The sequence below is a fragment of the Loxodonta africana genome, chromosome 5, assembly GCF_030014295.1.
Source record: "Loxodonta africana isolate mLoxAfr1 chromosome 5, mLoxAfr1.hap2, whole genome shotgun sequence".
Lineage (NCBI taxonomy): Eukaryota > Metazoa > Chordata > Mammalia > Proboscidea > Elephantidae > Loxodonta > Loxodonta africana.
In genome coordinates this window covers 101,543,137-101,615,225 of record NC_087346.1, presented here as the reverse complement: position 1 = coordinate 101,615,225, position 72,089 = coordinate 101,543,137, and the positions used below count along the sequence as shown (strand labels likewise).

General features: G+C 42.9%; 1 protein-coding gene across 2 annotated transcripts; it reads right to left on the bottom strand.

Moving 5' to 3' along the window:
- Nucleotides 1-21,178: 21,178 nt before the first annotated feature.
- On the bottom strand, nucleotides 21,179-64,188 carry HOPX (HOP homeobox). 2 transcript variants are annotated; one of them, XM_064285760.1, is made up of 3 exons: nucleotides 64,081-64,188; nucleotides 31,741-31,897; nucleotides 21,179-21,978 (listed from the first exon to the last, which is right to left on the bottom strand). In XM_064285760.1, the coding sequence occupies exons 2-3, from the start codon at nucleotides 31,882-31,884 to the stop codon at nucleotides 21,901-21,903; spliced, it is 222 nt and encodes a 73-aa protein (XP_064141830.1). In that variant the 5' UTR covers nucleotides 31,885-31,897; nucleotides 64,081-64,188; the 3' UTR covers nucleotides 21,179-21,900. The 2 variants fall into 2 exon arrangements, with proteins under 2 accessions (XP_064141830.1, XP_010593999.2); XM_010595697.3 differs by lacking the exon at nucleotides 64,081-64,188 and adding an exon at nucleotides 32,131-32,366.
- Nucleotides 64,189-72,089: the final 7,901 nt, after the last annotated feature.

Sequence of the window (72,089 nt, the reverse complement as noted above, 5' to 3'; positions counted from 1 at the left end):
AGGGCTTAAGCTTTTGGAACTGAAGCAAAACAACTTGCAAACTCTTTCTTCCTTGCTACATCCTTCCCCTGAGGCGATGAGCTCAGAGCCTGAAGGGATGGGAGAAAGGGAAGGAGCTCCCCAGAGAGAAAAGGGAAGAAATACGTGCAGTATTTCAAAATATTATTTGGTCATATACATTATTCATATGTAAAGGCTAATCTCCCTTATAGAGTAAAACTTTTGAAAGCTAGAATCTTTGTAAGAGAAGGAAAACTCAAATATTTTCCACTAAAATGAGAGGTGGAAATGTGGTAAGACTGCACCCTGTCAAAAGTGGAAAACTTGTGAGACCTGGAAAAACAAACCAATCTCATTGAATTCCCACAGGTTTCACTATATAATTTAAGCAGCCAGATGGCAGGGGTGTTTCTCCACGTCCTCCATAGTATCTGTGGTGTGGGAGGAGGTGTCCCCTGACAGTCTCTGCTTGTTCTCCTTGAGCCTTGGCCAGCCTTCAAGGAAGTTCTGGAGCCACCCTGTGGGTCATGATGGCCACATTCCTGCTGCTAAATTGTAAGAATCCTTTTCCAGTCCTTGCCAATTATTGTATTTTTGGTCACCTCTGGGCACATTGGGTACCTGTGAATACAATTCATTAGAGGAGATGGGACTTTAAAAGTGTTTTTCATCAAATGAAATGGTTTCAATCCAAATCATTAAAGAGAATGATGACCATAAATAATCCCATCACCGTGTTTATGTATGTATGTGTATGTGTATGTGTGGATGGGGTAGAAACCTTGATCCTTTGAGTCTTGTCTAAAATACTTATCCCACATCCTCACGTCATACACTCCTTTGTGCTGAAGCAATGAAAAAAACAAAAGAACCAGTAGTGGTGGAGTCGGCTTGGACTCGTTGTGACCCTATGCGTGCCAGAGCAGAACTGCGCTCTGTAGGGTTGTCAATGGCTGATTTTTTCGTAGTAGACCAACAGGATTTTTTTCCAAGGTGCCTCTGGGTGGCTTAGTAGCTGAGCAATTTAACCGTTTGCATCACCAGTGAAGGCGTATCTTAAAGTGTAAATGGGCTATTTAGTGATGATCTTAGGTTACCTTGATAAGACGGCAAGCCCTGAAGGAATGAGACATAGGAGAGTGAAGTTTTTGTTTTGTTTTTTAAATTTATTTTATTGTTGTTGTTGAGAATATACACAGCAGAACATACACCAATTCAACAGCTCTACCTGTTATATTCAGTGTAATTCGTTACATTCTTCAAGTTCTACAACTATACTCATCTTCCTTTTCTGAGCTGTTCCTCTGCCATTAACATAAACTACCCCCTGAGCTTCCTATTAATCTTTCAAGTTGTTGTTGTTAATTCGATCCCATATAGTTACTTCTTAAAAGAGCACAATGCTCAAGGCAGACATTCTTTACTAATTAAGTTAAACTATTTGGTTTAAAGATGACTTCAGGAGATATCTTTGGTTTAAGGTTTAAAGATTATCTCAGGGCAATAGTTTCAGGAGTTCATCCAGCCTCTGTGACTCCAGAAAATCTGGAGTCTATAGCCCAAAAAACTAAACTTGTCCCAGATTCTGACTCATAGCAACCCTATAGGACACAGTAAAATTGCCCCATAGAGTTTTCAAGGAGCAGCTGGTAGATTCAAACTGCTGACCTTTTGGTTAGCAGCGGAGCTCTAAACCACTGTACCACCAGGGCTCCGAGTGCTATAATAGTATTTGTTAAGTAATATAAATATCATTCTGGTGCATCCAGTTCAAGTTCCACACTTTTGGTTAACAGCCTGAGCTCTTAACCACTGCACCACCAGGGCTCGATGAATTTGAAATTCTGTTCTGTGTTTCCCCCCTTTTGATCAGGATTCTTCTATAGAATCTTTGATCAAAATGTTCAGTAATTGTAGCTGGGCACCATCTAGTTCTTCTGGTCTCATGGCAAAGAAGGCAGTTGTTCATGGAGGCAATTAGCCACACATTCCATTTCCTCCTATTCCTTACTCTCCTTCTTCCTCTGTTGCTCCAGGAAAACAGAAGCCAATTGTCATGCCATGGCTGGCTGCTTGCAAGTTTTTAAGACCCCAGGGACTATGCACTGAACTAGGAGGTAAAACTAAACACGATATCAGGCCAATTAGGACAGGTAAGTTTTGATGGAAGAAGGTGGGGATGAGGAAAAGGAAAGCCCATAGTCTACCATGAGAGACTGGGATGAAGAATGGAAGATGAAAGGATCACAGAAGCCAGTCTTAAAGTTTATAATTTGGTTTAGAATAAGCCCTGCTTCTACAGAAAGGGAATTTGTGAGCCTGTCAACTTTCTTTTGTGTGGGTTGTCAGATGAGAGCCTCTTTCATTCTCCACTAACCAAGCTGGGAGCCCACAGTTTCGGTACCTACTTAGCTCTTTGGGATTTCCATTGCGTGGTTTGGAGTCCCAGGTTCCGATCAGGGGCTCTCCGCAGAGAGGCATCATGGTAATAGAGAAGAGGAGAAGACTAAGCTCTTCTGGTTGCCTATGTTTCAATCTTTGCTCCAGCTGTCCAGTCTCCCTAGCACCCCTCTCTTGCTTAGAGTGCCTAGGGCTGAAGGTGTTCCTCACAGCACCTGCTGCCCTAAATCTTGTCAAGGCCATTAATGCTTATTTTAAACTTCTCTATTCCTCTAGCAGGTCCCTGGTGCAAATGGTTTATACTCAACTACTCACCTAAATGTTGGTGATTCAAACCCACCCAGTGGTACCATGGAAGAAAGGTCTGATGTCTGCTTCCATAAAGATTAAAACCAGTAAAACCCAGGGACTAGTTCTACTCTGTAGTACATGGGGTACCATGGGTAGGACTTGGCTTGACAGCAATCAGTTTGGTTTTGGGTTTATTCCTCTAGCAGAGTCCCTGGATGGTGCAAACCATTAAGGTGCCTGGCTGCTAACCAAAAGGCTGGCAGCTCAAGTCCATCCAGAGGTGCCTTGGAAGAAAGATCTGGCAATGTACTTCCAAAAAACAGCCATTGAAAACCCTGTAGAGCATGGTTCTACTCTGACACACATGGGGTCTCCATAAGTGAGAGCTGACTCAGTGGGAGTTGGTTTATTCCTCTAGCACTTCTTGTCTAAAGAGAGGGGCAGATGTCATCTTAACCTCACAGCTGGGTTGACATAAGCTGTTTGGATGCCCAGCCTACTGTCGCCTGCTAGAAATGGAACAGAATGCAGCTGGAGAGATCACCTTCCTCTCCGCCACCTGTTTAAGTGGCTCGGGGGTGGGCTCTGATCTTGGGAATGTGGTGAAAACCAGCTAACGAGGTGAGGCGCTGCTGGGACATCCCACCCCAGGTGAGCTCATACAGGTCTGACTCTACACCTTTTAGCAACAGAAGGTAAAGACTTTTATTCAAATTGAGCTTCTGCTTGACTTTTAACCTAAGTTTGATTCTGCAGATGAATGCAGACTTGGGGGTAATTGTATAAGGTGGAAGTACGTGAGAGCTCAGCATAAATGCCAAGGCTGGATGCTAAGCTGACCACTGCACCAGACCCAACCCTGTGGCACCTCATGGAAGCTCAGTCGGTCAGGGATTATTATACTGAAATGAGGCTGCATTCAGTCCACATCTGTGGGATTTGGGTCCACCTTACCCAAAATTTTAATATCTCTAAACAAGTCCCAGGAGTCCCTGGGTAGCAGTTAAGTGCTCAACTACTAACAAAAAAATTGATAGTTCAAACCCACCCAGAGGTGCCTTGGAAAAAAGGCCTGGTGATCGGCTGCTGAAAGGTCACAGCCTTGAAAACCATATGGAGCAGTTCTACTCTGCACGCATGGGGTTGCCATGAATCAGAATCGACTTAAAAGCCATTGGTTTGGTATTTTTAGTTTAAACAATTCTCAGACTGTAAAAAAGATCAACTAGTTTTATTAATTGACTCTTTGTCTTTTTCTTTTGTTATTGTGCCCCGCTCCCCCAAGCATTAAGGAGCACATGGTGAAAGGACCGCAAAGTGAAGGCAAAGCCCCCTTATTGTCAGACCAGACACTCATGTGCTTTTATGGCATAAGCATTTTGTACCAGTACTGGACAACATAGTGAATTCCTTATGAGAGAAGATGAAAGGAATGACAGTGTTGGCCAGAGCAGGAATACCAAAAACTCTCTCTGCTCTTTGGAGAGCTAGCTGCTCAGCTCTGTGGAGCAAAAACAACCCTTGGGCTGGCATATATTTTAGACCTGACCCTGTTGTGTGGCTTTTTCCCCAGACAGTGTAAGGCAAGTCCCTTGACTATTATCATTATTTAGACTAAGCTAACTGCATTTTTTTTTTTTAACTGCATAGACGGGGTAATGTGGTTCAGTGGTAGAACTCGCCCCTTCCATGTGGAAGACCCGGATGTGATTCCCGGCCAATGTACCTCATGCACAGCCACCACCTGTCTGTCAATTGATGAACAGACTTTAGCGGAGCTTCTAGATGAAGATGAAGTAGGAAGAAAGACCTGGAGATCTACTTCCCCCAAAACCAGCCAGTGAAATCCCTATGGCTCACAGCAGTCCACAACTCATCCTGGGGATCATGAGGGTCATGCTGGCTCTAAGTTGTAGGACCTAGAGCAGTGGTTCAACTTTGCGGTGCATTAAAATCACATGGGAGATTTTAAAAATCTTGATGCCCAGACCACACCCCAAACCTATTAAATCAGAATCTCAGGGGTAGGATCCAGGCCTCAGTGTTTTTTAAAACTCCTCACGTGATTCCAGTGTGCAGCCAAGGCGGAGAACCACTGATTTAGAGGATCAACCCCTTAGCAGGTTGGGTTCACTCAAGAAGTGGCCACTCTCCTTGTCTATTTTCTTTCCGTTAACAGTAATTGAGAAACAATAATTGAGTAATTGATTAAAAGAGTGTAGCGTATCCTCAACTATAGGCTACTTCCAAGGTGATTAAAAACCAAAATCAAACCCGTTGCTGTCAAGTCGATTCCAACTCATAGTGACCTTACAGGACAGAGTAGAACTGCCCCATAGAGTTTCTGAGGAGTGGCTGGTGAATTTGAACTGCCAACCTTATGGTTAGCAGCCAAGATCTCAACCATTGTACAAGTTGATATGGCTCTTTAATCCCCCCACTTTTCCTTTATGTGGGTGAAGCAGAACATTCCCCAGGTGGCACAAACGGTTTGCACTTGACTGTTAACCTAAAGGTTGGTGGCTAGAACCCACCCAGTAGTATCATAGAAGAAAAGACCTGGTAATTTGCTTCTGTTAGATCACAGCCACAGAAATCCTGTAGTGCAGTTCCACTCCATAACACATGATGTCGCCGTGAATTGGAATCAATGCCAACTAACAAAACAACAACAGAATGCTCAGTAGTTTAAAGGGGGTACATTTTATGCTTTACATTTTATTTTCGTTTTGAATTTGCTGTGATTCAGCTCTGGGCAGAGAATCACTTGTTCCACTTTGGAACAAAAGTTGAATTCTGCCCAAATTTGTTGGCACCTCTGCTCTGAAAAACCTGGATTTGATAATTTGTGAAGTTTGGAGGGAAAAATTCGGGTACAGAAAAGACTTTTACACTGGAACTTTTACACGATCACTTTTGTATTTCTCACCGAGCTGTCATAATCTAGCTTATTAACTGTCTTGAATCTCGGCCTCCCAGAGTCTTAGGCTTTGGTGTTCTAAATCCTTCTTTGCTAGCAGCTCACCAAGTTGCTTTGGCTGCCACATTCACAGCGCCTATCTGGGAGTGTGTCCAAAACCACAGTGGCCCTCATTAAATCCACGGAACAAAGTTTTAACATTTTATTTTTTTGTCATTCATTCCCAGGAGCTGGAGCCAATTTGTAAAACGGTGGAAATGAGTGAAGAAACAGAAATTAGAAGTTTCAGCAAGAATAATAAAGAACACATGGGGTCACCCTGAGGCCAAAGGAAAAAAAAAAACAAAAACAAAAAACAGTCACAAAGAAAGGCACAGTGACATCTTCTTCAGGCTAGAGACAGGTGAAGCCCATGCAGTTCTGTATAGTGAACCACCTTTTGCTGTCCTGGTGGGAGGCTGTGGGGGTCCATATATGAGATTAACTTTGGTGCTGCTCACAACAACAGCAATGCAAGAAAACTCTGGAAGGGAGGCTGAGCAGAGACTGGCAACTGCCAGAAACATCTGACTGGTAAGAACAAAAAACACTGCAGAAGCCTATGGAGAGGAGGAAGGCCAGACAAGAAAGGATAGGCAGGTAACAAGCATGGGCATGCAGATCTGTGTCCTGAGAGCAGTGGAAACCTGCCATCTGTCTAGAATCAAATAGGGTAAAATGTACAAATTCAAGTGTATAGCTCAATGAAATTTTTACATATATGCACCTATGAAAACACTAGCCAGATCAAGATTTAGGACATTTCCATCCTCCCAGAAAGTTTTCTCATACCCCTTCTAAGTCAGTAGCTCTCTCGCCCCGCCCAGCAGTAACTCCTATTCTGATTTATATCATTACATCATTCAGATTAGTTTTGTCTGTTCTTGAAAGACATGAATGGAATCATACAGCATAAATTTGTTTGTATATGGCTTCTCTCGCTTGGCGTAATGTTTTTGTGGTTTGTCCTTGTTGTTACATGTATTTAACAGCTTGTTCTTCTGTGATTGCTGTGTAGAATTTCATTATATAAATAGTTTATCTGTTCTCCTGTTAATGGACATTTGGGTTCTTTCCCGTTTCTCACTATTATGAATAAAGCTGCTATGAATATTGTTGTGCACACTTTCTTGTTGGTTATATACCTAGGAATAGAATTGCTTGGTCATAGGGTAGGTGTATGTTTAACTTCAGTTGACATGGCCAAACAGTTTTTCCAAAATGGAAATATCATTTGATACTTCACCAGCATTGAGAATTTCACTAGTCATTTTTGGGATGAAAAGGAAGTCAGCAGCTATCTTAACCCTGGCCAAGCTCCTGGCAGCATGGTGTTTGCCAGGGCCCATAAGATATGGAACCAGCTGAGAAGTGAGCTTCTTGGCTCAAGTAGACATATGAGACTATGTGGGCAGCTCCTGTCTGGAGGGGAGATGAGAAGGCAGAGGGGGACAGAAGCTGGCTGAATGGACACAGGGAAAACAGGGTGGAGAGAAGGAGTGTGCTGTCACATTACCGGGAGAGCAACTAGGAGTATATAGCAAGGCGTATGTAAGGTTTTGTATGAGAGACTGACTTGATGTGTAAACTTTCACTTAAAGCCCCCCCGCCAAAAGATATGGAACCAGCAATGCTTTGCAGTTAAGGGATAAAAGGAAAATAATAACAGAGGCCAGAGTGGAACCCGGTGACTATCCTACTCCTCTGCTCCTAGTTGGAGCAGGAAATAAACCCTAAAGCAATTTTTGGTAGTGTACTAGCATGGATATTAGATAGCTAATAGGAAAAAGGGATTTGGTAAAATGGGAGATGCTAAAATTATTTTTTCAGTAACTTATTGAATAGCCACGCTATGGATTGAATTATGTCCCCCTAAAATATGTGTTGGAATCCTAACCACTATACCTGTGGATGCAATCCCATGTAAGAATAGGCTTTTCTTTGTTGTGTTAACAAGGCCATGCTGCCCAGTCAATCCTGACTCTTAACGATCCTATAGGACAGGGTAGAACTGGTCCATAGTGTTTCAAATGAGAGACTGTTTGATTTGAACTGCCAACATTTTGGTTAGCAGCCAAGTTCTTAACCATTGAACCACCAGGGTTCCATATCAGTATAAAATGTATCCTAAACCTAGTCACTTCAGAGTTAGAGAAGATTAGACACAAAAGTAAGCACAACCAGGGAAAGATAGATGCCACATAAAGGGAGGAACAGAAGCTGAGACAAGAATTTTCCCCCAGAGCTAGTGACCTGAATTCAGACTTCTAGCCTCCTGAACTGTGAGAAAATAAATTTCTGTTCTTTAAAGCCACCCACTTGTGGTATTTCTGTTACAGCAGCACTAGGAAACAAAGGCAAACCGTAATACAAACAAAATAGGGTAGGTAACAGGGTTTCTCACACTTTACTGAGCATCAGAATGTCTTGGAAAGGGTTAAAAATAGAGATTCCCAACCTTTACCTGCAGAGATTCTAATTCAATGGAGCTAAAAGTGAGACCCAGGAATTTGCTTTTTTAAAAGGGACACCTTAGGTCGTTACATTTGGTGTCTCAGAAACCACCCATTAAGAAACATGTTTAGGGTCACATAAACCAGAGACTACATCAGACGGAGGCTGAAAGAGCTAGATGGTGCCTGGCTACCACTGATGACTGCCCCGAAAGGGAACACAGCAGTGAACCCCTGATGGAGCAGGAGAACAGTGGTATGCGGATCTCAAATTCTCGTAAAAAGACCAGACTTAATGGTCTGAATGAGATTGGAGGGACCCCGGAGGTCATGGTCCCTGGACCCTCTGTTAGCCCAAGACTGGAACCATTCCTCAAGCCAATTCTTCAGACAGGGATTGAACTGGACTATAAGACAGGAAATGATACTGGCGAGGAGTGAGCTTCTTGATTCTAGCTGACACATGAGACTATGTGGCCAGCTTCTATCTGGAAGTGAGATGTGAAGGCAGACGGGGACAGGAGCTGGTTGAATGGACACAGGGAATACAGAGTGGAGAGGAGGAGTGTGCTGTCTCATTAGGGGGAGAGCAGCTAGAAGAACATAGTGAGGTGTGTATAAGTTTTTGTATGAGAGACTGACTTGATTTGTAAACTTTCACTTAAAGCACAATAAAAAAGAAAGAAACACATTTAGAGGTTCAGTAATGCTTGCACATAATGTGCTAGAGATAATAAGAAGCTTACTTTTTTCTCACTTGATTTTACATCATAGCACATTGTTGACATAGTCCTTTTTGACCTTTAAATATTTTGTTGAGTGTCCTTTTAAACACATAAAAATTGGGGAAGCTTGCCACTATTCACTCTGTCCCCTGAGGTTCTTCTTCCCACTTATACTGGTTAAAATGTAAGGTGCAGCTTTTTTTTCTTCCTTTCTTGTTGCCAAGGAGGACAGTCATAATAGGCAACCCTCCAGTCCCTTTTTAGGAGATTTATTTTTAGTTGTCAGGTTAAGATATGCCTGTACTAGTTGCCTTCAAGTAGTGACTCATGGCAACCCAATGTGTGTCCGAGTACAACTGTGCTCCATAGGGGTTTTTTTTCCCCTAATAATTTATTTTTTGGTTGTTGTTGAGAATATACACAGCAGAGCATACACCAGTTCAGCAGTTTCTACACATATAAGTCATTGATGTTGATTACATTGTGCAACCATTTCTCACCCTCCTTTCCTGAGTTGTTCCTCCCTATTAACAAAAACTCACAGCACCCCAAGGTTCCTGTCTAATCTTTTGAGTTGCTGTTGTCACTTTCATCCCATATAGGTAGATCTTAAAAGAGCACAGTGCTCAGGCAACATTCTTTACTAGTTAAGCTGAACAGTTGTTTGGCTTTAAGAAGGCATCAAGTGATATTTTTGGTTTAAGGTTTAAAGATTATGTCAGGGCAATAGTTTCAGGGGTTCATCCAGCCTCCACAGCTCCAGAAAGGCTGGATTCCATGAGAATTTTATATTCTGTTCTGCATTTTTCCACTTTTGATCAGGATTCTTCTACAGAATCTTTGATCAAAATTTTTAGTAATGGTAGCCAGGAACCATTCAATTTTTCGGGTCTCATGGCAAAGGAGTCAGTTGTTCTTGGAGGCAATTAATTACACATTCCATTTCCAACTCCTATTCCCGATTCTCCTTCTTCTTCTGTGCTTCAGTTGAATAGAGACCAATTGTTGTACCTTGGATGACCATTTGCAAGCTTTTAAGACTCAAGCATTTTGCAATGAATTAGGGGTTAGAACAGATGTACTAAATGCATTATTAGGCTAAATAGCTGGGATGTCCCATTCCACAGGGTTTTTAATAGCTGAATTTTGGAAGTAGGTCACCAGACCTTTTTTCCCAGGCACTTCGGAGTTAACTCAAACTTTCAGCCTTTTGGTTAGTAGCCAAGTGTGTTAACCATTCAAAAATAACCAATATGATGTTACAAAGTTAAGGCTATTTTTGCAGATAGTGTTATTTGATACATGTTGATAGAATTGCATTTACTTCACCCAATAAAAGTGTATTAAGTGCCTAGTATATACTAGGCACTGTGCTAGGGCAAAGGATATCACGGTGAACAAGAAAGAGGGGACTTCTACCTTTAAGGAGCTTTCATTTTAAAGGGGGACTACATTAATCAAGGTGGGCTAACTGCTGTAACAAAAACCCAATTCTCAGAGGTTTAGCACAATAAAAAATAACTCTCCATTCATTTCATCTCAGCCCAATTCAGGGTGGTGAGAGGACAGGGATTCTGGTGCATTTGGTCATTTACAGGCCCAGGCTCCTTCCACATTCTCCTATGTCTGCAGAGTCTTCTCCAGTCAGCCAGCAGATTGGGAAAGAGAGAGCTAGGAGATTGCATGGGTAGTTTTTAAGGCCAGGCCTGGAAGTGGCATACCTCACTTTACCACATCCCATTGACCAGATTCAGTCACATGGCCACACCTAACTGCAAAGGAGCCTGGGAAACGTAACTTGGAGCACAGAAGTAAAAGGAAACAGGGTTTGCTGAACACAGAATAGCTTCTTCAGAGGTGAAGAATTAATAGGCCAGTATAATCTAGCGTGGTAAGTGCTATATAATACAGGGAGATGAAGAGGGCTTGACAATATACAGGGAAGACACCTAATGCAGACTGGGCTTGGGCAAGAAAAATTTCATGAAGGGACTGAAGTTTAAGCTGGGGTAGATAAAAAAAAGTTCATTTCTTTTTAGAATATGGTAACTTGTTTGCTAATGAGATCCTCTCTCAGGAACAATTTGTTTAAATCCAAAACCTTTTTTTTTTAAAGTTACTGTTATGGATTGAATTGTGTCCTTCTAAAATATGTGTTGGAGTCCTGGCTCTTATACCTGTGGATGTAAGCCTATTTGGAAATACAGTTTTCTTTGTTACGTTAATGTCAGGCATGTCCTAAACCTAATCACTTCCGAGTTATAAGGAACAGCATAAAAAACACAGAGACAAGAAGCACAAATGGGGAAGATTGATGCCCAGTGAAAATCGTCAAGCAATCAAGGAGCACCAGGGCTACAGAAGCTGAGGCAAAGATGTTCCCCCAGAGCCAACACAGAGAGAAAGCTTTCCGTACAGCCCATGCCCTGAATTCATACTTCTAGCCTGCTTTAGGAACAGTGAACGTAATGTGGTAGACACTAGTGACTGACTGCCCGGTAGCCATTCCTCCCTCCTTCCTTGGTATTACAAGGCCAGTTTCCCTAAACCACAAAGTAACAACGTATTCTGGACAAGTGCCTTCAATCCCCTGCTTTAGGAAATGGGCTGTCATTGGTCTAAGCCAACTATGATAATCCAGTTGATTCAACAAATAGTAAGTTCCTACTATGTGCCAGTCTGTTCTAAGTGCTATCTCTACCAGTTGTAGATGTGGGGTGGGCATGTGGCCCAGTTCTGGCCAGTATGAGAGGTAAGGGGAAAACCGTTGGAGGACTTCTGGGAAGAGGATTTTCTTCCCTGGTAAGATAAGAATGTAAGAGGCCCGGTGAGAAAGCCCGGGGTTTTCCTTTCTGTGTCTGGATGATGCCATGTAGAATGTTGTCTTAGTTACCTAGTACTGCCATAACAAAGGATACCACAAGTGGTTGGCTTTAAAGAGCAGAGATTTATTTTCTGACAGTTCAAGAGGCTAGAAGTCTGAATGCAGGAATTGACTCTAGGAGAAGTTTCTTTCAGCTTCTAGTAGCTGCCTAAAATCCATGGCATTCCTGGGCTTGTAGATGGATCCGTCTCCGTAGTCTGATTTCCCCTGTGTGTATTGTCTGTGTCTCTTCTGCTCTTTTTATAAGACACCACTTAGAAGTGATTACATTTAGGACCCACCCTACTCTGGTATAAACCCATTGCTGTGGAATCGTTTCCGATTCACAGCGACCCTATAGGACAGAGTAGAACTCCTCCACAGAGTTTCCAAGGAGTGCTTGGGAGATTCGAACTGCCAACTTTTTGGTTAGCAGCCATAGCTCTTAACCACTCTGCCACCAGGGTTTCCTACTCATTAAAATAACAAAAGAAAACTCCTATTTCTGAACAGGGTCATGTTTACATGTGCAAGGGTTAGAACTTCAACACATATTTTTGGAGGACACAATTCATTTCATAACAGATGTGATGCTTGGATCTGGAGCAGTCTTCTTGAGACAAGAGAAGGGAATCCCAGAGGCAAACACACAGAACTCTGGCCCAGTTAGGCTGTTGAGTTAACCAGACCTGAAATCATTTACCTTGGTTGTATGAATAATAGAAAACTTGACAAGCCACTTTCATTTGCATATTCAGTCACTTGGAGCCAAAAGCATCCTAATAAATATGTATGATTTTGTTGGCATTGTTTGTTTTGGCTTAGAATGGGTGAATGTTTCAATAAATGGATGAAGAGTCTGATATTTTAAATTCTCTTCCCATCTCTGCTGTTTGAGCATAGAGGAATTTCTATCCCAGACTTCTTTGTGGGCAAAAATCATTTTCCATGAGCTTATTGGCTCCCTTTTTGGTAGCTGCAGATCTGCCTTTGGGAGCTGGCATGTTTAGAAGCATAGAAGCTATGCTCCAAGCAAGGTTATTTGTCCCTCAGTGCCCTAACCTGTGTGCCCCTTGGGGAGCACTCTCAAATGAGGTTTTGTCTTTTTTTTTTATGTAGAAGAGGAAATCTTCATATAACCCTTTCAATACCCAATTATTTTCTGCTTTGAACTTTTTGTTGACACCATGTGTTTTAATTAATGGAAGCATGCTGAATCATTGACTGTGTCTGAATTTTTGGCTGGTACTATATTTTTTACTATAGATTTTTTTTTCTGGCCCCTTTCCACAATCCTACCCTCAGAATATAGTGGTACATATGTGTACCCCTAATTTTACCCCCAGAGCCCAGAGGTACATATGTGTACCATTTTAAAAAATCTCAAAATCCCTATTTTACCTTAAAAAAACCAACATTGATTTGGCATCATCTCATACAATACCCTGTAAAAACAGTAATTTTTGGCACATGTTCATTTCTTTGGTTTCAAACAGCCATAAAGGCCCCGTCTTGCAGGAGCATGCACTGTCAGTGGGAAAGCCACTTCCCAATAAACCCCAGAGGCTGAAAAAGTAAGTGGTTGATACAGCAACCATGGTAATGAAAGAGTTAAAGAATCATCTTTTTTTCTGCTTGGTAGGCAGGCTTTTCCCTTCCTTTCATCTTTTCTTCCACCATGGAATAAATTAGTCTGTGAGCTATACTTTTTGAGGCCTTTGAGATTTTTGGAGATGTCCTTGAACCTTGTTCAAACATACACTTGGCAAAATCCACGCTGTAATTCAGAGCTTCCTGGCTGAACTCAGTGGAACTCTAGCAAAAGAATTAAGCTGGTAAACCAGTGATATTTGAAATGAGTGATGGAGATATTTGGAATAAGCTTTAATTTTGGAATAAGTAGGTCAAATAGCTTTTTACTGCAATTATTTGTCCTAGAGTCACATATATTCCAGATGCCACTTGGCTTTTCCCAGTGACAGTGATGCCAGTAAAAGGGGCCTACCTTTCCCAAGCACTGTGAAATTTGAGTGCCAATCCATGTTTGGTCTGATTCGTTATAGTATTGATCTAAAAGATCATTCTTCTGGAATTTACATGTCTGCCCATTTCTTATGTCATTGGTTGTTTTGACTAACAGCTGTAATTTGAAGGAGAAGAATTGGCCAAGGTACTGGCAGGAAATAGATGACAGAGGTAATTAAAGAACATTTAATGAAGGGACTTTACAAAGGTGTGAAGAGTATTAAAGGAAACCAACACAGGATAGTGAAGCACTGGGGATAACAACAGTTACCACTCCTAGGCTTAGAGAGGGTCAGTGGAAGGGAGAGGTTACTAGAGGCTGGTAAGACTTGTAGCTGAGAAGAGGGCCTCCTGACAGGAAGTATAGCCTGAGGTAGAAAAAATATAGCCACTGACAAATTACAATTCTAGACAGACAGACACAGGGAATAAATACTCTAACATTTCTCTCCTCTTATCTTCTGATCTCCTGCTAGAGCCCCTCACTGGCTAAACTCAACCAGAAGTCAGAAAACAAGGGTGCCTCGTTGATGTGATGTATAAATATGACCCTCCCTGGCCACGAATGGGGTAGAAAAGGATGGAGAGTGGATCTGGAAGGGCAGATAGAGACTACCTCTTTGTGTGCCTTTGATTCTCTTTGTCAATGACTTTAGAACTGATTAGTAGATAGGCAGGTCCTAGCTCCATTCTTCAATAGCTATATGTAAGCCTTTATTGCTTAGGATACGAGCCAAGCTCTATAATAGGAAACTCCCAAACCCTGCAACTTAACCATGATAGAAGTTTATTTTTCTATCAGGTAACTGCCTGGGTAGAAGCCCAGGGTTGGTGAGATAACTTGATGGCATTGAATACTTTGATAGATATCAATTTTGCTGAAAAAATATTTCTGGTGTTCCTTCCTCTGGTAGTAAGGAAGGATTGTACTTCTCTGTCCCCTTGAGGTTAGATATGATCATATAACTTACTTTGGCCAACAATATGTGAGTGAATGTGATGTGTGTCACAGAAGTATTTAGTTGTCAATGCAGGACTCTCTTGTGCTCTCCTTTCCTCTCACTGAGATTAATGGAAGCACTGTTGATATGGATGTATACTGAACATTCTATGAAGGATAAATATCCTGAAAAATTACCCAGAACTGCAGTAGATTTGTGGGAGTGAGAAATAAACCATTGCTTTTAAGCCACTGAGATTGGAGGTTGTTTGTTGGTACAGCTAAACCTCGTATTTCCTGACTAATACAGAGATTCAGGCTCCTTCTGTATTTTTGCTCTCCAAACCCTGAAGTGTTTCTGTCATCCAAATGATCTTAAAATGGCTCATTCCCATGGTTGCATTCTAGCTCGTGGCAAATGGGAAGGAGGAAAAAAGAAGACGTGCTTACTTCTTTTGGGGGTATGACTTGGAAATGGCACATGCCACTTCCTCTCACATCCTATTGGCCAGAACTTATGTGGCCACATTATATGTTTAGTTATCTATTGTTGCATAAAAAATTACCCCAAAGCTTTTAAACTTAAATAAGTTAAAAAAATTTTTTTTTTCTCACACAGGTTCAGGAGCAGCTTACTTAGCTGGTTGGTTCTGGCTCAGAGGATGTAATAATCTGAAGACTCAGTAGAGGCTGGGGAACGCGCTTCCAAGCTCACTCACATGGTTGTTGGCAGAGCTCAGTTCCTTGCCGCATAAAACTCTCCACAGGGCTGCTTGGTATGGAACTGCTTCCCCCCAGAAATAGATGGGGGGGCGGGGGGGGGGTGGGAGCAGAGGGAGCATGCCCAACCAAGGTGGAAGCTGCAATGCCTTTTAGAATCCAGCCTCAGATATAACACACCATCATTTCTGCTGTATTTTATTGGCAACACAGACCAACCCTGGTAAAATGTGGGAGGGGACTAGGTAAAGGTGTGAACACAAGGAGGCAGGGATTGTTGGAGGCATCTTGGAGGTTGGCTAATAAATCTAGGTATAAGAGAGGTGAGAAAGTTTTGTCTTTAGGTGGGCAGACATCTCCCAAGTTAAAACTTGGGAGGTTCCATTACTACAGGAAGAAGGGGAGAATGGCTAAAAAGACACCCAAAATTCTCTACCCTAACTCCCCTTCTGGTTACGTCAATATCTACGGGAACTCTCCTTCCCATACATGAACACACTTTCTTTATCTTGCAAAGATTCTCTGCTTCTGGATTATAGTTCCTATGACCCTGAGAATTCTTATCTTTAGGGGTCACTATCTCCAGAAACTTGCCTTCTTCATTCCCACAGAATGTCAAATTCCCATACAAGAAGCATTCTGAAAAAGGAACGGGGAGAGGGACCTTCTTTGGCTTCCATCTGGGAGAAAGAGAAAGAAAATCCTTCTGCATTGCTAATCTGGATCTCGAAGAATGGTTCACATGAACTATGAGTCAGTTTGTCATTGCCTTAAAGTAGTTGGATGAATCATATAGGTTAAGATTCCATTCCAATGTTTCTTATGTCTTTCTCAGCTTAGGTGTTTAACTCATAAAATCCATATTGAAATTTATGTTTACTGCAGCATTTAACTATTTGTAATAGAACAACTGGGATGGTGAAGGTGAAGGGAGAGGGTCTCTAGGAACCTTCACTTCTTCATTCCTATAATTGTTTATGTAGAATACACCACCACGGTATCAAGCTTCATAAAACCAAAAAATCTTATTCTCCTGCCTTGCCAATATAAGCAGTGGCTGATGTCCCAGACCCTTGCCTGACTGTGTCCACTTCACTACCTCTTAGTCCTTCCATCATGAGAAAAGAATGCGAAGCTTCAAGTTATTTGAATTATTACCATTATTATCGCTAGCCACTTTGGCATTGAGTTTGGGCAGGGATACATTTGAAATAGTTGTTATGAGGTTTTTTAATGACCTGGTAATGGACAGTGGAATACGTGGATTAAGATTCATACCTGAAGAGTGCAAGGGTTGGAAGAGAGTAGCAAAATGTCCCCAAGAAGGTAACGAAATCATATCTACCATACATTTGTATTTATTTAAACAAAAATGTAATCCTGACATCCATAAATTATTTGTCAGTGGTCACTTTTTCCTTTAATATGCAAAATGTACATTTTTTCAAGTCCCTGTTGACAGAGCATTGACTGAGAAAGTCAGGTACATGCCCAATATTTCCAAGGTTTCTTGGACTATATACTCCTGGTTACCTCTTGCTCTGAATTCCTGCTTCTCCTGGATTCTTAATTACCCTGGCGTCTGACTTTTCTTCTGCCATGCACTTTTCCTTTCTTCACACTGCCAATAGTCAAGGCTCTTTTGTTGCATATGACAGATAGATATCAAAAAAGGAATTCGCCAGTTCACAGAGCCAGGAAGGCTGGGGTAGCTTAAGAGAAATGAGGGGACCAGGCTTTCAGAACCTGGAACCGGGATTCAAGGCTCTCAAGAATCTCTAGTTCTATCTCCCACCTCTGCCTGGCTTTATTCTCTCCCATCACAGAGGGGCTGGGTGGATGACTGCCTATAACCCCAGGCCACTATCCTCATAACTCTCAAGTAAGAGGATGAAAAGAGAACTATACACCTCCATGTCCAATTGAGGGAATTCTGGCAAAGGACACAGCTGAAGTCAAGAGCCCATATGCTGGTTCAGTCCCTGTGAGCAAAGGGATGTGGTATTGTGATTGGCTAGCCTAGGCCATGTATCTAACTCTGTGGTTGTTACCGTCAGCTGTCATTGGGTCAGCCCCTGACTCACAGCAACTCCGTGCATAATGGAATGAAGTGCTACTTGGCCCAGCACCATTCCCATGATTGGTTACGCATGAATGTTGTAATCTATAGGGTTTCCATTAGCTGATTTTTGGAAGTAAATCACTAGGCTTTTCTTCCTAGTCTGTCTTAGTCTGGAGGCTCCATCAAAACCTGCTCAGTTTCATAGTAGCACATAAGCCTCCACTGATAGAAGGTGTTGACTGTACATGAGGTATATTGGCCGGGAATTGAACCTGGGTCTCCCACATGGAAGGTGACAATTTCTACCACTGAACCACTATTGGGGTGGAGAATATGGAGCACTGTGATGAACTGTTCTCCAAGGCCTCATGAAGTGGGAGTTCCCCAAATGTAAAAGATGCTGCTACCAGAAGAGGGCAGACAGAAGCAAGCCCTCCCTCAGTCCACTGCCTGCCACAAGCAAGGCTCAAGCCACTCCTTCTCCATTCCCCGAAGCATCACCAGTACAAGGCTATGTTGAGTTACAGAACTTTCTCGAAGTTTGGAGGGTAACAAAGGGCAATTACAGCATAACAAAAAAAACCAGTATTGTATAAATATTAATTCAAAAAAGAATATTTGATACTTGAAAGTTCCTAAGCCAACCCCACCAGCCTTGCTGACTCTCTTCTAGATCAGCTGACACGTTGCAGGGCCTGCTTCCCCCACCAGATCATTCTGCTCCATTCTTCCCCTTCTCTAAGGGCCCAAGGATCCCAAATGTCATCCTACCTGAGTTTCCCTGGGACAGAGTCCTAAATTCCAGCTACTTTACTGTGCACAGCCACCGAGTTATTTCTTTCTCCTTCTAGTCCTACTTCCCACAACCCCCTTCCCCCCCTCCCCCCCAAAAAAAAGCAAAATTCATCAAGGTGTTTTCCTAAACAAAAGAGCAAATTTTCTACTTAGGAGAAATCCTTCCATCCTTTTAGAACAATGATTCAAACTGCAGCTAGCTTCTAAAATGGTAAGTTTCTTCTTGTGGTCCATATGTATATATGCACACAGAAAACATGCCCCTCCCATTAAGAAGGGGTTACCTCTGGGTGGTGGAATCGTGGGTGATTTTTATGGGTTTTGTTGGTTTTATTGTATGTTTTTGTTGTTTATTTCTATAATTAACAGGTGAAACTGGTTCAAGGCAAGAAAGGAGGAAGGGACAGGGCCTGTGGCATCTGTACCTTTTATCAAGAACTACAAAAACCTTCCCAGGAGCCTCCCTCCCATATCTAGTCTTCGACCTAAGTCTCATTGGCCAGACTATGTCACATGACCACCATCACTTCAAGGGAGGATGGAAAAGGGGGTATTTAGTTTTCTCAGTCTGTGCAGCCTCTATAGCGAAAGAAGGCAACAGAGAAGGGCACTGGGGATGATTATTGGTCCAGTCAACCAACAGTGTTTACAACAACAGAAATAGGACACAAGGTGAAGGGGGGAAAGGGGTTGTGCAGAGTTTTCCTCAGTCTGGGGTGGGTATTATTGCTTTGTGGTGTGATCCAGGGCATCCAGACTAGACTCTTGAAAATAAAACTTAGAGCTCTGGGTCTTCATTAATACTTCACCCTGGCATCAAAATGAACCTTGCTCTGTCCTCTTCAGTACTTTGTAGCAATAGTAATCGTTATTGCTATTTACAAAGTGCTTTCTTTTAGTATTGTTACCCTTGTTTTACAATTGAAAAAAAAAGTAAACTCAAGATTAGTATTTGTAACAAATTTGCCTTTAAAAAGACATTGAGTCCTCCTTCTCTCCCAGCACCTACCATTCAAGGACTCTAGACTCCTGGGCTCAGATAGGCATAGGAAATGATCCTTCTGCCATAAATGGTGCTTCTGGCCCCAAGCTGAAGGTACACTGGTTAACTCTTCTGGTCCTGGGTTATTCTTGGGTCATGTCTTTAGAGGAGGTAGTGTGCTGGAAAGCCCTCTGACCCGAATCTTAGACCTGGCTTAGCATCTCTCACATTGCCTGATATGAATCGAATCATGTCCCCCAAAATATGTATTGGAATTCTAACCCCTATACTTGTAATCCAATTTGGGAATAAGGTTCTCTTTGTTATGTTAATGAGGCCATATCAATATAGGGTGTGTCCTAAACCAAATCACTTCTGAGTTATGAAAGGGGCGAATTGGACACAGAAACAAGCACAGACAGGGAGAAGGTAGATGCCACATGAAGACTGCCAAGGACTCAAGCACCACCAGGGCTATGGAAGCTGAGACAAGGATCTTCCCCTGAGCCAACAGAGGAAGAGAATTCCCCTAAAGCTGGTGTCCTGAATTTGGACTTCTAGACTCCTGAATTGTGAGAAAGTAAATTTCTATTCTTTAAAGCCACCTACTTGTGGTATTTCTGTTACAGCAGCACTAGGTTACTAAGACACCTGACGTGGGAAAATCACTGTGTTCCGTCTGGGTCTGCTTTGTCCACAGCACTTGCTTCTCCCTACCTATTAGCCGGTATCTCCCGGTGGCATAGTGGTTAAGTGCTATGGCTGTTAACCAAGAGGTCGGCAGTTCAAATCCACCAGGCGCTCCTTGGAAACTCTATGGGGCAGTTCTACTCTGTCCTATGGACTCGCTATGAGTCAGAATCGACTCGACGGCAGTGGGTTTGATTTGGTTTTTTTATGAAAGGACTCTGGTTAAAAAAAAAAAAAAAGCTCTCTATATGCCAGCTATTTATTATATGTTCATATTTCTTGTCCCACACTCACCCTTTTTTTTCTCCAGAAAGTGCAGGGAAACATGCCAGACTTGAGTCTGTCACACCCTAGTTCGCTGTGTATTTGTGGACAGAAGAAATGCTTTAAGGTAGAGGAAGAGGAAGCTTGCCAAGGTTGTTTAATAAGATCATGTAAACATTTGTATTCAGAATAACTGTTAGTCTTTCTTTTTTTAGGTTCTGTACTTTAAATAACTACAAAGATTGCACCTACATTGTAAGCACAACTTCAGAAGCCTATACCAAATGATTCCAAGCTGGGTTGGCAGACACTTGCCATTTCAATGGTTGGTGGCCATTGCAAAACTGGTTTTTAAGTCCTTAACAACATTAGGAAGGCACCCTTGACAGCCCTGGACTACTATCTTCTAAAGTCTTATGCAAAAACAATCCATCAATGGATCAATCAAACGAACAATGAAGCCTATTTGGTTATTCCACTGTAATCTGGCTTCTGTTTCATGCAGTCAAACACGAGCTTGACTGATAGACTATGTATTAAGACTTTTAATGTCCTGTGATAGAGTTATTTGGTGCCATCAAGCTGGTTCCAACTCATAGTGACCCCATGTACTACAGAACAAAACACTGCCTGGTCCTGGACTGTCCTCACAATCGTTGCTATACTTGAGCCCATTGTTACAGCCACTGTGTCAGTCCATCTTGTCGAGGGTCTTACTCTTTGTTGATGACCCTCTACTTTACCCAGCATGATGTTTTTCCCCAGGGACTGGTTTCTTCTGACAACATGTCCAAAATATGTGAGACAAGCTCTCACCATCCTCACTTTAAGGAGTGTTCTGGCTATACTTCTTCCAGATTTGTTTGTTCTTCTGGCAGTATATTCGATATTCTTCACCAACACCATACTTCAAAGGCATTTATTTCTTTTAGATACATGCATATATATATACACACACATACACTCAACACAATAAAAAAAAAAAAAAAAAACTGCAGAAAACTCAACACATTTTCAACAAAAAGTTAAGGTTTTATTAAGGATATCATTTCCGGAGACAAAAAGCAGTTCATTTTATTTAGCAAAATAAATTTAATAAATGCATTTAAATAAGGTAAATTCAGAACTGTTTGTGGATTTTCTTTCTTAGTTACTTGCTTTTCTGCCAGTTGTTGGAGTTCCTGTCTTCTAGCCTATCTGATTTCTTTCCAAGCAAATACAGCTATAATCCAAGAAACTGCTCTATGAAAATTGAATGACTCAAAGGCTTCTCTGAATTCTCACTCAATCATCAATGTATTTAAACGAAACATAAGGAAAACAACTTAGGGAAGTGGATTCAGAAGAAAATATTTCCCCCTCTCAGTTATGCTATCTTTTCAACAGAGTTCTTACTTGCTTGATGTGGATGGGACAGTAAAATCCTACTGGGAGGTGAAGGTCAAAAGCAAACTGAAATGGCTTTCACCCGTCTGTCATCATGACTGGAAGGGAGCTGCAAACCACACCAATGTCCCAACCATTGCTTTATGCGGAAGTTGTAATGTTCGCCTCCCAATGCTATTTTCTTTTCTATTTATGTACATTAAAAAATATAACATTGTGTTAAATAGCAGGACAGTTAATAGTGGAACACACAACACTACACTGAAAAACCAAAACAGTTTGGTTAAGCAGAGGAGAGAAACAGCACATGGTCTTCATGGAGGGAAGGTGCCAATGCCCACCGCCTTAGTCCGTAACGGATCTGCACTCTGAGGGCAGGCCTTCTGATTGCCGCCACTGGGCCAGGCGTTGCTTGAACCATTTCTGAAGAAGAAAAATGTGCAAAATTACCTGTCTCATGCTGAAAAACTGAAATACATATTCCCTTTCCAAAAGGTAGCTTTTGTGGCCCAACTGGAAAGGAGAGGAGCAAGGGATTTGTCCGTGAGGATGGTGACACCTACTTTTCCTGCTTCAGGACCTTTGCACATGCTGTCTCCTTTGCCTAGGAAGTTCTACCTTTATTTTTAATCTAATGATCTCCCTCTTATCCCGAAGTCTCAGTTTAAATGTAAATTTTCTCAACAAAGTTTCCCCTGAACACGCTATCTAAAATGGGTTCCCCACCATTTCCTTATTCTCTGTTAAAGTAACTTATTATTCTCACAAGAATAGTCAGTATTTGTAGCTACTTTATTTACTTGTGTACTCACTTGTTTTTAGTCTACCTTCCTTTCTAGACTGTAAGATCTGTGTAAGCAAAGGCCACATTCATCTTATCACCATTGTACCAAGGGTTTAATAATTAGGAATTCATCTTTGTTAACTGAATGAATAAAAGAAACTGAAGCATTTCCTTGATGCCCCAGATAGATCTCTATGGCTGCTATATCTCGTCTATGTGTGCTGATCTCACCAAGGGCTCATCAGAAGCACTCAGTAAGTGTTTGCTGAATAAAACAGATGGTTAGCTGAGCACTGGACAATCTCAGAGCACTCCTTGGGAATACATGGAGTAGGCCAGCCCAGTCTCTCCTGCTCCAGGGCCACTGAGCAGTGGAAGAAGACAGAGCGGGTCCACCAAGTTTTGTCAGAATCTTCCAGCTCTGTGTGATCTAAATATTCACACCTCACAAAAGTGAACATGTCGTTAAGGAGGGTCCCAGATGGGAGCTTCTGGACATGGTGTGATGTGAGGGCCAAAACATGTTTATGTTGTAAGGCAATCTGGTATATTCTTGATAAGTCAGTGGCTGCTGTTATTATGCTCTTAAGGGAGTGGGGACTCCTAAAAGAGGGGGTGAGGAGACCCATGCTGGGGAAGAGGGCTTAGGTATGGACTAGGCTGATCAAGGGGTGTTATGGATTGAATTGTGTCCCCCCAAATTGTGTGTCAATTTGGCTAGCCCACTTGTGTGATTGTCCACCATTTTGTCATCTGATGTGATTACCCTATGTGTTGTAAACCCTACCTCTATGATGTTAATGAGGCAGGATTAGAGACAGTTATGTTAATGAGGCAGTACTCAATCTACAAGATTAGGTTCTGTCTTAAGTCAATCTCTTTTGAAATATAAAAGAGAGAGGCAAGTAGAGAGACATGGGGACCTCATACCACCAAGAAACAAGAGCCAGGAGAATAGCATGTCCTTTGGACCTGGGATCCCTGTGCTGAGCAGCTCCTAGTCCAGGGGAAGATTGATGACAAGGACCTTCCCCCACAACTGACACAGAGAGAAAGGCTTCCCCAGGAGCTGACGCCTTGAATCTGGACTTCTAGTCTCCTAAACTGTGAGAGAATAAACTTCTGTTTGTGGAAGCCATCCACCTGCGGTATTTCTGTTATAGCAGCACTAGGTAACTAAGACAAATGGGAACTGGGATTTTTAAAAAACAGCTTTGAGGAAGGATTAAAGAGGAAGTAGAAGCAGCAAGCACTGATTCACAATGGAGAGACTGGGTTAGAAAGTTCGACAGGAAGTCATGACCCCCAAGCTCTACTCCCTTTTTGGGCACCCCAGTCTTTAACACATCACAATGTACATAGAGAATGATGATATTTATATGTCACATTGCTGTAAACAGGCAAGCTGCTTGGGTAGGTGATCATCAGGGGCTCTGTGGTCCAGGTCCTGACAATGGGAAGGCCTACTTTAATCAACAAAGAGGTAAGCTTAGACAGTCTAGTTGTCCCTCCCAGGTTTTCTAAAATTCACCTATTCCAGGGACAAGGACATGAGGAGGTGGAAAGGAAGCAAAAAGCACATAGCTATGACAGGCCAGACCTGGGATGTGCTAATAGAGACAGTTTGGTGCGAGGTGTCTACAGAGCTCCTGACTTAGCACAGGCCAATCCCCATCTGGAGTTGCAGGGTAGTGCAAATGGTTAATATGCTCACCTGATAACCAAAAGCTTAGAGGTTTGAGACCACTTTGAGGTGTCTCAAAAGAAAGTCCCTGGCAATCTACTTCCAAAAAATCAGCCATTGAAAACCCTATGGGGCAGAGTTCTCCTCTGACACACATGGGGTCACCAGGAGTTGGAATGGACTTGATGGCAGCTGTTATTGCCTATCCAGATGTCAGTTTCAACCTAAGGTCAAATGGGGTGAGCTCTAGGGCCATGCTGGAAAACTCTCATCTCTTCAGAGATCCAGGGAGCTAAAGAGAAGTTCAGCATAAGCCCAAGGTCAGAAAAAGGGTAAGAACTACAGAGAGAGAAATGCTCTAAGGATCCAGGCCTGCAGAGCTAGAAACGGAGTGAGAATTCACAGGGTTGGTTAGGTCTTTGCATCAGCGCTGAGCTGACTGATGGCATGGGACCATGCCTACAACTCTCCCCCTAAGTTTATGACAGAGCTTATGTGCTGAGATTACTTACACAGTTGTCGTATTCACCTTTTTACTGTGGGATGACGGCAAAGAAAAGTAATCTAAAGCAAGTGGTGGCAGGCCGCTAGTAGGGCAGCCTTCTCTTTGGGGTTTGCTCTCCAGGTGCCATATTTTACTCCTCCCAGAGTCTCTAGGTGGCACAGTCAAGCACTCAACTACTAACCAAAAGTTTGGTGGTTCAAACCCACCCAGAGGCAGCTCAGAAGGCCTGGCCATCTGCTTCCAAAAGGTCACAGCCATGAAAATCCTATGGAATGCAGTTTTACTCTAACACACGCGCGGTCACCATGAGTCAGAATCAAGTCAACAGCAACTAGTTTTGTGGGGCGGTGGCGGGGGGGGCGGGGGTCACTAACCTCCAGAAAAAGGAAGGGGTCACATAACTTTGGTGTCTAACCAACATTCTCCTGCCTGAGGTGGGCACATGTTCTTCTGGAATTCGGTTGTGTGTTTAGTTAACTTCAAGTTCTGGGGTAAGAGCGGCACAGCTCCGGTTTCATTTATGAAGTAGTTCTGTGGGGGTTTCAAGGCTCCAAGCTCTGATTAAATTGGATTTCCAGTTACTAGAGCTGAATAAATGTGAGAGTTTTAAGGGCTGACTAATTAAAACCTGGAAGAGGAAAACCTCATTTTCTATCAGGATTCATTGAAGACAAAATGGTTGAGCTGGCCTCATTCAGAAAAGCCACCCACACAGACACTGACCCTACAGAGTGGAGCAGAATATTAATGTACAATTACCGAGAAAAGACCGCATTTTTCAATCTGTGAGTTGGCATCCAAATGGTTAAAAATCAAGCCCTAACATGGGGGGAAGGAAGGAGGTTCAAGAAAAGCTCAACTGTTTTCTGAAGATAAAAAAAAAAAAAATCAAGAATATGATAATTTAGCAAGCCAATTTCTTTTTCCCCCTCTAGAGCTGAAACCTATCACATCTCACATCAACACTAATCTTCCACCTGCCTTTATCCTGCTCTTTGTTTCAGTCATCCCCCAGGAAAGACATTCATTCCTTGCCTGCTTATAAATGACTGTCCTCATTACCCTTACCGCTGATGGAGATTTATTTGCTCAGAGGAGACAGATGATAATTAGACACCGTCACGGGGAGAGACTGGGATAAAATAACATTGTTCCTGCCCTTTTCTCTAGAAACTAAATGTTATGGACTGAATTGTGTCCCCCCAAAATACGTGCTGTAAATCCTAGCCCTTATATCTGTGGTTATAACCCCATTTGGAAATGGGTTTTCTTTGTTACAGTAAAGAAACAGGATTAATGTAGGGCGTGTCTGAAGTCAATCTCTTTTGAAATATAAAAGATTAAATGAGCATGAGAGAAGCAGAGATGCAGGAAGACACATGCCAAGCAAGCCACATGAAGATTGCCCAGGAGCAGAAGCTCAAAGAGACAGGCAAGGACCTTCCTCCGGAGCCAACAGAGAGGAAAGCCTTCTCCTACAGCCCTCAACCTGAATTTAGACATCTAACCTCCTAAACTGTGAGAAAATAAATTTCCGTTTGTTAAAGCCACCCACTTGTGCTATTCCTGTTACGGCAGCACTGAATAACTAAGACACTAATATTTCAGCCTTTTCAGATGGAGACCTTTAGAAGTCTTTATTCTACTGATAAAACGTCCAAACAACTAAAACCACTGGCCTCTGGGAAAAGGCCCAGGACACCAAGAGGAGATAAAAATACTGGAAACCTCTCAAGAACCAATGCCAGCTAGACTGGTCTGAATTAGTGATAAAACAAAACGCCAGATCATCCCAGCCTCCCAGGGGGCTCATGGAAGAGCCTTTGCCAGTGCCTTCTAACACTGCCTTCAAAATAATAAAAGACACAGGGGCTGTTATTCTGCAAGGTTTCACTTAATTTAAATGTAGGAGATGGTGAGATTACTGCCCTGAAAAAAACTCATTCTAGGCTCCCACCAAATGCAACTTAAAAAGTTATTTCAATTAGAACACCCTACCCTTCACTCCGGGAAGCGGAGAATTGTGTCCCACGGTAGAGCGGTTATGAAGAGGCCAGCAGAGGACCCTAGTCATCCTCAGATCCCCTCTTGACCCCGCTGAAGTACCAGCAGTGTGAATCAGCTCTACTTCAGCATCTCATGAGAGTATCTCATGCTTATTTTTCTTCTACTCAAGTATTGTTTGTTCTAGGAAAATAAAGAATGTGGTTGCTTTCCTGGAGGTGGGTGGTATTGGAGTGGGGGAAGAAATCAGGCATATGAGATAAATATTATTTTGGCTTTGGTGACCCTTCATTGTGGAAATGAGCAACACTAATAAGAATAAAAACAGGGGTGGTGCTGATACCAGACATTGTTTATATGTAGGCAAAGCAGATCATGGCCTCCGTGGCGTTATTTAAAGGGTCCCCATTTGGGCCTGCTAGGAGTCCCTGGAGCCCTGCCGGCACAGTGGTAGAGAGCTCAGGCTGCCAATCTACAGGTCATCAGTTCAAATCCACAGCTGCTCCTTGGAGACCCTGTGGGGCAGTTCTACTCTGTCCTATACGGTCAGCTCGATAGCAGTGGGTTTGGTTTTGGTTCTGAGTGGAGCTCAGCTACTGACTTAAAGGTTGGCAGTTCGAATCCACCAAGAAGTGCCTCAGAAGAAAGGCCTGGTGATCTGCTTCTGAAGGGTCACTGCCAGTGAAAGCAGCATGGAGTACAGTTCTACTCTGACACACATGAGGTTGCCGTGAGTCAGCAATGACTGCACAGCAACTTTTTTTTAATGAGGCCTGCTAAAAATAAAAACTCATTATGTAAGAACAATAAATAAAAATAATTTTAGTAATGCCTGAAGAATCAATGTTGGGCTTTATAGTAATGCCTGAAAAATCAATGTTGGCACATTTTTTTTTTTTTTTCTTTTAAAGGATACATTTTAAAATGCAAACGTTGCTTGAGAAGATTAAAGAAGAAACCATTCTCACCCACCAGTGCATATTGGGGTAGAAGCAATGGGAAGCTGGGGCATCCCGCGTGGGCTGACCAACAGTAAGCAGCCTGGGCTACTTAGGAAGCCTCTTCCCTGAAACTGCTAAATGTCACCCTTCTCTCAGCTCTGATGTCTCAGGTGCTTCCCTGAAGGTCTAGGTGGGAGGAGAGACAGGCACGCAGAGCTGTGCATCTGAAGGGAGGAGAAAGGTGAGATTATTCTGGGTGTTGGCCTCTAAGACAGGAAGAGGAAGCCTGGGGCCCTGCTCTGAGGCTGACTCACACCCACATTGGAATGGGCTAGACCCCTTGTTGGTACTGTGCCCACAATAAAGCGATTGACTTGTTTTTAAAAGAGAAGTTACTGCCTCTGTGATCACTCCTCTTTTCTAAATATAGCAGGGGATGTAAACGATGAAACTTCATTTTGGGGCTGGGTCCACCATTTGTTCATTTGAACATGGCAGAAGGGGGAAATAGGAGAATGGCTGCCTGGGTGGGGCAGGTGAACCTGCTGTGCAGAGGTCTGAAGTGCTGATGTCAAGCACAGAAATAAGCAGGTACCCTCCACTCTTCCTGCTCCTGTAAGAGCAAACAAACAAAAACCAGTTGCTGTTTAGTCAATTCCAACTCACGACAACCCTGTGTGTGCAGAGTAGGACTGCTCCATAGAGTTTTCAAAAGTGTGACCTTTCAGGGGCAGTTGCCAAGACTTTCTTCCAAGAAGCCTCTAGGTGCGTTCAAACCACCAGCCTTTCAGTTGGTAGTCAAGCACTTAAGTGATTTGGCCACTCAGGGACTCTTGTAAGGGCAAATACAAATTAAAAATAAGGAAGAGACTCCCACTGACCCCCTTTTCTTTCAGTATTTACCTTGGAACGCTTGAAAGCTCTTTCTCATCTCTGAAAAGTATATAAATCAAGAAAGTTTCCTCAAGGACCTGGGAGTCATCTCTTTTGAAATGTAACCATGACGGAGGATCACCCCCCTATCTTCCAGTATCCAGGCAGGAGATTAGCATAATCTCAGGTGGGCTCTAGGCCACAAAAATTATAGAAAATTAGCGATTTTATCTTGAAAATATGACTCTAATGGGTTGTCTCCATTTAGCTATACAGAAGAGTAAGATTTCTTTTGTTTTTGGAATCTCTTTAGCCGACTGCCTATGATACAACACATTCTGGGTTAATGCTTATTCAGCAATAAAACTTTTCTTTCTCTTTTCGTGGAGGTTTTCTGGATTGCAAGTAGATTTTGTTCTTAATTATATTTCCTCAACACCCCTAACTGGATTTCATTTCAATTCTCTAAATCAGATCAATCTTGAGGAAAGTTAGAAAATAGCCCAGGGGACTATCTATCACTCAATCCACAGATGTTTTCAGGGGGAACTATGACATAAATTAAATTTTCAGTCCTTCCCTCTCACACTTGCCCAGTTGTTCCATTCTCTCTATTTAGAGAAGCATAGCTCGGTGGTTAAGAGCCTGGATTCTGCAGTTAGACTGTCCACTGCCATCAAGTCGAGTCTGAGTCACAGAGACCCTATAGAACAGAGTAGAACTGCCCCACATGGTTTCCGAGGCTGTAAATCTTTAGAGAAGCAGACTGCCACATCTTTCTCCCTTGGAGCCGCTGGTGAGTTCCAACTGTGGACCTTTCAGTTAGCAGCCAGGTGCTTAACCACTGCACCACCAGGGCTCTTTGGAGTCAGACTATCTGGGGTCAAATCCCAGCTTTGTTACTCCCTAGGTGTGTGGTTTTGGGCAGGTTCAAGTTATTTGACCTTCCCGTGCCTCAGTTCCCTTATTTGTTGTTGCTTGCTGCCCCAGGCTCACTATGACCCCATGCACGAGGGAATCAAATGCTGCCTGGCCCTGCGCCATCCCCATGATTGGTGGTGGATTGGACTGTTGTGATCCATGGGGTTTTCACTGGCTGATTTTCAGAAGTAGGTTACCAGGCCTTTCCTCCTAATCTGTCTTAGTCTAGAAGTTCCAATGAAACCTGTTCAGCATCGTAGCAACAGCAAGCTTCCAACAACAGATAGGCAGTGTCTGTGCACGAGGTGCATTGCCCAGGAATCAAACCTGGGTCTTCTACCACTGAAAATTCTACCCTTATCTGTACAACTGGGCTAATAGTACCTACCCTTGTTGCGAGGAGTAAACGAGTTAATGCTTGGACCATGCCTGGAACAGTGCCTTGGCAAGTATTATCCCTTAGAAAGGTCAACATAACTATTCTGCTTTACAGGTACAGGAGAATCAGAGGCTGCAAAGAGCCCAAAACTTTTGCTGGCACTATGCCCACAATAAACCCACAGCCTTGTTTTTAGAAGACAAGTTATTATCTCTGTGATCACTTCTGTTTTCTAAGGTACAGCAGGGGATTTTTAAATGATAAAACTTGAACAGGCTGCCCCCTCAGGGGGTTCAAAAACACATGAGCTGTTAGAATAGAGTTACGGTAAATCACTTTCCATTAAGTTCTGGTTCTGGTTAACCAGGCAGCTGTCCATCTGCTCAAAATAGATATGTTTGCCTTTCTATCTGACCCATAACGACAAGATTAGCTATGGGCAAGTTCTCCAAAGTGTGTCTGGTTTAATTAGCAAAAATCACTTTGGACTTAGCCTTGGGGGTGTTGGTTCTAGGTCCACTGTGGTTGTTACGTGCTGTCCAGTCCATTCCGACTCATAGCGACTCCATGTGACAGAATAGAACTGTCCCATAGGGTTTTCTAGGCTGTAATTTTTAGGAGAGCAGATCTCCAGGTCTTTCTCCTGCAGAGCTGCTGGGTGCGTTCCAACTGCCAGCCAGACTTTTGGTTAGCAGCACGTAACTGTTGCGCCACCAGGCTTCCTTCTAGGTCCACTAGGGCACCCACTACTACAAGCTTTAAAGCCTCTACTGAGCATGGTTTACGGTGAGGAGAGGACAGGGTGCCTGGTACTTTGGTCTATAAAATGGGAAGAAAAAGAGTGTCTTTGTTTTAGAGCTGAGACTAGAGGTGCAAAGTGCTTTGGGCTTCCACGGAAGAGATGTTAGATCAGCCCCAAGTAGTATTATCATGCATAACTGTCTTTCCAGGACCAAAGGGAAAATAGAAGTCAGTGTATAGATAGAGTTAAAAAAAAAAAAAAAATCCACGAAAGGAGCCAATCCTGCACCTGGAACGTTAGCAATCAGGGGCCCTGTTGCATTCCCTACCCTAAACAATTTTCAGCATAACACAGGATCTGAAAAAAATAGTCAAATAAACCACCGCTGCCGGGACTGCGCTGGGTGCCCTTCCCGGATTCGCCCTTCCCGGGACGCGCCTTAAAGGGTCCTGCAGCTGAGGTCCCCGGGATTTGTACAGCAACTTTCCGCGGGACCTTGGGCTGAGATGGCGGGGACGTGAGATCTGCTTCCACATCAGCGGTAATATCAGCTGTGTACCTTTTTAGAAATTTCCAGAAAAAGTCTCCAAACCTTAGTGCCGGGAAATTTTTATAAAAATCTGAACTGAATCTCCCTGGCTACCTACAATCGTAGCTCTGTGGCTAAGAAGTAGCTGCAGGGTGATGTGGTGGAAAGAGCAGGCATGGAGTTGGGACTGCAGACCCAGGTTGCAGCTAACGACCCATGCCATGCCGGCTACTCACTTCCTCCCTCCTCCACTCCCTCGGGGCCTCAGTTTCCTCGTTTGCCAAATCTGAAGGCTGATCTTATAGATGATCTCTTCCAGCTCTACCATTCCCGCCGAGAAGAGATGAATGGCGCTGGGCGCAGAGAGCGCAAAGGGCCCCTCTCCGAATGGCTCGCTCCCACCCAGAGTAGATGCTGAGCCGGGGAAAGCGAACAGGAGCGGGCAGAGACGCTGCTCGCAACCCGAAGGGAGGAGATAGCGTTCGTCTCGGGTTATAAGGGGAAGGTGGAAAGCAAGGTGAAAGAAGGGTGCACCTGAGGTTTCTAAGCTCCTGGGAGAACTACGAGGGGCTGGGGTGGAGGAGCATTGGGATGGGAGCAGGGAAGCTGGCATGCGGCGGTGGGAGGGATGCTGGGTCTGGGCTCCTGGGAGGGAGAGGAGAGGACAGAGCGGGGAGAAACGATGCAAGATCAGGGTAAAAGGCGGCGGGGTGGGGCAGGGGTGGGGGCGAGAACGAGTGGACCCCTGTAGCAGTGGGGCGGGCGGAGGTGACGGCCGCACCAGGAGGGCAGGATTGGGGCTGGGGGTGCACGCGGTACTCACCAGGGTCTCCTCCTCGGAAAGGCCGGCCTCGGCCGCGATGAGGCACAGCGTGGTGGGGTCCGGGTGCTTGTTGACCCTGTTAAAGTTGTACTCCAGAATCTCCACCTGGTCCTCGGTGGGGCCGTTCGCTGTCTCCGCCGACATGGTCCCGGCGCGGCTGCGGGGAAGGAAGAAGCGGCGGCGGTGAGCGAGGCGGCGGGCGGGGCGCACCGAGCGACCGAGATCCTGGCCGCGCCCGACACCCACAGCCGGGGCGCACCCTCGGCCCACGGGCTGCCCCGCCTCGCGCAGGTCCTTGGCCACGCGAGGACCAGCGGCTGCGGCGGGGGCTGCGCTGGCTGCCCTGCCCGGTGTCGCCCTTCCCGGGACAAGCCTTCTGTGGTCCTGCACCTGAGCTCCGGGAATTTGTGCAGCAACTTTCCTCGGGTCTTTGGGCCGGGCCTGAGATGGTGGGGAGAAAGATGACGTAGCGCGCCCTCCAGGCTCTAAGAAAGGAGACTGATTTTGAAAAACCGCCTTACAAGCTTCCTCCGGGGAGGGAGACGCCCCTGGGGGCTGACTCGACAGATGGCGAGGGTGGGGTACCTCCGAGGCCGAGGCGGGGACGCCTCACCGGCACAAGTCGTTCTTCCTTTTAAAGTGGTTTAGCACTTTGGGGCCTTCGCTAGGCAGGACTGTACACCCCACACTTCCTCCAAAGACACTACCCACCGGGCAAATGTTATTTCTTAAAGTTGAGAAATGCGGGTGGAGCTACTCAAGTCTCTCGGTTTTACAGAGATGGAGACAGGTCCGCAGAGAAGTGATTGACTCCAGGAGTTCCTAAGGCGGAGGAGGAGAGCTTGTGTGGGCCGCTCTGTAATCGGCAACTTGCTACACAACTGCTGGGTCCCAAACTCCACCTCCCCACCCTCCCACCAGCGCTCACACACACTTGTTCTTAAGGAAGCTGTGAGTCCAGACCTCCAGTCAACCGGCAGCCGTTCGCCCATAGCAGGGCCAGGCCACTGTTCCACAGTGTACCGCAGGAGGCCACTTCACTAGGTGCTGCCTAGGTGAGGACTTCCAAGATAGAGGATCAGTGTCAACCGTCTTTTAATCTCGGACTTCCCCTGTGGTTGAACTACAATTTACTATCAAGTCAGGAGAATGGGTCCAACACAAGCTTCAAGCTCTCTTGTATCCCCTTACTTCAGAGCCAAACATTGCTTTAGCGGGCATTTGGGCAAGATGACTTCCTGCTGCCTTGTCTTAGATATCTAAGTAATTAGTGAAAGGGGCAAAGAAACCCCCCCTCCCCCTCTCCCCAATTTCAGATGCATGGTTAATAGAAATTTAGAGCCTTTGAGATCTTCTTGACTGTGGATTTGGTACAGGCAGGTTAGGACTCGCTGCTGACAGTAAAAGACAGCGTTTAAGTGTGGGAATCAGGTTGGTTTGTTGTTTTAACAAACAATTAGAAAATCATCCAGCACAATACTGAGTAGTTTTGATGTGTTTTGTGTCTGGGAATGAGCAACACTCCAATTGATCTGCCAAAAATTGTACCTGATGCTGTTACAACATTTTTTCCTGTGACCTGCATCTTCTGCTCGATAAATGTCGTTTCCTCTCCTCTAGGCCACTTAAAGGAAACTCTGGTGACATAATGGTTAAGAGCTTTGGTCAGCAGTGCGAATCCACCAGGCGCTCCTTGGAAGCCCTATGGGGGAATTCTGCTCTGTCCTATAGGGTTGCTATGAGTAGGAATCAACTCGATGGCAATGGCTTTGGTTTTTTTTGGTTAGGCCACTTAAAAGGAGCCCTGGTAGCAAGCACAGTGGTTAAGCACTTAGCTGCTAACCTAAAGGTCAGTGGTTTGAGCCCCCCAGCTGCTCCTTGAGAGAAAAGACCTGATGATCTGCTCCCGTAAAGACTGTAACCTAGGAAACTGTGGGGCAGTTCTACTCTGTCCTGTAGGGTTGCTACAACTCCATAGCACATGACAACAACAGGCCACTTAAATAAATCTCTGCGCGGTGCAAAGAGTTAACACACTCACCAAAAAGTTGGTGGTTCGGGTCCACCCAGAGGAGTCTCAGAAGAAAGGCCTGGTGATCTGCTTCTGAAAGATCACAGCCACTGGAAACCCTGGGAGCACAGCTCTGCTCTGACACACGTGGGGCTGCCACGAGTCCGAACCAACTCAACACTCACTGGTCAGTGATAAGACTAAAGAAGATTTCAGTCAGAACAAGTAGTCGTCCACTGTTAGAGAGTCTCGGGCTCAAGCCATTTATCAAATGAACCACTGTAAATCTCCCTGTTTTTAGGGGGGGCCTGTGCTCCCCTGGGAGCTCTGGTGGCACCGTGGTTAAAGATCTCAGCTGCTAACCAAAAGGTCGACAGTCCCAGCTGCTGCTTGGAAACTCTGTGGGGCGTTTCTACTCTGTCCCATAGGGTTCCTATGAGTGGGAATCGACTCGACAGCAATGGTTTTTGGTGCTTCCCTATCTAAAAATCTACATCAGTGAGTTCTGCCCTGTGCTGAGGAGGAGGGGGCTCAAGCCAGACCAGAAACACTTCCTCTCCTGTTGATTCCCACCCCCACCTTTGTTGGACACAGAACTTCAGAACTGGAAAGAGCCTTGGAGACTACCTCCTCCAGGGCTCTCTTGCACCAGCCCAGGAGGATGAAGCACAGGAAGACTCACTTTCCCAAGGTCACCCAGCTAGCAGCCAGCACCCTAGGATGGAAAGCCTTAGCTTCTGTTTCAGCCCCATGCTCTGCAAGAACTTTCTCAGCAGGAAAAGTCTGTCTCTCAGTTGGCATAAAAATCAGGAGGGCAACAGTTTAAATGCAGGCAAAGGTTCATTGTGATTGTGAACGGGCATGGGCATGGGCCATCCTCTTAGAACACTAATTCTGGTTGAAGCTGCTCACTGAAACGATCCACGATTGCTCATTCTGCCTAAAGGAACACAGGAGAGGGGAAGCTGCTGCTCTTGATTTTTTTTAACTGTGGTAAAAATATCTGTAACAAAACGTTTACCAATTCAACAATCTTTACGTACACAATTCAGTGACATTGATTATAGTCTTCATCTCGTGTAACCATTACCTCTAACCTTTTCCAAGTCATTCTACCACCATTAACAGTAACTCAGGACCACCTAAGTAATACTTTCCCCTCTTCCCCCCCTTCTCACCCCAGGTAACCAGTGATAAACTTTGATCTCTATGCAGAGATTACATGTAAATGGGATCAAGCAACATTTGTCCTTTTGTGCTTGACTTATTTTCACCCAGTTTTCAAGGTTCATCCATGTTGTAGCAGGACTTCATTTCTTTTTGTGGCTGAGTAATTTCCCATTGGAAACCCTGGTGGCATAGTGGTAAAGTGCTACAGCTGCTAACCAAAGGGTTGGAAGTTTGAATCCGCCAGGCGCTCCTTGGAAACTCTATGGGGGCAGTTCTACTCTGTCCTATAGGATCGCTATGAGTCAGTATCAACTCAATGGCATTGGGTTGGATTGGTAACATCCCAATGTATGTGTGTACCACATTTTGTTTATCCGTTCATCTGTTGATGGGCATTTAGGTTGTTTCCACCTTTTGGCTATTGTGAATAGTGCTGCAATGAACATTGGTATACTGCCTCTGATTTTATTTCTTGCCCTAGAAAGTTTCCATCTGATTCCATTTCCACAGTTATGCTGTATCTTCCATGAACATTTCTCTTCTTTGTAGAATCCCCTGTCCTTCAGAAATATTAATCAAATGTACAGATTTCTAATCTGGACCCTGATTCAAGGATTGTTAGACATGTCTTTTTTTTGAGGTAGGTGGCCATCATTTGAGTGCTGTTTTATAACTCAGGTGCTACTACTATCCTTTCATCTAATCAGCTGCATTGTGTTTATCAGATTTCTGTGGCACCTCTTACAGACCTTTGTATGACGTTTCATGGAGGAGGTCTTGGTTTACTTTAAAGAACTTGTTGGATTAGTTAATTGGACGAGAGCCATTGGACTTGGTTGGCTGCTAAGGAGACTTGCGGAAGGACTATGTGAAAGTGTCTGCTTCTCCAAGATGTACCAAACAAACTGACTTCTAGAAATAAGGGTCAAAGATCTAAGCTTTACAGTCACATCTACCTGTTATTCCTCTCCAAAGCTCAGTCTCTGTTATTTCAGCCCTCTTTGCTTGACACAGGACCCCTTTGTTTCTTCTCTCTCTCCTTTTTAAAGGAAATGTATAAACAGACTCTCCCTGGTAACCTTGGCCTTATAAAGTTTGTCAACTGTTTCTACTTGAGAAGTTTCTCTGAAGGTAATCGAAACAATTTCAGATAAAAAGAACTTAAAAAAAAAAAAAAGCTACTTAAACTTTAATCTTAGTATAAGTTCTATTGTTGTTCTGGTTATTAATATCTTATGAAACTTGCAAAGGATAATTTGTTCTGTGGTTGTGTTTTTCTTTTGTGGTTGGAGGAAGACAATGAATCGACATTTCAAGAGGTTAACTTAAAGCTGCTTGCTTTTTACTGAATTGATTCCGATTCCTGGGTAGACAGTTAAATCAATCTGATAGTTTTATCTTTGTCCCTTAATCTTACAGATACTTTGTTTCTAAAGTATGTACCTATGAACTAGTTCACAGGTAGTGCTACAATCCAGTTACCTGCAAAAATTGCTTTGGGCTGACATTTACAATCTTTTCCTCCTCCCAGCCATCCTGACCTTTTTGTAGTGCTGCTAATATCAAACAAGAGAAAAAGGTTATCAGCTGCAGGTACTCTCAGATATTCTCCTTAAACACGAAGTCCCCTGGTGAGCCGGCCAAAAGGGAGAAAAAGCAAATGAATAGTTCTTTAGGGCCTCCTCCCAGTTTTCTTTAGTCTGTATTTCATTTATGTTCAACTGTGAACTTTCTGAAGCATCTCATATTTTCCTAAGTGAGAAAAATCATGCCCTGCCACTTCTCTGAGAGAAGCAGTGGACTGAATTACTCTGGAGCAGGGTCTGGGGTGTGGTGTGGATCACCCAAGCTGTCAGTGTCTCTTGCAAATTAAAAAGCCAAAACCAAACCAGTTGCCATGGAGTCGATTCCAACTCGTGGTGACTCAATGTGTAAGAGTAGAACTGACCTTCATGGGATTTTCAATGGCTGTGCTCTTTTGGAAATAGATTGATTGCCAGGCCTTTCTTCCAAAGCACCTCTGGCTGGATTTGAACCACCAGCCTTTCAGTTAGTGGCTGAATGCGTAACCATTTGTACCATTCAGGAACTCACTGGCAAATTAGGAGTGGAATATTTATCTGCCTCTTCTGGGTTAGCACTAACTATAAATGTTTAGAACTCCTTATGCTTTATGCCTGTAAAGATGCATTCTAAATATCTTCTAACTCCGATACTGTGTATCATCTCAACCCTTGAATAGATGGTAAATTGAGGGAGTTTTAAAGGAATAAACTTTCAAAAATATACATTGAAATAAAAAATTGAAACTATGTCATTAACCTTTTGTATATATTGTCAGGAATGGGGAAATGCCTATAAAATTATGAATGAACAAGAGAAAAGAGACATTTTCCATGTTTAAAAAAATTCAGAAATAATCTAAAACCCTTTAAAAAATCTTTCAGAAAAATGTATGCCTTTTTTTTTTTTTTTATTGTGCTTTAGGTGAAAGTTTACAGCTCAATTTCTCATTTGAAAATTTATGCACATATTGTTTTGTGACATTAGTTGCAGTCCCCACAATGTGACAGCACACTCCCCCTTTCCACCCCAGGTTGCCAAGGTCCGTTCGACCAGTTCCTGTCCCTTCCTTCCTTCCATCCTGCTTTTGGACAGGAGCTGCCCATTTCATCTTGTGTATCTGGTTGAACTAAGAAGTACATTCCTCACATGTGTGATTTTTCTTTTTTGTTTTATAGTCCTGTCTAATCTTCGTCTGAAGAGTGGACTTCGGGAATGGTTTCGGTTCTGGGTTAACAGAGCATCTGGGGGCCATTGTTTCGGGGGTTCTTCCAGTCTCTGTCAGAACATTAACTCTGGTTTTTTTTTTTTTTTAATGTGAATTTGAGTTCTGTTCTACACTTTTTCTCCTGCTCTGTCCAGGACTCTGTTGCGTTCCCTGTCAGGGCAGTCATTGGTGGTAGCCGGGCACAATCTAGTTCTGGTCTCAGGCTGGTGGAATCTCTGGTTCATTTGGTCCTTTAGTCCTTTGGCCTAGTATTTTCTTTTTTTTTAACTGAACTTTAGATGGTTTACAGAACAAATTAGTTTCTCATCAAACAGTTAGTACACACATTGTTGTATGACATTGGTTAACCACCCCATATAAACACTCTCCCTCTCAACCCTGGGTTCCCTATTTATTATCAGCTTTCCTGTTCCCTCCTACCTTCCAGTCCCTGCCCCAGGGCTGGTGCGTCCCTTTAGTCTTGTTTTTTCCCATGGGCCTGTTCAGTCTTTGGCTGAAAGGTAAACCTCAAGAGTGGCCTCATTACTGAGCCAAAAGGGTGTTTGTGGGCCATACTCTCAGGGTTTCTCCAGTCTCTGTCAGGCCGGCAAGCCTGGTCTTTCCTTTTTGAGTTAGAATTTTGTTCTACATTTTTCCCCAGCTCTATCCAGGATCCTCTATTGTGGATCCCTGTCAGAGCAGTCAGTGATGGTAGCCAGGCACCATCTTGTTGTACTGACTCAGTCTGGTGGAGGCCGTGGTAGATGTGGTCCAGTGGTCCTTTGGACTAATCTTTCCCTTGTGTCTTTAGTTTTCTTCATTCTTCCTTGCTCTTGAAGGGGTGAGACCAATGGAGTATCCTAGATGGCTGCTCACAGGCTTTTAAGACCCCAGATGCTACTGACCAGAGTAGAATGTAGAACCTTGTCTTTATAAACTGTTATGCCAATTGAGCTAGATGTTCCCTGAGACCATGGTCCCCACAGCCCTCAGCCCAGAATTCGGTCCCTCAGGGAGTTTGGATGTGTCTATGGAGCTACCATGGCCTTGCCTTGTACAGGTTTTGCTGGCTTCCCCAGTATTGTGTACTATCTTACTGTTCACCAAAGTTACCACTTGTCTATTAAGTGTTTTTCCATCCCCATCCCTCCACTCCCTCGTAACCATCAAATATTGTTTCGTTTTGTAAGTAAACCTTTTCATGAGTTTTTACAGTAGTGATCTCATACAATATTTGTCCTTCTGTGGTTGTCTTATTTCACTCAGCATAATGTCCTCCAGATTCATCCATGTTATGAAATGCTTCATGATTCATCATTGTTCTTTAGCGTTGTGTCATGCTCCATTGTATGTATGCACCACAGTTTGTTTATCCATTCATCTGTTGATGGGCATCTAGGTTGTTTCCATCTTTTTGCCATTGCGCTTACTCTCCTATGCTGAGTTCCTTTTGTTTGTGGATTTCTGTTTCATTTCTTTTTTTGTAGATTTTGTTTTTATTGAGACTTTATGTTTTTCTTCCTTATTTCAATGAGTAGGTTTGTTAACTTTCTTTGTGGTTACATTGAAATTTACCCGTATCTTCCTAGGTTTAAACCAGTCTATTATTACTTGGCATTGCCTTGCCTTCCTATATAACTATACCATTTATTCCCTCTTTTATTGTTCTGACATTGTTGTCATTTACAGACTAACCTCTCTGGTTCCCTGTTGTAACTGTTTTGTTTTTGGATAGTCCTTGAGAGTTCATTTCCTAGGTAGGTATCTGCCCAGTACAATCTTGCGTCCTAGATTCAGGCTGTGGTTTAATGTTATTTGTCTTCAAATAGAAGGGCTCCCTTTAATAATTCTTGTAAGTTTGGTTTGGTTTTTACGTATTCCTTTAATTTCTGTTTATCTGGAAATGTCCTAATTTCACCATCATATTTGAACAAGAGTTTTGCAGGATATATTATTCTTGGTTGGCAATTTTTTTCTTTCAAGGTTTTATTCATATCGTCCCATTGCCTTCTTGCCTGCATGGTTTCTGCCAGATAATCAGAGCTTAGTCTTATTGTTTCTCCTCTGTATGTGACTTTTTGTTTTTCTTGAGCTGCTCACAGGATTTTTTCTTTGTCTTTGGTTTAACAAGTATGATTATGGCATGCCTTGGCGTTTTTCTTTTGGGCTGTAACCTATATGGGGTTTTTTGAGCTTCTTGGATGGTCAGTTTTTCATCATTCATGATATCAGGGAAGTTTTCTGTCAGCAATTCTTCAATGATCCTCTCTGTGTTTTCCGTTTTCACTCCCTGTTCTGGAACTCCAATCACTCATAGATTTTTGCTTTTGACTGTATCCCACGTAATTCTCAAGTTTTCTTCATTTTTCTTCACTCTTTTTCCTGATTTTTCCTCAAGAAGAGTTATATCTAAGTGTTCGCATTGAACTTTGCTGATTCTGCCTTCCATCATTCCAAACCTGCTCCTCAGCCCTTCTATGACACTGTCCATTTTTGAAATCTTGTTGTTTATCTTTTGGATTTCTAATTGTTGTTTTTGTATGATTTCTAGTTGTGAATTTATTTTGGCATTTTGTTCCTGTATTACTTTCCTGAATTGTTCCTTTTTTTGTCTATATTTTCCATGAATTTGTCTGCCTTTTTCATAAATTTGTCCATTGTTTCCTCATTTTTGTCTGCATTTTGCTTCAACTCTTGGATTGTTCTGAACATTAGAGATTTGAATTCCCAGTCATGTAGTTCTAGTTCCTTTTCTTCTACTGGAAAGTCATCTGGTGTTTTATTTTGGATGTCTACTGGAACCATCCTGTCCTGTTTTTTAATTAAAAAAACCCATAATATGTTTTGATATTGTCTTCTGTCTTTGGAACAGTCAGTTGTTATTTTCTTCATTTCTTGATTGTAGATTTGTTTGTTTCATCCTGCTTTTTTGTTTTACTTGGTGTCATCTGAGCAGGCAGGCTGTGCGTTCCTTGTTGTTTGCTTGTCTGTAGTCACTATACTTTTCACCTCCTTGTCCAATGGGCAGGGCCAGTCATTCAGCTATGGTGCAGCAGGGCAGGTACAGGTGAAGGGGAAGTGCTGGGATGGATTGTTTGTGGCACGTACTAGGGCTGACAAGGCAGGCCAGGAATCAGTGCTGGGCAGGTTCCAGTAGGCTGTGCCTGTGCTGCTCAGGGGTGTGATGTTCAGTGCACTGTGCAGGTAGGCAGGAAAAAGGGGGGAGGTTGTGAGGTGTGGAGCTAATAGGAGTATGGGAAAGAGGAGAGAGGGGAGAGAAACAGGAGCTAAAAACAAACAAGCAAAGAAAGAAAAAGAGTGCTAAGGGAGCTTGCCATTGGACTGGAGAGATGAGAAACCAAGAAATGGAGAAAAGCAAAAAGAAAAAAAAGGGAGAAAGGAAAAAAATAACTAGATAAAAATTTGGAAAAGAAAAGCACCCAGGAGTCCCAGAGTCCCATAAGTGGGGCTGCTAAGACCGTGGAAGTGGCTTCTAGGCTGCAGAGTATAGCCTTGCTAGAGGGGGTATAAACGTTACACAGCACCAGGTATTCGGGAGACAGGAAAAGAAGATAAATGTAGAGAGACAAGAACCAAGGAATGAAGAAAGACAGAAAGGGAAGAAGAGAGAGAAAAGAAAAAAAAAAAAAGAAATGCTCCTAGGGATCCCACCTATGAGGCTGTGCAGATTGGAGGAGTGGCTCCTAAGCCCTGGAGTGCAGCCTGGCTAGAAGGGGCTCCCAAGCTTTGGAAAGAAAAAGAAAACAAACAAACAGAACAAACCAAAACAAGGAAAAAAAAAAGCCTCAGGGATCCCACCAGTGTGATGTCACAGGCTGGGGGAATGGTTCCTCAGTTGAGCATGGCTTCACAGCCTTTCAAGAAGAAGCAAAGATGGCACATGGAGCCAGGTGTTCCAGAGAAAAGAGAGGGAGGTGGTAGGGGGCACAGAAGAAACCAAAAGAGATGAGAAGAACCAACACCAGCTCAGGGGCCCAACCAGTGTAGCCAGGGCGAATCCAGGCAGCCTGAAGCCAAAGCAGTTTCCTCCTGGCCAAGAGACTGTGTGGCTGGCCGAAGAAGAGGATGCCAAATGGGGGGGGGGGGAGGGGACATTAGGAAAGTGTATACTGCTCCTTACTGGGTGCTCTGTCTCCTGCTGGGACTTCCATGAAGCTGCTTTCCCATACTCCCTGTCTGCTGATCTGTGCTGTGGATGGGGCGAGTCCAAGCAGCACAGATGTTGCGCTTCCCGGTGGCTGAGCCACCGCAGCCAGCCAGGAAGCTCGGAGGTAGAGCCACAGGGAGAGAATGGGGGGTGGGAAAGCATGTATCACTGGTTACCAGGTGCTCTGTCTCCTGCTGGGAGTTCTGCGAAGCTGCTTTCCTGTGCTCCTTGTCTGCCAATCCCCGACAGGAGTCCAAGGTAGCAGATCTGTGCTGCATTAGCTGATAGGCCGCCCGCACGTATCTCTCCTTGCTCCCTATCCTGTCAGTTTCTTATTCCATTTGGTGCTTGGTTGAGTTCTTCATCTCTTCATTTGACACTTCAGGTTCCAGGAATGACGTTTGTCTCTGTTTTACTTAGTTTTTCGCGTCTTTGGTGCAGAGGAATGGCGTAGTATTTCTGTCTATGGTGCGATGTTGGCCAGAAGTCTTCTGGCCTAGTATTTTCCTTGTGTCTGTGGTGTTCTCCATTCCCCTTTTCTCCAAGTGGGATGGGACCTATTGTTGTATCTTAGATGGTCACTCGCAAACTTTTAAGACCCCTGGTGCCATAACCAAAGTGGCATGTGGAACATTATGCCAGTTGACCTAGATGTCCCCCAAAACTATGGTAGAAAAGTGTATCCTTAAAACAACCTGAGATTGGGACACAGGACAGCATCAGCCAGATACAACTCAATAAAGAATTCTCAAAAATAAAACACCTAAAAGACTGAAAACAAGGAACCAGAGATGTCAATCTATAAATGACAACAATTTCCAAACAAAAAAGGGAATAAACAGTGTAGTTATAGAACTTCCATATGGAGAGGAAGTCAAGGTGATGTCAAGAAATAAAAGACTGGTTTAAACTTAGGAAGATAAAGATAAATTTCAAGGTAACCACAAAGAAAGTTAACAAACCTACTCATCAAAATAAAAAAGAAGAAAAATGTAAAGGTTCAGTAAACACAAAATCAACAACAGCAAAAGAAATATAAAGAAAATTCACAAACAAAAAGAACTCAGCACAGAAAATGAAACAAAGAAACCACCAACAGCACAAAAAAAGTACAACAAAATGACAGCAATAAACTCAAACCTATAATCACATTAAATGTAAATGGCTTAAATGCACCAGTAAAGAGACAGAAAGTGGCAGAATGGGTTAAAAAACATGACCCATAAATATGCTGTCTATAAGAGACACAACTTAGACACAAACTAAAACTCAAAGGTTGCAAAAAATATATGTCAAACAACAACCAAAAAAAGGGCAGAAGTGGCAATATTAATCTCTGTTAAAGTAGACTTTAAGGCAAAATCCACCATAAAAGATAAAGAATAGCATTATACAATGATTAAAGGGTCAATTCACCAGAAAAACATAAGTATAATAAACATATATGCATCCAAATGACAGGGCTCTGAAATACATAAAACAACTCTAACAGCATTGAAAAGAGAAATAGACAGGTCGACAATAATAGTAGATTTCACCATATCCCATTTGGTGAAGGACAGAACATCCTGAAAGAAACTCAACAAAGATATAGAAGATCTAAATGCCATAATCAATGAATTTGACCTCATAGACATATACAGAACACTCCACCAAACCGCAGCAGAGTATACATTATTTTCCAACACACATGGAGCATTCTCCAGAATAGACCCATTTTTAGGCCACAAAGCAAGCCTTAACAAAATCCGAAACACTGAAGTAACACAAAGCATTTTCTCTGATCACAATGCCATAAAAGTAGAAATCAATAACAGGAATAGCAAGCAGGAAAAAAAAATCAAATACATGGAAACTTAACAACACCTGCTTAAAACACCACTGAATAATAGAAGAAATCAAAGATGGAATTAAAAAATTCCTAAAATCAAATGAGAATGAAAACACATCTTACCAAAGTCTTTGAGACACAGCAAAAGCAGTGCTCAAAGGTCAACTTACAGCAATAAATGCACACATCAAAAAAGAAGAAAGGGTTAAATCAAAACATTAACCCTACAACTTGAACAAACAGAAAGAGAGCAGTAAAAGGAGCCTAGTCATAAGAAGAAAGGAAATAATAAACACTAGAGCGGAAATAAATGAAATAGAGAACAAAAAAGCAATAGAAAGAAATCAACGAGACCTGAAGTTGGTTCTTTGAAAGAATCAACAAAATCCACAAGTGAATGGCCAGATTGACAAAAAATAAGCAGGAGAAGAGATGAAGCAAATAACTTGAACAGGAAATGAGAAGAGTGACATTACAACAGAACTAACTGAAATAAAAAGGATCAGAACAGAATACTATGAAAAATTATACTCCAACAAATTTGAAAGCCCAGAGGAAATGGACAAATTTCTAGAAACATACTACCTACCTAAACTAACAAAAAAGAGGTAGAAAAACTGAACAGACCCGTAACAAAGAGGAGATTGAAGAGGTACTAAAAAATATTCCCTTCAAAAAATAAAAACCCTGGCCCAGATGGCTTCACTGGAGAATTCTACCAAACATTCAGAGAATAGCTCACACCAGTACTACTCAAACTATTTTAGAATTTAGAAAAGGAACGAATACTCCTGAATTCATTTTATGAAGCCAACTAGAATGGATTGAATTGTGTCCCCCCAAAATATGTGTCAGCTTGGTTAGGCCATGTGTGGTTGTCCTCCATTTTGTGATTTTTGTATGTGTTATAAATCATAATCTCTGCCTATGGTTAAAGAGGATTAGGGTGGGATGTAACACTCTTGCTCAGGCCACATCCCTGATCTAATGTAAAGGAAGCTTCCCTAGGGTGTGGCCTGCACTACCTTTTATCTTACAAGAGATAAAAGGAAAGGGAAGCAAGCAGAGAGTGGGGACCTCATTCCACTAAGAAAGCAGCACTGGGAGCAGAGCGCATTCTTTGGACCTGAGGTTACTGCGCTGAGATGCTCCCAGACCAAGGGAAGACTCATGCGTCACAAGGACCTTCCTCCAGAGCCAACAGAGAGAGAAAGCCTTCCGCTGCTGGAGCTGATGACCTGAATTTGGGCTTGTAGCCTACTAGACAGTGAAAGAATGAATTTCTCTTTGTTAAAGCCATTCACCTGTGGTATTTCTGTTATAGCAGCACTAGATGACTAAGTCACCAATATAACTCTGATACCAAAGTTAGGCAAAGACACCACAAAAAAGAAAATTATAGACCAATATCCCTCATGAATACAGACTAAAAATTCTCACCAAAATTCTAGCCAATAGAATAAAACAGCACATCAAAAAAATAATGCACCATGACCATGTGGGATTCATACCAGGTATGCCAGGATGGTTCAACATTAGAAAATCAATGTAACCCACTGCATAAATAAAACAAAAGGATCATACGATCATCTCGATTAATGCTGAAAAGGTAGTTGATAAAGTCTAACATCAATTCCTGATAAAAGCTCTCAGCAAAATTCCTCAACACAATATAGGGCATTTATACAAAACTAACAGCAAGTATTATTATCAATGGGGAGAGATTGAAAACATTCCCCTTGAGAACAGGAACTAGACAAGGATGCCCTTATCACCACTCTTATTCAACATTGTGCTGGAATTCCTAGAGCAATAAGGCAAGAAAAAGAAATAAAAGGCATCCAAATTGGTAAGGAAGAAGTAAAACTATCCCTATTCACAGATGATATGATCCTATATATAGAAAATTCCAAAGATTCTGCAAGAAAACTACTGGAACTAATAGATTCAGCAGAGTAGCAGGATACAAGATCAACATACAAAAATCAGTTGGATTCCTCTACATAAACAAAGAGAACTTAGAAAAGGAAATAAGGAAAATAGTACCACTTACAATAGTCCCTCAAAAGATAAAATACTTAGGAATAAATGTAACCAGATACTAAAAGACCTATACATAGAAAACTACAAAATACTACTGCAAGAAACAAAAAGAGACCTACATAAATGGAAAAACATACCACTCTTGTGGATAGGAAGACTCAATACTGTGAAAATGTCAATACTGCCCAAAGTGATCTACAGCTATAAGGCAACCCTGATCCAAATTCCAGTAGCATTCTTCAATAAGATGAAAAAGCTAATCACCAACTTCATATGGGAAGGACAGAGGCCCTGGATAAGTAAAGCACTATTGAAGAAGAAGTACAAAGTAAGAGGCTTCACACTATCTGATCTCAGAACTGACTATACGGTCATGGTAATCAATACAGCCTGGTACTGTACAGTGGCAGACACACAGACCAATGGAACAGAATTGAGAACCCAGATGTAAATCCACCCACCTACGGGCAGCTGATCTTTGACAAAGGCCCAAGTTCCATTAAATGGGGAAAAGACAGTCTCTTTAACAAATGGTGCTGGCAAAACAGGATATCCAATTGTGAAAAAATGAAACAGGACCCTACCTCACACCATACACAAAAACTAACTCAAAATGAATCAAAGACCTAAATATAAAACCTAAAACAATAAAGATTATGGAAGAAAAAATAAGGACAATGCTAGGGGACATAATATATGGCATAAACAGAATACTAAACATAGCTATAAACATACAAACAGCAAAAGATGAACTAGATAGTGGAACCTCCTAAAAATTAAACACTTATGCTTATCAAAAGACTTCTCCAAAAGAGTAAAAAGACAACCTACAGATTGGAAAAAATTTTGAGCTAAATATATGTTTTTTAAAGCCACCCACTTGTGGCATTTCTGTTACGACAACACTAGGTATACATGACGGTAGCAAGTAACATTTTCAGGAAGAGTCTAGGAGTTGTTTTCCATCGAGTCGGCCTAGGAGATTAGGGAAGTAAATTAAACATTTTTCATTTTCTATTCAAAGGTCATTAAGTATCAAAAGAATATATGTAATGTACATGTAAGCTATGAAGCAGAAATTAAATAAACACTAGTGAACTCCACCTAATTTAAGAATTAAACTTACCTGTATTTCCTCCCCAATCCCTTTGCTGACCGGCCCCCGGAGAAATCTATGATTCTGAATTTTGTATTTATCATTCCTTTGCTTTTTAAATTATTTCTATCACATGCGTACCCTTTGCTGTCCAGTTGATTTCAACTTACAGTGAACCGAGGTGTGTTACAGTATAACTGTGCTCCATAGGGTTTTTCAAGACTGTGACCTTTCATAAACAGATCACTGGGCCTTTCTTCCAAGGCACCTCTGGGTGAGTTCTGACTACCTGCCTTTTGGTTAATGGTTAACCACTTGACAATCCAGGGTTCCTATCACATTTATAATGCCCCTAAAAGATCACATAATTTTCAGTTTTGCTGGCTTTTGAGTTTTATAAAAATGGTATCTTACTATATATATAATTCTTCTGAGAATTACTTTTCTCACTTAACATTGTTTCAAAGATCCACCCATATTTCTGCGTGTAGAGGAGTTCATTCATTTTCTAATAAAATTCCATTTTATGAATGTACTGCAATTCGTTAATCTCTTTTCCTATTGATGGATATTTGGGTTGTTTCCAGCTTTTGCTATTATGGACATTGCCTGTCTGAACTTTCTTGTATATATTTCCTGAAGCGCACCTACCAGGGTTTCTCTAGGGTATATACTAGGAGTGGAGCTGCTGGGTCATGAGGTAGGTGTGGGTTTAGCTTCACAACATAACATCGAATTGTTTCCAAAGTTGTTGAACAAAATTACATTGCTACCAAGTATACAGCATTTTCTTTGTTCCACATCCTCAACACTTGTATTGTCGACTCTAATTTTTGCCAAAGCTGTTATGTATAATTTGTATCCATGAACAATCTACAAACCTCCCTGAAGTTATTTATATTTTCAGTCTATGTATCTTCTTGGGGATAAAAGTTTCCATATGTTTACTATTTGCTGTGTAAAAGTATTTTTTATTCTAGCCCAGAAGGGAATTTGAGGTATTTTTGAGAGTTTTGACTTTGTGTCCAGACTAGCTTGGTTCTTTCCATTGGTCAACAAGAACAATAACAAATGTATGGAAAACTAATCATAGCAGCTGCTTTGGCTGTATTATGCTAAAAGGGTTACACTTTTCCCTTCTGCTGACCTCCTGGGTATCAGGACTTCGTTCTGCACTTAAAAAAATGTGTTAAAGGGGAATATAGGGTGGAGAGGAGTGTGCTGTTTCATTAGGGAGACAGCAACTAGGAGTATATGGCAAGGTGTATATAAATTTTTGTATGAGAGACTGACTTGATTTGTAAACTTTCACTTAAAGCACAATTTAAAAAAATGTGTTAAGCATATCAATTATTGGCCAAAAAAAATTTTTTTTAAGTAAATATAAAAATCTCCAAATGAAAACCACAGAGATGAATGGATAGTAACTGGGTAAAGAAGAAGAGAAGATGCAGGGATGATAGGAAAAGTGGGAAAGAAGGCAACTATTAGGCTGTGGGTTTAAACAAATAATGTGATCAAGTGTTTGGTCTGTGATAACGCAGTGTGCTGAGCTTCAGTTCAAAAGCAGATTGATATAAGTTATTTTAATTTCTCCTACTACCCTCTCTTGGAAATCAGCATGGAATTAGTCCTGTTTTGCAGGACTTGTCTACAGCATCAGGGAAGACTCAGAATTCTACCTTTTATTCTGGCTGTAGCAGGAAAGGTAGTTCATATGAGTTCATGAGCATGAAGAGTGACTTATGCCTCCAGATATATTCTCCTTAGTTACTAATGATGTTAGCAACTCTAACATATCACTGAACTACCTATGTGGATTTCTGAGGTCTAATTTCACTGTCTGCCTCTTTAGTGAAGCATTGGGGCTGGGCCACCAGCCTTTCCCAGTGTGGGCTAGGCCATTGCTGACCTTCTGTAGTCTCTCCACCTCATTCCCTTAGCTGCTGCTGTAGCCTTCTTGCGAACCTCCATCATTCCTTTGGAAAGCCCTAGCATCTGCTTGAAACCAGGGCAATAGCGGTAATGGAATCTTCCCTTTTGAGTTTTGCTCTGATTTCATTTTACAGATGAGAAAATTGAAACATAGCTAATTTGGGAAGATTTGTTCAAGTTTGTTCAGTAAGGACAGGGGTCTTTAATGTTGGATCCAGTGTAATAGTTACAGGTACATGCAGAACAACTTGCCAATTCACAGTGATAAGCACATTGTTCTCCCAGAACACGCTGTACTTGACTTGAGATGCCAACCAGTATCTGAGTTCATGCCATTCCAGCTGGTCATCGGTGACTACATCAACCAATGCACCTCTTATTCCCACATGCTTTGTCAGGCAAAGGTGTCATCAGGCTTGCTTTCCACATTTCAGCCCTGCTCTAGAACTGCAGGGCTGGTAACCTGAGGTTTAAAAATATGAAGTGTTGCTGACTTTTTAGTTCTGCATGTGTGGTATGTGCTTCATATATGCTCTGTGTAATTGTTAACTCAGTGTATTACTTTCCAGGTTCTTCTCTTTGGGTTAACTGTCCTCTAAACTTAGAAACCTCTGTGTTCCAGGGAACCCAGCAGAGTGAAGAACAAAATGAAATTTAAGGCAATGTAGTTAACAGGTCAAATAATTAAAAGTCCTGACCACTCATCATTTGAAATATTACTTAGCTTTGCTGGGTCTCCATTTCTCTGATGTGAAGGAAGGAAATACCAATAATACATGCCTTTGCCCAGCTCACAGATTTGTTGTAAAGTTCGTATGATATTATTATAGGGAAAGTATTTATAATCTGTAAAGTGTTGCACTTACAGAAGGTACTGTTCTTTAAATGGTTGTGAGCTGGGTTTTCAATAGAAAATTTCTTGGGTGGCAAGCTGTTAAGAACAGTTTATAAATTTCATTCTTTCTGAGTTAAAAATCTCTTTTTATCTTTTTGGAATGACAAACCACACTGGTTGGAATCAGAATTTTTTTTTTTTAATCAAATGCCATATGTACTGTTTTATCATAGGATATATCCTTGGATGGACCATCTCAAAGTGGAGGCGGGGATGTCTGTCTTAAGCACGTTTTCTTATTAAGCACGTCTACCATGTGAATTGGTTTGACCTTAGTCATTGGTATTTTCACTAAAATAATGGTTTCTCTGTTCATTTTTCAACATCACTCTTCAATTTCTCCTTTCCTGTCTTCTATTAATGAGGAGGCATTAATAGGACAGTAGATAAATCATGAGAAAATTGACAATAAGCAGAAACAAATATTCTATGAATCAATGGATAGATTTTTCAAAGCTATCTTGCTCTATGAGAATAATGACCAAATTGAAATGGTTTTGAACTGTATTGTTCATGAGCCTTTCTTCCTCCCTAAACTATATGCTGTCCTGCGGTGGAGGGCGCGGGGAGGTGTGCCATCTCTTTTACATTTATATCTCCCCAGCATTTATTAGCAGTGTCTGCTTCTTAACAGGTGCTCATTAGATGCCTGTTGAAACCAGTGGCGTTTGGCATGACTTGGTTTAGGACATAACTTAGGAAGAGGCTATTCTGTGTTTTCAATAGCTAGAGTTTTAGCCATATTCAGGACCAGAATATAAAATTAGAAAAAATAATTTTCCACCCTTCTGATATCCTTGGTCCTCACTGTTCCAAACAACACGCAGTTGATTTCTGTTGTTGAATCACATGCAGGAATCTCAATAGATAACTGATTTATTGAGTTATTACTTTGGGCCAGCACTGTTCTCAGTGCTTTAGATGAGTTAACTCATTTGATCAACTATGTAGTAGGTACTTTTATTGTCTTGATTTTATACATGTGGCAATAGATGGAGATCTGCATACCTTTCCCAAGGCGATTTATACAACTTTTCTAAGATCACAGTTCTAGTTAAGTGACAAAACAAAGATTTACACCTAGGAAGTCTGGTGTCTTTGTCCATGTTCCTAGCCACTAGACAATATTTCCTCTTAGCTATGCAGACAGAAGAGCCCTGGTGAGCGGTCATGGAAAAAGAGGCAGTAAAGCTGGGTGGTGCATCACCTGGGATAGGGATGAGGTAGTGCCCAGTGCCTGGCCTGGGTGCCCTGTGGGGTGGGGCTAGTCTGGGAGCAGTGTCTCCATCCCTGTGGCATGTTTCTCAACCCTGGTGACCAGAGACATCTGTGACCCAGCTAAATGGACTAGCCAGTGATTTCAGTTAGTACCACCAGCCAGGCTGCCCTTCCTTTCCCCACATGCTCTTCTTTAATTGGTGCAGATATAATTGAAAGATGACATTGTGCAAATAATATAGTTACAAATAAGAAAATTGTACAGCATTCAACAGAATGGAAAGGTTGGCTTCAACCAGAGCAGTTGGTTCTTAGTGACTACTGTTGCTACTTAATCTGTACACGTACAGAGTTTTGTTGAATTGATTAAGGAAACTCCTGAAGCTGTTGTTGGAACAAGTCCTTCAGTGGTCCAGGCTTTTTACAGCTACTTATAGAAAATATTAAGATGTGATTCAAAGCTATTGGAGAGGAGAGCGTCTGTGAATGACTTCTAGCAATGAATTATTTACTCATTTACCTGACTTAAAATTCTTTGTATACACACTGAATTCTTCTCAATGATAGCCTAACTCACGTCACGTTCGAATCCAAAGCCTTGTATGTGGAAACATACAGAAATAGTGGAAGACAGTAGTAAAACCTTAGTCTTCTTTGTTGAGTGTGCTGTGAAGTAAGTAGGGTATTAAGTCTACAGTCTTAGAAATAAATGAGTGAACGAAAGGAGGCAATCTCATCTCCATATCCTCCGTAGAGATCTCCATTGTGTAAATTGGTTGCTTTTCCAAAGGTCTTTTCTATGCTGATTATTATGAATTCAGAAAAGCTTTCTTTAGAAACAACATTAGAAGTTGCAGATAGGCTCCCAGGCTAACCCACAAAAGAGGGTGTAACTGAAATGCTACATATTTGTGGTGGAAAAAGAAAATAATACTGTTGAAATATCCTAGTAAAATTTAATAAGAAATTATTTCTTTATTTCAAAAGCAGATGCTTCAAAGGAAGACGAGGAACGTTGATGCGAGAAGTAGATTTTCTGAGATATGATTAACGACGTGAATAGTAAACCATAGAGAAAAAGCTAGAGATTACTTTGAATGGTTTCCTCCCGTGCCCCCATCCTTCCACACAAGGGACAAGAAGGGTTGTTGTTAGTTGCTAACGAGTTCTGAGTCATGGTGGCTCCGTGTGTTACAGAGTAGAACTGCTCCATAGGGCTTTCTTGGCTGTAATCTTAACAAAAGCAGGTTGGCAGGCCTTTTGTTTCGTGGTACTGCCTGATAAGTTAGAACCACCAACTTTTAGGTTAGCATTCATACTGCCTAGGGAGGGGATGGGAAAGATTTTGTTACTCACATTCCCTGACCCAGTCACCAAGTGGCACTGTCAGACCGGAACAGCACAGATGCTGACCAGTTAAGAAAAGAGAAAAGCAGAAGGTGTGGAGCCCTGGTGGTGCAGTGGTTTAGCGTTTGGCTGCTAACCCCAAGGACGGTAGTTTGAATCCACCAGCCACTCCTCGAGAACCCTGTGGGGCTGTTCTACTCTGTCCTATACAGTCGCTATAGGGTCACTATGAGTCAGAATCAACTCAAAGGCAATGGGTTTTGGTTTGACCTGTTAAATTAGGGTGACCATATAGTTTGTCATGGAGCCTGGAACACTTAAGAGTAAAAGGAGCATTATTAATAATTATCCCAGGACAATAGGGATAAATCACAAGTGTCCCAGGCAAATCTAGACATCTGATCCCTTCATTACACGCAAAATGCTAAATTTCTCACTTAGGCCCCACCAACCTATTGCCATCGTGTCAATTCCGACTCATAGTGACCCTATAGGATGGAGTAGAACTGCCCCATAGGGTTGCCAAGGCTGTAAATCTTCATGAAAACAGACTGCCACATCTTTCTCCCGATTCAATTAACAGTTGAGCACTTAACCACTGTGCCACCAGGGCTCTTTCTCACTTAAGTAGTGTCTTAGTCATCTAGTGCTGCTGTAACAAATTCCACAAGTAGATGGCTTTAACAAAGAGAAATTAATTTTTTCACAGTCTAGGCTAGCGGAAACCCTGGTGGCATAGTGGTGAAGTGCTACGGCTGCTAACCAAAGGGTCGGCAGTTCGAATCTGCCAGGCGCTCCTTGGAAACTCTATGGGGCAGTTCTACTCTGTCCTATAGGGTTGCTATGACTCAACAGCGCTGGGTTTGGGTTTTTTTTGTTTTGTTTTAGTAGGCTACCAGTCCAAATTCAGGGTGTCAGCTCCAGGGGAAGGCTTTCTGTCTCTGTAGGCTCTGGGGGACGATCTTATCATCAGTCTTCCCCTGGACTAGGAGCTTCTCCGTGCAGTAACCCCAGGTCCAAAGGACATGCTCTGCTTCTTTCTTGGTGGTATGAGGTCCCCACTCTCTGCTTGCTTCCCTTTCCTTTTATCTCTTGTAAGATAAAAGGTGGTGCAGGCCACGTTCCACGGAAACTCTCTTTACATTGGATCAGGGATATTACCTTAGTAAAGGTGTTACAATCCTACCCTAATCCTCTTTAAAATTACAATCGCAAAATGAAGGACAACCACACAATTCTGGGAATCATGGCCTAACCAAGTTGACACATATTTTGGGGGGACATAATTTAATCCATGACAGGTAGGGAATAGTAAAAATGCTCCTGTTGAACTTACTGCTACTATTGATCAGCCAGGTGCAGGTCTGTTAGGATCTTCGAGGAGAGAACCACAAGCAGCTAAGGACAATAGTGAAGGGGAGGCTGTTTTTCACTCAAAAGAAAGCAGATTGCTGTAGGTCTGTGGTGAACGGGAAGAGGATACACTATAGAGCTTCAAATTTCCTGACCTTTCATTTTTATGGCCATTTGAATATGTAGGATAGAAATTTATCTGGCAGAATGAGTAATGCTTGGGTGTCTGCCTGGTTTGGGTGTTGTTAGTACGGTTGTACGGATGCTTACAAACGTACTGACAATAATATGTATGTATTACAAGAGAAAGTATGAATATCCATTTCTGTACATCTCAGAGTTCAGTCCCATGATGAAATACAAACAGAAGAACAAAAACGGCCTGCTTTAGAGATTTCTAGGGGGCAGAGCCATGTGCTTAGGGCTTTTCAAACCAGATAATGCCAAAGGGGGTGGTGAGGCTTGTGAAATAAATTGAATTATCAAATATCTGCTTTGACCTGATGCCCTATTTTGCCAACACACACATACACATATACAAGGCGCCATCGAGTCGATTCCAACTCATGTGTCAGAGCAGAACTGTGCTCCAAAGGGTTTTCAATGGCTGATTTTTCAGAAGTAGCTCACCAGGCCTTTCTTCCCAGGCACCTCTGGGTAGACTTGAACTTGCAACATTTCAGGTAGCAGCTGAGCCAATTAACTGTTCGCACAATCCAAGGATGCCATTAACATGCCAAGAAATTAGACAAATAGATTTCTACGGTGGGGGAGAATAATCTCAATATTTTCTAAAGAGAATCATTAAACCTAAAGAGAAATTTGCACTACTAAGCTTAGAAGCAAGTTAACTAAAAGATCAACTTTCTCAACCAGCTCATGGAAAGGATAAACGACATGCATAATTCAAAATGGCAGCTAATGAATATTCTCTTTATGTTTTAGAATATGTTATTAATTTTTGGTTGCCTGTTTAACCTCCTAACTGTTTTGTTTAGGTGAGCATTAATTAGATTAATAGACTACAAAGTAGAGAGATGTATGTGTTTGTTGTACAGAGGAGGAAAGGTACTCAAAAGCTTAGAGGCAGATGATGGAAGTCCATCTGGTATGTAAAAGTCTGATAAGGATGTGCCACACACAGGTAATTCAGAATCAAGTAGATAGAATTGTCATATTGCTCTGTAGCCACCCATTCACTTTAGAATGTTACAAACTTAGAATTTCTTTCTGACTCTGAAAAGGGCTGTTCATCTGTATTCTGGGGACATGGCATTATGGTTTATTTTATGGAAAATGTATGCTGGGTGTTACAAGATTTTTGCCAAGCCCAAATTACATAGGTAAGGGACAGTGGTTAAGGACCTGTGTGGTGTTACACATGCATGTTAGGCTGCCCGTTCTCACGGATTCCCATTATGACCTGCCTACTGCAAGCAGGCATGACAACCTCAGGTTGTTTTTGCTTTGCGAAAAGACCAGAAAAGATTCTTTGAGAGAATGGAATGATCTCTTTGCACAAACATACTTTGATCAATTATTATGTTTTATGCTCCAACGGCCATTCTTATTTTATGACTGCGGTAACTAATGGATGGAATAACGCACACCTGCTACCCTGCAGAGCTCCAAATTATGTCAAAGTCCAACAATGCCTGCTGCTTGTTGCCATGCTACTCAGTTATATATGGGCCTTATGTTTTCCCTAATTGAGTTCTTTTTATGAACAGGTGTTCAGTTAATGGGAGAAACAGAGTTTGTGCAGCTTCCGCCCACTCATTCACATCACAAAATAATTGAGTAGGACAGATACACTAGAAAGTCCACCTAAGGGATAAAGTCCACCGAGGAGATAGCTCTGGCTCCGTGGTAGATCACTTCTCTGAGCAGCAGGCATCATAATGTTGCAGAAAGAGACTGTCTGGAGCTTCAGAAGATCGGCACTCTCCTTCTAGCTCTATCACTTATTCTCCAAGTGACTTAGGGCAACTCAGTCTCTTTGGACCTCCATTTCTTCATCTACAATTGAAGCTATAACCCTATCCAACTTTCTCACAGGCTGGTTGTAAGTATTCAATGAGATAGAGTATGTTTATGAATGTACTGTAAATTATAAAACACTATATAAATAAAAGGTACCACTGTTAAGGTTCTAATCCAGCTTTCCAATGACTCAGGATATAATGTTGGGCACCTGAATGGCAGCAGGTTTTGCAATCGTGAAGATGGCGAAACACTTTAGAAACTTCACTCAACCTCATAACTCACTAGATCTCATAGAACACATCATTTACCTCTTCCAGGCAATCAATGACCAATACGAAGAAACGAAATGCTCCTAGAATTGACTAGCCTGAGTGTCAGAAAATGACATTGAGAAGGGGAAATCACTGAGATCACCCTCTTTAAGTTCCAGAAAATTATTCCTGTCACTTGATCTCTTGTAAAAGAACTTGGAGAAGCTTCTAAATGTTTGAAATACTATATCAGAACCTTTGATATCATATGTCTCCATTTAGACAACTCAGTATTCCATGTTGCTTAAAGAAAATGTTGGCCATCCAGCCTGCCCTTTTTCCTTCCCTTGTCTCCCACCAACAAGAGCTACTGCCTCCTTTAGGATACTAGAGCATATATATGAGGGTATTCACTGCAGCACCATTTGTGAGAATTGAAGGCAACAGAAATGTCTAACACTGAAGAATTAGATGAGTAAAAAGCACATATATATAATGGGCTATTAATAAGAAGTTAGGAATAATGCGTAAGAGCTATAATCAACAACATAGGTAGATCTTAAAAATATAGTGTTGAGTTGAGAGAGAAAGAAAACAATAAACGAAAAAAAACCCTAAAAAATTAAAAGAATGATGGACCGCCCTATCTTTTAGTGCTTGTCTTATATAATTCTTTCCATCGTATTTTTTGCACTATGAGGAAATACTTCGTGACTCACTTAAAATCCTTCATGTTGCAGCCTCCACCAATCTCTGGCCTTGATTTTTTTCCTTCAAAGGACAAGGTGAATTTCCCTCAAAGGACAAGAATGTCATTGATGTCGATGACTAACCCCCATGCTTTTGAATGTCATCATTAAATAGCTTTTTGACCTTCTCTTGTCCAAGTTAAATAACATCAAGTCTTTTTGCTGCTCCTTGTAGATCTGATTTTACTGTTGTAAACTTGTATTGGGGAGTCTCTGGGTGGTGCAAATAGTTAATGAACTCCACAGCTAACCAAAAGGTTGGAGAGTTGAGTCCACCCTGAGGCACCTTGGAAGAAAGGTCTGGTAATCTACTTCTGAAAAATTAGCCATCGAGAATCCTATGGAGCACAGTTCTACTCTGACACACATGGGGTTACCATGAATCCGAGACAACCTGATGCCAACTGGTGGTTTTTACTTGTTTTGGGGACTATCTTTGAGCTAGTTCCAAGGACTTTTAAATTGTGGAGCCCTGAACCAGATACAATGTGCTAACGAAAGGGGGCAGGAGGGTTCAGGGGGGTGACCTCATGCTTTCTTCACTCCTGCTTCATAAATCTTAGCCTTAGCCATCTCCAAAGGATGTTATTCTACTTCCCAGTAAGAGTGTGAAGAATGAATAATAAAATGATAGACATTTTCCAGGCATAAGTTAATGAATTTAAGTTTTTCTATAAAACAGATTTTACTCCTGGACACCAGTAGGCTAGAAGTTTTAGAAAGGGCTAAGGGGACATAAGAACTAGGGAAGATGGTTTGTGTAAATTTCCTTAGTGGGAAACCATGCAGGAAGGAAATGAAAGCACATCAACAAAGACTAGACTATCTAGGCAGATCTGTCACAACCTTAAGAGTTCCCGGAAACTCCTGTTATGATCCGTCTGCTACAATGACTGCCGTTGATTTCCTGCCTATGAACATTGAGAGATGAGAAGTGATCAATGTCTATCTTGGGTTTTGCTTTGTTTTGATTTTTTAACAGAGTGGCTCACTCTGTTCATGAGAGTAGTTCATACAAATCTGGCAAGTTTTCATGTTGGGTCACATTTTATCAAAACCACTAGAGACAAATTACAAAAAATTATATAAACCAGTTGCCATGGAGCCAACTTCTACTCACGGTGACCCCATGTGTGTCAGAGCAGAACTGTACTTTCAATGGCTGATTTTTCAGAAGTAGATTGCCAGGCTTTTCTTCCTAGACATCTCTGGGTAGACTTGAACCTCCAACCTTTTGGTTAGCAGCAGAGTGCATTACCCATTTGAACCACCCAGGGACTCCATTAATTACATGGAGATGAGTGAAAACTAACTTTCCTACTTTTAAGAGAATTCCTATCACTGCCCAAACATGGCCACAAGCTAACAAGAGCCCAAGACAGATATCAGAGTAACTTGACCTTGTGATTAATAATTCCTTGAACTCTCAGCATTCACACTAAACTTTTTGGTAAGCCAAGATAAACGAGCCAGTTGTTAGCGTGGGCAGCATGATGCGATGTTTCCCACAGGGAACCTGAATCACAGGGGGAGTCGGTGCTTTGGCGCAATGGCCAGAACGAGGGTGAGGAAACGAGTTCCAGAGCCAGCTCAGCCATCAACTAACCCTGAGATTCCAGGCCTGTCACTTTACTCTCTTATACCCTTATCTATTGTGTTTACATTGTTGCCGTTGGGTGCTGTAGAGCGGATTCTGACTCATAGCAACTCCATTTGTGACCCAGTAGAGCTGCTCCATAGGGATCTCTTGGGTGTAATCTTTACGGAAGCAGATCATCTAGGTCTTTCTCTGGCTTTGAACCGACAACCTATTGGTTAGAGGTGGAGCAATTAACCACCGTGCCACCAAGGCTCCATTGTATTCATAGGGTGACCATGTGACTTATTACTCAGACCAGGTATTTTTGAGAGTGAGAGGAGGTGCTACTAACCATCCTACCGAGGCCACAAATTTTTAGGTTCCTTCCTATTACAAAATTCTATCACAGCTGAGTTAGAGCTGAAAATGCAACCCAGGTTCTTGACTGCCAGACCTGTACTCTGCTTCCTTGGCTGGGCTGTCTTCTGCCAGGACTTGCCTACACTGGAAAGTTCTGTGGTAGAGTATTGGCATCTTGCTAAAAGATAGGTGCAGCCGCTTTCCCTGCCTATGAAAAGGACAGCCTGACTTGCACCTGTTAGGTCACGTACACACATACCACAAATTCCATGGTTGTTCAGAGCCAACAGCACTGGAACCCCAAATTCATATCCGAGTCCCTGAAAGCAGGGATGGCCAGGAAGACAGCATATGAATATACCCCCTCATTCAAGAGAATCCATTCTATTCACAGTCTCGGGCTTGTATGCATCTCTGTCAAGCCTGTTTCCCACCCTCACACCCAGGTGAGTAGGCGGAATAGATGTGGTCCAGGACAGAGGGTTCAGAGCTGCCCCCGGAGCCTCCGGTGTTGGATGTCAAATGGACAAGGAAAAAAAAAAATTCCTCTGGGCCATAGGCCACCCTTCTGCCAGCAATTTCATCTTTGCATAGCCTTTTCAATCCTCCCTATTTACTTGGCTTTTTAAGAGTCGGAGGAAGCCAAACAATAACAGCAAAAAAAAAATTAATCCAAGTTAGAGCATGACACGGCCTTAAAAAAAATGTCCAAGTGACACTTTGACCCAAGCCATTCCACACTGAGAATTTGGAAACAAAGGTGAGGGGGGAAACGTTCAAAGAAAAGTCATTCAAGGGAGGAAGAAATGCTGTCACATTTATACAAACCTATTTTATTAGCAGTGTAAATCTCTTCAAAAACTGCCTGAGAAACTCTGACTGGCAGGGAGAAGACACACGTGGCTTCCAAACAGTGGCATTCAAGCAGCCTTGGCGGCCCGATGACAACTGCATTTTACCCTTTCCCAGAGCCTGAGTCCCCTGGTGCTCACCTTCACCTGTGAGACCTGGCCTCCCCTCCTCACTGTTGCTCTCAGCAGTGAAGGTACTGCCAGCCACTGTACCAGCCTGCTGCCCAGTTGCCCTGGGCTCTGCCTGTAGGCTGTGCTCCTGGAGAAGCGAGGTTAATTATACACCCAGCATGCCCTACTTCAGAGGCAGAACATACCACATGCAGCTGCAATTTGCTGACTAGAGCTGCAGAGATCTTGGCTTTTCGAACGGGACAAAAGTGCTGTCGTGAGCCTAGGGTCACAGGGACTGAGGGGCTCCAGCACCCCACGGTACAGGACTAGGTCCCCAAGGGAGGGGGCCCCCGACACTAAGGCTGGCAGGCTGCTCTGCCGGTGTCAACCTTCTTCTGCTCCTGAGAAGGAATCAGGAAATATTTACAAAGCCGGGTGAGCAGAATTTCCTGATATTCTGTCTCCACTGAAGGAGCCCTGGTGGTGCAACCGATAAACACTGGGCCCCTAACCGAAAGGTTGACAGTTCAAACTCACCCAGCAGCTCCACAGAAGAAAGACCTGGCAATTTGCTTCTGTTAAGATTACTGACAAAAAAATTAAAAAAAAGAAACAATCTTGTTGGGCAGTTCTACTCTGCCACACAGGGTAGCTGTGAGTTGAAAATCGATGACACCCAACAACTATCTCCACCGTAGTCATGTTAAGGCGGCTTCTTTTCTCAGAATGGTAAATGAAAGGAGCCAAAGAATCAACTAATTCAGAAAAAGAAATCTACCAGAGCCCACAGTTGCCTACAGGATGAGAATCTAGAAGTTCTGCTGAAAACCCCCAATCTTGGTCTATTTTCTCCAGCAAGTTGCTTGCAATTCCCACCAGAAGGGATGCTACATTTTGCTTCAAACTTTGATTGTCCTGATTGCCCGGTTTTAAAGTTCAAATGGTAACTGTATATGCATAACATTTCAAAGAATTCCCACATTCATTATCTTGCTGGAACCTATTTAATATCCCAGGGATGGGCACAACTCATTAAACTAATATTGTGTACTAACTTCATAATTTTAGTCTTTCAGAGATTGATAAGCAAAGCCCTGAGGGAATGAGATCCCGGAAATGGCACGTTTGGATTGAAGGGGAGATGGGAAAACAACCAAAGCAAGGTCAGCTGTCCAAAAGCTGATGAAGCACTGTGGTCCCGCACCCACTTCTACACCCACACCAGTACTCAGGAGAAGGTGAAGGACAGACAGGAAGGGTGGAAGTCACAAAGACAAACTTCACCCACTCAAGATTTTGCCTGGGGCTGGCCTGGAAATCATAAAGAAAAGGCCCTGTGGTGTCAAATTGACCCATCCCAGTGCTGAGAAGTCACCATATTTCCTGAAAAAACAACTTGGCTGTTCCCCAGAGCAGGGTGCTTGGTGTATCTGCTGTGATTCTTTTCAGTACTTACAATCCTCTTGCTTATAGCAAATATTATGTGGGGAACAAAAAGGAGCTTCAGTTTTGAAACATCCCTTCTCACCATGGCTTCTCCCCAGTTAGCGTATTCCTCAAATAATGCAACTTTGAGCTCTCTGAGTAATTCCACCACCTTCCACCCTGGAGCATGTCTGTGTTCCAAGAACTCCCTTGAGATACCACAGATAACCTACTCTAACTAGAGTTGGAAGGTTGGTTTTGAGGACCCAGAAATGACAGTCTCAGGGTCCCTCTTCCTCCAAGCTCCTGTTGCATGTGCTCCCTGGGCTTTCCTGAGAGTTGGTGCCCACGGGGCGAGGGGCAGACTGCATCCTCTCTCTGGGCCTTGGTGTGCTCGTCTGTCAAATGAGGGCTTTAGGTTTCACTGGTTCTCAACCCTCGCTGCACACTAGAATCACCTAAAAAAAACCAAACCTGTTGCCAATGAGCTGATTCCGACTCACAGTGACTCTGTAATACAAAATAGAACTGCCTCATAGGGTTTCCAAGGCTGTAATCTTTACGGAAGCGGACTGCCACATCTTTTTCCCAGAGAGTGGCTGGTGGGTTCAAACTGCCTACCCTTTGGGTTAGTAGCCCAGCACTTAGCCACTCCATCACCAGGGTTCCTCTAGAATATCACTTGGAGAGCCTTAAAAAAGCCAAAACCAGGGTGGCACACCCAGAGATTCTGATTTAACTTGTCTGGAGTGGGGCCCTGTGACTTTTTTTTTTTCCAAAGGTCTCCAGGTTTGACAACCACCAGGTTAGAGGGTCTCTGGGGACCCTTCCAGCTCAATAAATTCTGGTCCCTGCTCTTTATTTATTTAAATTTCCCCAGAAAGTAGTCATTTTTTTATTTTCAGCATGTTGCATAAGCTTATTTTTAGAAGTGCTTTTAATTATTAAAACAATGTATTATTAAAGTGCTGTTTGTTGGGATACAGTTGGCATATTATAAACTGCACATTTAAAATGTATAATTTGATAAGTTTTGACATATGAGAAGTTGTCACCACAGTCAAGGTAGTGAACATGTCCTGCACCCTCAAAAGTCTCCTGTGTTGCTTGGCGATCTCTCCTTCAGGCCCCTAACCCCCCCCCCCCATATCCCTACCTAGACAACCACTGATCTCTTTTCTGTTACTAGAGATTTATTTGCATCTTCTATATTTTTATAGAAATGGGATCATACAGTGTGTGGCTTCTTAACAAAACCAAACCAGTTACTGCAGAGTCCGTTCTGACTCATGGCGACCCCATGTGTGACAAAGTAGAACTGCGCATTCCATGGAGTTTTCAGTGGCTGGTTTTTCGGAAGTAGATGGCCACACTTTTCTTGTGAGGCACCTCTGGGTGGTCTCAAACTGCCAACCTTTCTTACTCTGCTTCATTTGTGTCTGTACTTTAAATTTTGAGCTCTTTAAGAACAGGAGCCACCTTTTATTTCTTTTCTCTTCCTCCCCACTCTTCCAATTTATCTTTGCTCTGAAAACCAAACCAAACCCACTGCCGTCGAGTCGATTCCAGCCCATAGCGACCCTATAGGACAGAGCAGAAACGCCGTGTACAGTTTCCAAGGAGCACCTGGTGGATTTGAACTGCCGACCTTTTGGTTAGCAGCCATAGCTCTTAACCACTACACCACCAGGGTTTCCTCTTTGCTCAGAGAAGGTCTTTAATCATAATTTGCTTGATTGAAATAATACCTTTCTGACCTTATGGTTGAGTTTTAGTTTGGTGGCCAAAAAATGGCTGCAGTGTTGAGTTTTAATCCCCCACTATTTTTTCTGCAGGTTCCTCACTTAGCAGCCTCCGCTCAGTTACAAAAAAAAAAAAAAAGAAAGAAAAAGCTTTAGCTTAAACCAGAGGTCTTAATTTAGGGTTTTTGGACTCCTAGCTGTCCAGCAGATGAGCTTCGAGGTGTGTATAAACATGTGGGGAAGGTGTTACCTGGGAAAAGGCCCTTGGCTGCTTTCTCCAGATTCTTTTCTTAAAAGGCTCCTTGACCCAAAAGGATGAACTGAATTAATGTAACGCTCTGTTCCTTACTGTAATCCTACATGCTTTTTATATATACAAAAAAAAAAAGCCAAACTTGTTGCCGAGGAGTCAATTCCAACTCGTAGGGACCCTATAGGACAGAGTAGAATCACCCCATAAAGTACCCAAGGAGTGCCTGGTGGATTTGAACCACCAACTTTTGGTTAGCAGCTGAACTCTTAACCACTACACCACCAGGGTTATGGATGTGATATCTAATTACAAAGTCTCTACCATCTACCGCCCACCCTCTCCTCATCCCCTTCCCAGTCTCTCGCTCCTCCCCAGTACCTTCATTTGTTCTTAGCCTGCCCTTGGTCACACTTGACCCTACTTAGCTAAATCAGTGAGGGTCCTCTCTAGGGGCAGTGCTACTTGAGGGGGAACTTTTTGCATTCCTCCTCTCTTAAGACCTTCTCACCTAAGCTACGTGGTATATTGTGGCTTTTAAGTCAATGACTCTTATGCCACTTTGCTTAACAGTTTACCCTAGACGCTGTTGTGCTCAAATATCACGAACCTTCATTTCCTCAAAGCCCCAGGGCACAGGAACTCCCTTTCATCTTAAACAAAATCAATATTTTCATTGTTATAAATGGTAAGTATCAAGAGAACCAGAAATAATAAAAAGATTGCAAATTCACAATTAAGTTTTTTTTTGGTCAGGTCAGAGAGGCCTCCCTTCCTCCCCCGCATGGCACACAACATACATTTTTAAGTGATATCGCGTCTGATTTTAGATAAGAGGGGACGATACAGAACAGCATTAGCCAGCTTCTAAATGATAAAATCATATGCATCGGGCAGAGTCACTCAAGTGCTGGTTGCAAACAGTCCTTCAGAAATAGGAGAGAGCAAGAAAAACATCTCACCTCTTGCTCCAAATTCTACCTCAATCCCATGCAAGTCTGCAAGAGCTTGAGCCCTCACACCCAGCAGCGTTCCCTGGTCGCTGGCGTGGAGACCAGCTTTCAGTTTTTTACTCCCCCCTTTCACCTCTGCTGTTTTCCACCAGAGAGCAAATATGGTAATTTATAGCATCTTGGTCTCATTCCTACACAAATTCATTCCTCAGCACGTACGGTAAACTTTTGAAAATTACTTACCTAGAAGTGTCAAAAGCAAGCCCGGGTTTGGAAGCCACGCTCACAGATGCCAGCCTGTTTAAATAGCAGGGTTGGCTGACGCAGGCTGTTGATAGCGTGGTTATTTACGCTCGGGAGTGCACGCTCAAGCAAGGACCTGAAAAACCTGCAGCGTGGGCAGGACCAACACAACCGAAAGTATGCAGAGGTTACATCTCTCCTGGTTATTCAGGTTTGATATGGAGGCGGTGACTTCTATGAGTCGCCTGCAACTTTCTTATTACTATTTTCTCATCCCTGCCTTCTTTCTGAACCAAGTAAGACTCTTCTTCACTGAGATTGGATGAGAGAGATGCAGCTGAGGGAAGGGAAAGAAAAAGAGCACCCTGGACCCTTACACCGGCTTCCTTATTTTGAGCGGGTTTCCAGTTAGATGTTGCCTCATTTCAAAGCTTAAGCCTGGTGTGGTTGGTTTCACAGCTCTGTGGGCGAGATGCCAAGCTAAAAGCCTGGACCATTGCCCAATTAATGAAAAATTGTTTTCTTTCAGGCACAGAATGTACAAATAAAGAACAGTTAAAGGGAAGATTTGGGCTAGGATGATACAATTTTAGGTTTCCTTTTTTTTTTTTTTTTCAAAAACTCGTTTAATTTCTTGCCCCATATCTGCACTTTCCTCCTGCCCTCTTCTTCCTTTGTGAGAAAATTCCTATATGAGTTGAAAGATTCCCCATGGGTGCGCAAATAAAAAGCTAAGGTGAGTGAGGCTGTGGGAAGATGCCCTCCAAGTGGGAGAGCGGGATCAGTGACTCCGTGTGACCATCAGTGGAAATGAGAATATGCGTGTGGGTGTGGGGACCTGCTGAGCCGATGTTTATCTTTATTTTGTTAGATATAGCAGTTCATGGTCAATGGCAATAGTTAAACACATTAAGTGGGTATGATTTTGAGGGGATGAGGGAAGGGAGACAGGGTTTGATGAGATCATTTATGGGAGTATCTGCGTGTATTTGCTGGCATATAGTGCAAACTGGTAAGTGCCACCCAGATACACACACTCTGTAATTTTTCACTTCACTGGAGAAAGAAAAGGCCCCTTTGATTCTCTTGGGAACAGGGGTTGTATGTGAAAGAAGAGCACAATCGTTTAGAATATTTCTTTCGCTCTCAGAAAAGGGAGTAATGTTATAAAACATCTGTGGAAGAAAAGTAGACAGGGGGCCTAGCCTACCCCAACCTTGGTTACCAGAGGAATTCTTTTGTTTCCTGCCTAATTCATGGACTAGCTTCTGACTGTTCTATGGGAATATCTGGGTTCTTGCCTCCTGAGTTTCTTAAATGTAGGGTCTATGTTTTGTTCACCTTTTGCTACCCACAGTGCTTGGCACATATTATCATAACAATGACGATGATCTATGATCTTAGACAGACTATGTACCAGGCTCTGTGTAAAGCACTTTGCAGAGCGTTTGCTTGCTTATCTAATCCTCACAATAGCCCTATGAGTTAGATTTTTGTTATCTTCATTTTACAGGTGAGGAAACTAATACTCTGAAAGATTAAATAACTTTGCCAAGGTCACAATAATTGGTGGAGATGGAATTTAAATCCAGAGCTATCAGATTCCAGAGTTTGGGTTTACATTCAAGACTGGTTTGAACCAATATTTAGAAAGTTGCCTAAGAATGTTTCTACTTATCCTTATTCATTTATTCGTTTATCATCTTTATTCCAGAATATGATTTCCATGATGACAATGATGTTGTCTGCTTTCTTCATTCTTCTAATTCCAGTGCCCAGCACACTGCTTGGTGCATACTAGATGCTCAATAAATATGTGCTATTTGCTTAGTCTATAAATTCTTTCCAAGGCCATGCAACCCAATAGTCAGAGGGTCTGGCATGAGCAGAGTCTTGTCTCAATCGAGACACATGTCTTTTGCTCTTGGATAATGTGCTGGTGTCAAGCTATTTCATTTTATTTGGTGTATCATGGAGATGTGAAGCCCTGGTGGTGCAACGGCTAAGCACTCAGCTGCTATCCAAAAGGTTGGCAGTTCTAACCCACCAGTGGCTCCATGAGAGAAAATATCTGGCAATCTGTTCCCATAAAAATTACAGCCTAGGAGACCCTATTGGACAGTTCCACTCTGGCCTGTAGGGTTACTATGAATCAAAGTTGACTCAATAGCACACAACAACAAAATCATGGAGCTAAAACTAAAAGTGACTGAAACCATAAGAGCAGTTATCACTTAAGAACTCTGCAAGTAGGTAGTTTCAGGTTGTTCCCTGGTGCAATTATGGCACCAAGCACCTAGGTTTTTTCTATCTTCCATTTTATAGCCCTCAATGTGACAAAGTTACCACCCCTTATGGTGGCAAGGTGGCTGCAGTAGCTCCATGCATCATATCTTTAAACAAAAACATCAAGTCAGGTAGGAAGGGACATGGGCTTTCTCCTTAGTATCTCTCTTTTTTTAATTAGAAAGGTAAATCTTTCCAGAAGTAACTAATACACATCAGAGAAGCTGGCCTATCTGAAGAACACGGTATCAGGATTAGAGGAAGACTTATTAACAACCTGTGGTATGCAGATGACACAACCTTGCTTGCTGAAAATGAAGATTACTTGAAGCACTTACTGATGAAGGACAAAGACCACACCCTTCAGTATGCATTATGCCTGAACACGAAGGAAGCAAAAATCCTCACAACTGGATCAAGAAACACCACCATGATAAATGAAGAAATTGAAGTTGTCAATGATTTCATTCTTCTTGGATCAACAGTCAACATCCAACGAAGCAGGAGTCAGGAAATCAAAGGACATGTTGGATTGGGCAAATCTGCTGCAAAAGATCTGTTTAAAGTTTTAAAAAGCAAAGATGTCACTTTAATGAATAAGATGCGCCTGACCCAAGCCATGGTGTTTTCAGTGGCCTCGTATGCATTCGAAAGCTGAGCAATGAAAAAGGAAGACAGAAGAAGAATTGATGCACTCGAATTGTGGCATTGGCGAAGAATATTGAATGTGCTGTGAACTGCCAGAACAATGAACAAATCAATCTTAGAAGAAATATACAGAATGCTCCTTAGAAGTGAGTGTGGCGAGACTTTGGCTCACTTTCTTTGAACACATCATCAGGAAGGATCAATTGTTAGAAAGGGACATCATGGTTGGTAAAGTAGAGGGTCAGCAAAAACAAGGGAAACTCTCAATGAGATAAACTGACACCATAGCCAAAACAAAGGGCTCAAACATGCCTACGATCAAGACCAGGCAACATTTCATTCTATTATAGATAAGGTCTCGATGAGTTGGAACCAATCTGATGGCACCTAACAACAACAATAACAACTGCTAACGATTATAAGAAGAAGCCAGATTTTCCTACCTTTAGTCATCTTTGTGGCATTTATATGTGATGAGCAAAAAATAGTTAAACTCAAAACCCTAAGGTGTTGCAGCAAACAGGGGGGTTTGTTAGTGCTACGTATAGAAGGCAATGATATGTGAACAGTGGTGGAAACTACTCTCTTGCCAAAAGCTAGTGATCCCTCATCAGTGAGGTGCAGAGAGCAGCTGGACAAATAGGAAACGTGTGGGGTCAAACGATGGTACAGAGAGAGAGAAGTCATTCCTTGGGGGACGGAAAACTACCAAAGGTATTTTACAACGTTCACAGTGAAGGGTATCAGTCTTCTACTGGACAAAATCTGACCTGTACAAATACAAAATTAGCAACAGGATAGCCAGCATATAGAAACATACTTGCTGAAAGTTCTGCCCCCAAGGAATGAACTTGCAGAGAGACGGAGAATTATCTCTGCAGCCAGTGTGGAAGTTCTGACTCCCAGAGTGCCCTTCCTGACCCAACCTGGCTGGAATGTAGAACAGTGTGGGAGGCAGAAGAGGAATAGCAGGTGACAAAGAACGCAGACAATGAAGATGATGCCAACTGGCCAAGGATGGAGATGTTTCCCTCAGCCTTTCCTGGCCAAGGGTTTCACAAGTGCTCTGATGATGAGGGATTGGAAGTTAAAAAATAATCGCACCATGTTTTCTTTGTGGTTTGCTGTATACATAATACCATTAAGTCATCCTCTCGGTGGACTGTGTCTATTTCATTCTAAGCCTAGATTCTATCATGTTACATAATCCATTTGTTTTCCCTATGGAGTCCTAAGCTAGTTGAGGATTGAGAGTTAAGATGCTGTGGCACCATTACAGGAAGGTTTCTGGGTAAGGCTGTTCCACCTGGGTGTGGGCCATATTGCGTTTGCTCGTCTTCATTAGAACCAGAGTTTGTTCTCATTCCACTTAGTTTAGTCCAGGGTCTAGTGAACCACAGGGAGGTCATAAGCATTGTTTTCCTTCATGATCCCACCCATTTTATTGGTCATAGGAATTAGGGCCCTTAGTAATGGGTGGCATTACCCTAACTGTGGAACAAGGGAGGGATGAGGCACCTTTCTTCGCCCACGAGGGCCTTACTTTTCTCCCTCTGCATTAAGGTTCTGTTGCTGCTAGCAAGTGCTGCCCGAGAAGCAGCATGGTGACATTCTCCAGAGGGGTGGGGGTGGCGCCTCTCCCATGATGCTGCAGGTCAGGGCCACCCTGGCCTGACTGTAATCCCCTAACATACACGGTGAGGACAAAGAGTCTCCACACCCCTTTCAGGTGGCCCTGAAATTTCAGGGATGGGCCCTGTGCTTTTAGAAAGCACGGGGTAGGGAGCTGGGGAAAACGAACAAAATTCCTTTGGAAAAAACTTACTTGACTGAGAGTCACACCCAGGCTATCTGGTTCTACAGTCGTCCATGCTCCTAGCCACTGCACAGCACGGCCTCTGCAGCCACTTCTAGCAGTGTCTCATGAAGCCCCAGGAGGAAAAGCGGGGGTGGGGGGGCCTCTGGGCCCCAGCTCCCACCCTGCAAGATGCCCATGCCATGGGTTTTAGCTTGACACTTGACTTCTGTGAATGATTTCACTTGGGTGAAGAGAGAAAGAGGAAAGGAGCTCTAAGCTAACAAAAATATAAAGTGTGAAGATAGAGCACTCTCCCCCCAAAACTGTATGCTTGACATAGTGGAGAAGGAAAAAAATCAACTGTCCTCCAGTTGATTCCAACTCGTGGCAATCCCACGTGTGTCAGAGCAGAACTGTGCTCCGTCAGGCTTTCAGTGGCTGGTATTTTAGAAGTAGATCACCAGACCTTTCTTCTGTTGTGCCCCTGGGTAGACTTGAACCTCCAGCTTTTTGGTTAGCAGCGAAGAATGTTTACAACTTGCACCATGCAGGGACTCTGGAGAAAAAAATGGTTGAAAATAATTTAGGCTAAAATTGTGGATTAGCTGAAAGGAGAGAAGGAGTTTTGATTAGAAGCTATGTACCTTTTTCTTCCTCTCTCCTCTTCTGCACCCCAGAGGCACCAAGGTGAACTCACAATGTGACCATGGGAAGCTCACATCTCCTCTCCGTGCCTCAGTCCCCCCTGTTCTGTATAAGGTGTAAGTCCAACTGGATGGTCTCTCTAAGGTCCTTTCTGTTTTAATTAATTGACCTCCAAGTGGAGGGAGTCAGAAGCAGGTGGATGGGGGGAGGGCCAGATCAGTCTCAGGCGGAGGATGGCTACCTCCACTTAGGGCTGAGAGTGAGTCCGAATGCATAGGTACAACTTTACCAGCTGTTATAACATTGAAGCACTATACTTCCATAACCACTGGTAAATAGCCACTCCCCAAGCCTCCCAGGTCCTCTCCCACCACAACCTAGCCCTCCCCAGGGACTCCCCAGTTCTCCCAGGATCCAGCAACTAGAGGGATAACACTGGCACAGTGGTGGGGGGGGGGCGGGGGCTGGTACCAGGACTCTGCTGCAGCTACAACTCTTCACCCATAATGTCTGGTCAGTAACTCTGCCTTCCGCTGTAGTGCAGGGAGACATCCTGGAAGAGAAAGCCCTAACGGAGAGATGAAGGACGGAAAGATGGGAGGGAGGGATAGAGGGAGGGATGAAGAAAGGAGGAAGGGAGGAATGGAGGAAGGAAGGAAGAAGCAATTATAGGTCATCTTTGAAAAGGTTCTGATTTCTGCTTTTGGCAAAAATATGCTGTGGTCAGAATTGTTAACTAATCCAGTGAAGTTCTGCTTTGTGCATTTCAGCAAAACCCCGCCTCCTCTCTGAATATTTCTGTGACCAGGCCTTGACGGTGCAGTGGGAAATGATTTAAGGTCTCTTGTAAAATGCCTTCTGAAGTGGCATATTACATAGATGGTGATGCACGCTCTTGCATCGGGCTTTCACCTCCCTGGAAAGCTCGCTCCCAAACCTGTCTCTCCAGTGGGTTCTGAGGCATCCCTAAAAGGACGGGTGTTCTGGGTTGATCTTGCAAAACTGTTGTCCCTGACTTTGTTCTCTGACTCAGAGGAAAATGGACTCTGTGTCCTTCACGGTGCTGGCCAGTGAATGCCCCATCTGCCCTGGGTCAGATCTCAGGCTGGGACAATTCACAGTGGCTATAAAATTCAGAGAAAAGATTTTGGAGACAGTCTCTACCTGGTTCAGTGCTGAGGTGACCAACCATCCTGGCTTACCAGGAACTGTCCTGGTTTTGGAGTCCCTGGGTACACAAATGGTTAAGTGAATCCACACAGAGATGCTTCAGAAAAAAAGGCCTAGACATCCACTTCTGAAATGTCACAGCCATTGAGCAGCCTGTGGAGCACAGCTCTATTCTGAAGCCTGTGGGGTCACCATGAGTAGGAATCAAGTTGACAAGAACTAGTTTTTTGGTCCTGGTATCAGCAGTATCCTAGCTTTCTCAATTCACTTAACCAGTAATTTAACCACTTCAAGCCTTGGTTTCCTATCTGTGAAATGAGGATAATGATAGCATCCCCATACGATACTTTGAGGACTAAAGGAGGGTTGCCATTAGGGTTGCTAAGCATCCAGTGACTGGTAGCTCTTATACTGTCAGCCTCCCACTGAAAACGCACCCAAAATTGTTCAGGAAGAAGAGAGGACCATGTGGCAAAAATCATGTCTTTCTGCTTCTGTTCCAAGGAGTCAAAGATGGCTCCTCTCCACTTCCCCCACCCCCGCTGCCGTGTGTTTTGACTTTTTTAAGTGTAGATGTGGGACAGCACTTGAGGGTTCTGGAACACTCTTCAGAAAGCTTTGCAGGCCCTGGCTAATGCCGAAGGGTGGGTTAAGGGCTCTTCCAGTCCTGTGATTATGTGATTATGTGTAAATGGCAGAAGCAGCTGCCTGCTTGCAGAAGTCGCTTTTACCAACTACCATTTGGGAGTCACAAATAAGGGATTATGAAGCCTTTTCTTTTCAGCTTCTTTGTTGCCCCTCAGCTGTTGTCTGTACAGATTCTTAACTAATAGCCACGTTCTGAATGACCGTTTCCCAGTAACTACTGTTCCGTGGCTGAAAAAGGACAAAAAGTCAATGTTTTCAAAGGAATCTCTGGCAAGGCATTTGCAGTATAAGGGTGGTTTCACAGACATCTTAATCCCTGGCAGTGAAGCCTGAAGGCTGTCTTGGAGACTAAAGGCAGCAGGCAAGAACTCGTTAACAAAAGATTGGGGTGGGGGGGATTATTTATTCAAATGCCCTGATAAAAGGAGGCCTTAATCAAAGACACTATAGAAAACAAACCATAGGCAGATAGGGAATATTTGGAACACGAGGGTTTCAAAGGGAGCCAGGCTTTTTCTGAACAGAAGAAATTGACTGGGGGAAATGATCCTTCATAATTGAGCAGAGCTATGTCAACACGAACGACAGGAGGGGGCTCTCATTAGGAAGATGTTGAGGGTTGGGGTTTGTTCAGCAAGGCCAACTCCAAGAGCAAACACTGTCACCATCGGGCCCTCCCACTCCCCACCACAAGTGAAGTAAGAATCATTAGAATCAGTGCTAGATTCCGAGGGAAAGTAGAAGTCTTCAAACGTTGGAAAATTGACAATGCAAGGCTCTGGCATCAGGTCTAACTAACTTGTTTGTGTGTCCA

Excerpts from the sequence above, each read along its gene's own strand:
- HOPX (XM_064285760.1), bottom strand. The coding sequence starts at position 31,884 with ATGTCGGCGGAGACAGCGAACGGCCCCACCGAGGACCAGGTGGAGATT. Across the intron at positions 21,979-31,740 it reads TTTCCGAGGAGGAGACCCTG|AAATGGTTCAAGCAACGCCT; the intron begins GTGAGTACCGCG and ends TTTCTTCTTCAG.